The sequence below is a fragment of the Danaus plexippus genome, chromosome 10 (assembly GCF_018135715.1).
Source record: "Danaus plexippus chromosome 10, MEX_DaPlex, whole genome shotgun sequence".
NCBI lineage: Eukaryota > Metazoa > Arthropoda > Insecta > Lepidoptera > Nymphalidae > Danaus > Danaus plexippus.
In genome coordinates, this window is record NC_083543.1 from 3640414 (window position 1) to 3712502 (window position 72089).

Below are 72089 nucleotides of genomic sequence, written 5' to 3' on the forward strand. Positions count from 1 at the left end.
TTTTGGCGCAGCCCCAGGCCAGTCCCTTCTCTCACTTCACTATGGTTAATTAATAGACAATAATGTATCCAAGAATTAGACTCGTTTTTCGATTATGTGAAAATAAGAGAAATGAAGTAAATAATATTTTTAGATTTATTTTTATTATTACTTTTATTATAGCAGTAAATTGACATTTATAAATAATATGATGAAATAAAATGTCATATCAAATAACGATGATCAATAATTTTCTTCGCAAGCATAGCAAGTTGATTGTGAGTAAGTAAACAAAATAGTCATAAAAATCTTATTTTCACAGTTGCGGTAATTATCTCATTCTCTTTATTTTATATTATCTATCTAATAATACGTTTTGCAAAAACTTTGGACCCTTTTTTCCGAAAATTGCGCTGACGCAGGAGCATAAAATTTGGCATACCTATAGTTTATGTGTAGAAGAATTGCAAAACGCTAATATTTTTCAATAATAATGAGTATAAAGTACATCAAATCAATAAATGGAACATGACACACACTGCCATGCATTTCACACATACACAAGTATTTGTACAGACATACATACTCTGTGGTCAAATTGTTTCCTTTGTTTATTATAAACATAGTTGAATATCGAACAGTAAAGTTTGTTTACTGTGGTTTTATTGAATGTCAAACCGAAAAGATTTATTTGACGAATACTACGTGAAATGCTGAGAGCTTATACAGATTTATGTAATATACGTAAGTTGTGTAGCAGTAAGATACATTTAAATGTACATGGACTATCATTATATTCATAAAGAAAGTTCTGTAGCAGCAATCTGCAATATCAATCTGCAATAACAAAAAAATATAATTTTCTACTGCTGGTTCAAAGCAAATATGGTAGTTTACGATTTCAGTAATTGCATGTACTTCAGGATAAATAAGTGACTTTAAGAGATACGTACATTAAAATGTACACGAATTATCAGAATTAAGAACATCATCATACAGGTAAAAACTTTTTCTCTTCTTGATTTCAGTAATTTAATGAAATAACTTTAATTATGCCTCCACGTAGAACATTAACGGGTCGGAGTGAGAGACAAGGAAGAAGGAATATTTCTTTAAGAGGAGGGAATAATTCCCCATCAGCAGTATTCGATAGTAACATGATTTTGAGAGATACATTTAAATGTGCTCTAAATGTCATTCCAAATGTGTCTTTTAGTTATAATTGTGGATTAATAGATTTTGAGTGCAGGTTTTGCAATGCGAAACATTTTGAATCTGAAGTGACTTTAGGCGACCGAACTGCATTCACTTGATGTTGTCACAAGGGTAAAGCAATATTAAATCAAAATGAATATTTTAAATCATTGTATGATTGACTTACTTCAAATGAACCTTCAATAAAAAGTAATCTATATTAAGTTACTTACAATTTAAATTTATTATGGTCGAATTTCGAACACTAGGCGACCACTAGCAACAATAGTTCGCCAACTTGAATTTTTACAATAAGTCTTTTCTCTTTATCAAAAATAACCATATTCGTTATATACACGTATGTTTTATGTAACACAACTACAAAGGTCCATAAATAAGTATGAAAAAGAGAGCCTGTAACTAGACCACCAAGATTGCAAGAGGATATTAATGAAGGACAGTCTCGATCGTCTTAAACATTATGTGGACAAACTTTATGTTCAATCTCCGGAAGTATAGTTCTCGGGTTTCTGACCAAAGTTTTACTTTCCTTTTCACCCAAAATTCACGTTTGACAACAGCAATCACACACTAACTCTTTTGTTATCTGACTGCGGTTAAGCTATGACAGAGATTCGCATTACAAATAAATTGATACTAAGGACACTTCATTGTCTTGACCTGAACAAACCCTATAGCTGTGATGGTATTCCGGCCATGGCGCTGAAAACATATTGCCTTAATTTTGTAAAACTTCAGTCTATGTAAGGGACTCTCACTGATAAATCTTTAATTATATATACCGGATTTAGAACAATTCCCTGTTTTAAATGAGAGTAAATTCAGCATTGCTAACTTCAGTATGCTCCATAATACTCCAAAACAAAACTTCAACTCTTCTAAATATCCTTGGATTTGTTGAAGGTTCTGTATTTTTCAACGTTGCACACTGAATTGAACTAAAGTGTGCTTAACCGTCGTATTTATAACAAAATTCATAAATATTTCTATGAAATAGTTTTTGATTTCCTTTTACTTATAACAATAATTAGGACTAACAATAAGTTTTTTATAGAAAATTCAATAATTGATGACGGCCACAATTTATTTTTGCAACATTAGTGCTGAAAGCGCCGATATACATATATATATATAAACTTAAGTGTGTCTTTTTTTGAGCATCATGTAATTTTTTTCCAGCCCAAAAACTTTAATATAATATAAAGGTAAGGGTAATGTTACAACAAAAGGATATTTAAGTTTAATCCTTACTCTTGAGATTTACGTAGCTAATTCTGAACAAAAATAACTATAAACATTAATTGTATTGTAATGTTACTTTAAAGACATTGAAACATGGAAAGATACATACACATAGTAAAACTAATAATTGGATTTTCAGTGTTTTACTTATTAAGGGAAATGCAGTTCTCGTAGCACTTTAGCGCTAGTCTGCAACAAGACAATCAGTGTTAAGTAGAGTCCATTTGGACTAGTTTGATCATGACTAAACATAAATGTTGGCATAAAAAAATAATGTTTTGAATGTTTTTTTTTTTTTTATTTTCAGTCTTTCTTCATTTTACTCAGTAAAAAAAATAATCTTACGAAGATTTTAATAATAACCCAACCAATAACCCCTAAAATAAAAATAAAAACTAAGCTAATCTAACCAAATCAAAATTTAAAAGAATAAAGTTACCAAAACTAATTTAACTAAAACTAAAATTAGATAAAATTACTTGGATGTTTCCTTTTTAAAACTTAATAATTTGATAATTGAAATGAAAATAAGTTTTTCGGATACCAAGCGTTTTTATAATTACGTGAAAATATTAGATATCAACTCAGTAATTATTTTTTATTACAATAATGCACGCAAATCATTAACTACTGTTTGTTTTCTCTAAATGAAAAACCATGATGGATTTTGTACATAGTCACACACATACATGTTGTTATGGAAATTTAGTAGCTTTATCCAACTATCTTCAGAGTATACCTGTTTCTGACGTCTGAGATATCTTATAAGTTCTCAGGCTTTATTTAATATAAGATTTCAAAGTAGACATATAGACTTACACACATAGTCATTTTGCTTAGACTCTACGATACAAAACCGTATAATCTATACAGGAATTTTGTGTGATGAAGTTGAAAATATTTTCTAGTATTAATAGATTAAAAGCATATAATTTATTTATTTTTACATACTTAATTTCCTAAAACCAAATCATTTAAATTAGTAGAAACCTAAAATAATGATATAGACAGTTCTGTGTTCAGGGGCATTTTACATTTCCTTGTTAAACTATCTATGCATATTTTTTTGATACCCAGCATTCACCTGCTATGGTCGGGTTGGTTTCCTATTGGCACTCAAGCGCTCCATTCTTCATTGAAATTATGCACGGTATATGCCTTGTGATGCGGGTAAAACTCATCTTTTGAGATGCTCGACTTTTATAAAAGGCCTAAAATAAGAAGACCTGTTAGCTATTGCCTGGTGGAAGGGCTAGTATGGCTTAGGGAAACACAAACTTATATCAATATCAAAAATTTGTGAAAAAAATAAAGTTCAGAACTAGAACGAAATCAATATTAAAAACAACTCGTTACGTTACAAATGCTGAAAAACCGGCTGTGTTAAGGATAACAAGTTATAGAGGTGAGAGCGCAAAAGAAGTATTGAGCGCCTTATAGCTACATGGGACGTTATTATGTGTTAGGTAAAGCATAGAAATCACAGGAGTGTAAGATAAAGCATAGAAAACAAAGAGACTATGTCTAGCTTTTATCTGATGATGGGTGTAAAATCAGGATGTGGATAAAAGAATACAAAATACTGCCAGTTTGAACACACAAAGTATGAATGGATGAATTGTTGATACTATATATAAATTATAATTTGGTCGGGATAGAAGTTTTGGAAGATTGCAAAGATTTTAAATTTCCTCTATCTAAGATTTCATCGAGAGAAAAATTGTTAAATCAGTTCCTAGAAGCTACCACAGAGCACACACAACCTTGCTTTGTTGTTATATAGGGGAATACATATGAACATATTATATAATCAAAAGAGTATTACATAAAACATCCAAATCCAACATGTTAAATTCTTACTTTAATAATTTAAATCATAAATTACTTGATTTTGAAATATTTGTATGTTGTGTAAAACCATCGTGTTCGGTTTTGAAATAATACTAGCAATCCGGTTCACTTAAAAATGATATGAAATGGTACTTTTAGTTAATTGTGAAGGGCCTATCTATTTTGGCCAGTATACCGTTACAACATATTTATGTGAGTGATAGTGAATAAATTGTGATTACGTAATTAGTGGGATTATTAACAATAAGCCTACTAATGACCTCTGTGTATGTTACTGCAATATAAAACCCAAAAGTGTTTGATCCACACAAGATCATAATTATTTTATTAAGTTTTTATTTCAATGTGAATAATGTCAAACGAGCAGACGGCCTACTTGATGGGCAGTAGTGACATAGATGTTGCAGATGCGTTACCAACCTTGATTGTTGAGGAAAAGAGAAGGGTGGGAATAAGGAAATGGCAGGAAAGGGTGGGAATAGGGAAAGGGCAACCGGCTCTCTCACTCATCGGACGAAACGCAGCTACTAAAGGCTACTTCACGTCGATTTTCTGTGAGAGGGTGGTACTTCCCGGTCGAGCCGGCGCATGTTCGAGCTGTAGTAACTTGACCACAGCTAGGCTTTATCACCTCAAGTATAGGAATGGTGTTACAAACCAGTACACAGGGCTCAAAATATTTGGATAAAATGAAACAAACATAAAATGAAAAGTTTCATATACGTCTTTATATAGAAGCCTCATATTCTCTAAGGAGAAAGCTATGTCTAGGATTTGAATTTTGATAAATTTTAAACGTTAGATCGACGGTCACTTATTTTCACTTTATTGTTCTTTAATAAAAAGATTGAGATGAAGGTGTACTAATGTACTTCACTAGTAGTACAATAACTTATCCAGCGAGGAATAACTCTTAATGTCAGATGTAGTTACTCATCAGGATTAATAGCGAAAATAAGAAAACTTAATTAATATTTTTAAATCGAATATAAATATCTTAAGGTCAAATTAACCTTATAAACTTTTCAGACTATGAATAAATAAACCTTGGAGTTTCTAGTAACTAGATTATGGCAATCTCAACTAGTATAAAATATAATTTTATCTTCTGGTTAGTTTATAAACGAATAAAAGCAAAAGTACTTGAAGTGATAATAATTTCATAATGAATACTGATGGTAGAAGTTTATTTCTCTTTGTGTTTACATACTTTGCACAAGCTGTCCTGTCTGTCTTATGACTTTTTTATTATATTATTATTTAGAAACGCATAAATGACGATATTATTTTAGATAAACATTTTTTATATCAAATACTTCTTTTATAAATATAGGAAAACTCATTCAAATATTGAAATAAGTAAATGTTGATGTCATATGTTTTTTTACTTATCGATTTCACAACTGTTACTCATCAAATTAGCATATGAAACATCTTTGACGATAATATCGAGCTCTCTGCGATCCTCTAATGGTTGCTCTTATGAGTGGGACATCTGTGTCTGAGTGGAACACTCGCGTTCAATAACAATTATTTTAAATTACCATAATTTAATAATTTGAAACTTGTCTTATTCCACTGTACCATAGTGGCTGGGTTTCGATCACTTTATTTAAATTTATGTCAAGCTTCCGACATCTGATATATATCTAGAGCTTTCCGTTCAGTATAAAATTCAATTAATGAAAACCAAAAGGTGCAATTTCATAACCAATCGAACAAGAAATATGAAATATATATATTTTCCTCTTTTCATTAAACACTTCTACGATTGTTATAACTATTACGGTAACATTATTCTAATATCATTTAATTACATTCTGACTAGATGACGTAAACCTACCTCACGACAATTTATTTGGTAATGTAATAGACTAACAAACATGTAGTCAAATTTAGAACCATCTTGTATACTTTCCTTTTAATTTATAAAAAAAACTTGTTGATATGAAATAACAAACAGACATCTTAGTTAAATTTAATAGTATAGTTTCTTGGAAACACATTCCCGCTAAGCAAATTAGACGATTTCCATGTTGAGACATCAAATAAACTTTACAAATTTTGTACATATTGTGTACAAGAAGTGATTCCATTACAATAAAACTACTTATTTTAATTATGCAATTTAATGTATTTTATAAATTAAAACTTTTCGTTTAAAAAATAGAAAGTTCTACGTATTAATTAAAAATAATTATGTTCAACATGTTTTGCTCCGAATGAAGTACTATCGGATGTATGTATGTGGTAATCCACCTATAATCCGACGAATACATTGTAGGCGATAGTGCCATAAGTATCACTTCTAAGCCAATGATAATACGTTATAATCCAAGGCTTTTCTTAGCCGACCCTTTCGGGAATTATCGTGTTTAGTACACAGACTAGTAAATAGTATCTCATTAAATATCTATTTATATATATAATGAATGGCTGATCGTTATTCTCACAAAAACTCTAGTGCGGCTGAAGCGATTTGAATAATTTTGGTCTTGAGTTTTTCGTAGAAGTCCAGAGAAGGTTTAAATTATAATAATGTAGGCAATGTCTGACGAAGCAAAAATTTGCTTTAATTAAGTTGAAAACGACAAGTAAAACACAATTTTATACTTTTTCTGAATATTTTAATGTAGGAAATGTTTCACAGATCGAAAAATTGTATTTACTTAAAAATAATAAGCAATAAATACATCGTAATATAACTTACAGTGATATGTTACATAGAATGAAAACCTTTACATCTTTAAACTTATTAAAGCGACGAAACGGGCATTTTTAGTAAGGAAATACTAAGATATGCGGTAATATTCTTAGACTCTATCATAATATTTATGGATACGGTATTCGTCAGTCAAAAATAGAATATTCTGATATATTTTGTTTAACTTTGTGACATGTGTGCGTAACTTTGTGACACGTGTGTGTGACATTATCCAGTTCAAGTTATTAGATTTCCTTATTACAATGAATATTCTTAAATTTTACCATAATGTCCAGGGATACGTTACATGATATGCGAAATTTAGCATAATGGCGTATACATTTTAATAATTTTAAGGTTCCATTCATTTGTAATTAATTTAGAGTTATCAGTTTTAGAATGTCTTTTAAAATAACGACAATGTTATCTTACCAAAATCCTGACCTAAATCTTGTATTTAATATTTAAATATATGACAATTTGAACATTGAACAAAAAGAATAACTTGAAATACTACATGAAAGATTCTTGTTCCTTTAATGAAATTCTTTTAAAGCATATTTAAATTCGTCAGACTTTTAATGACCTGAAAAAAATATAGAAAAAAAAACATTAATTTGTATGTCAATGCATACAATTTAATGGATTATCCAGAAATTTCGTACCGATTTCAAAGAATAACTGAAATGCAATCAATTTAATTGATCGGGCACATTATTTAATATACATAGACGCCATTCTGTTCCACAACCTTACTCTATCTTTTATGCAATTTGAAAATTTTGTTTTTCGAATATTTCAATATTTTCAGAATGTAGATTAATAAATATATTTTATACCTAAAACTATGATGACATAGAATTAGCATCAGAGGTCCATATTTTTTGTAAAGATGTTTGCATAGGAATATAAATGTGACTTAATGCTGTTTACATTATCCTGGAGACATGTCCATCCCAAGGGTGTCTCTTAGATGTTGCATCTAGACGGGTATGAAACTTGAGCCTCAATTTGTGGGCAGTTAAATGAAAGTTTAAGCAATCCACAGAGGTATTAATAGCGTTTATTGGATAGACTAGCATTTTTTACTTCTACTAGTATAACAATAAATAGAAATAACGAAAGTTAGTCAAGCGGTTTTTAAGGCTAAGTTTATTCAATAAGATTCGGAATTACTGCATTAGTTTTAATATAGTTATTGCTGTAGCTTAGGTGATTTTTTATATACCTTTATGGGCATTGTAATAAATATTTTCTTTTCGTTGGTTGAGGTAGGAATTTTCGTTCAATGTTGAATTTAAGATAAATGCATGAAGAGGGAGTAGGCACTGAAGAAAGGGTATAAGAGTGCTGTAAGATTTATTCAAGGACTAAAGCAAACTAATGAATTCTTAGTTTTTTCTAAAGACTGCCCAACTTCTTTCTGTTTTGAATATTCACTTCTTAATCATGATTTTAGTTCAAAAATCGTATCGTAGCAGTATTGGATGTCTTTTTCAACGTCGATGCTCAACAGCAGGGCAATTTGGGTCTAATCCAATTTGAATCTATGGAGTATTAGTCCAAGTTATATAAATCTTTGAATTAAATCTGAAACATATTTCGTGGTAACAATGCTGTCTGTCTCAAAAAACCTATTTTTAAATTTGAATTGGTATGTACAAAATGGCAAATATCATTCATATATCTTTATATTTCTGAATAATTTATACATTTCCTCACAGCGAAATATTTGGCCTCCATAATTGTGTGTGGAATTCTTTGCAACGGCTGTGTGTCCGGAATGATTACTAAGTCAAGGGGTAGATGAAGCTGCTTTTTGTTTCAAGTTAAAGCATCCTTAGGATTACTTCCGACCTGTATATACTACTCAGTTTCCTTTTAAATGATTTTCAAGTAGTAAAATTATATTAGTTCATAAAACTTCGAAAGCCAAATACATAAAAACAGGAATAAAATTGATTTACCAGCTATAAGAAGCAAATATGTTACACATGTTGATTTTGTATTGACGGTACATATTCTTAACCTATTCTTTGTCGATAAAGCATAATAGTCAGTACATAAATTTATTTCAATCAAGAACTAAGTGATTGTTAAAACTTACTTTATAAAATATTCTGTTTAAATCTGAATATTTGTACTAATTTATTATAATTTTGCATGTCGTCAAAATGTTCTATAAATTTTCGGACATTTTAATTATTTATGTCATAATTTTTATATCAGTATTGTTATTTATGTCCTCATTTATATAAACTTATAAAACTTTAATAAAGGAACCTCAAAAATTCAATATATATCGTTAACCTTTGTACATGACTGACGGAATTCATAAAGACAATAAATAAGGTTTCGTATTTTAAGAGTATTTTAATTAAATGTTTGTCATTAAAAATTCCATTTAATATTTCGAAGAAATCTTGAATTATTAACTATCAAGAAACATAAGTTCGTATTCTAATAAGCAGCTTATTTACATAAAAATTAAAGTAAAAACGCAAATCTTAGCTGTAGTACTTTCAATTCATTCTAGCTCAAGTTTTATGAGCAACAAAATAATTTAATAGCGCAAAAGGTAATGTAGGCCAGGCAACTTGATATAACTATACATTCATTCTCTTACAAAAGGCCGCCAAATTAAACCTGCATAATATTCGTACACGTACTTCGCCTTTATGCGATACGTGCCCGATGTTATAAATTAGTTTCATAAAAAGCGAACATTATGAAGTATAACACTAAAGGTCTAATATTACTATTAATACAATTTCTTTTGAAGAAATATTACTCCCCAATTCAGTTATTCTGAGTAATAAAGTTTTTATTTAAATAGTTATGTAATAATATTATGTGGCGTAATGTTATATACGTGAATATTTGTTACTTCTCCATGCAAAAAGTACAAAACTTTAACAAAATTTTACAATTATATGTCTGACATAATCATATAGACTTTTTTTAATTTACGTCAAATTTCCGTGTAGTTTCCACGAGAATCTGATATTGCAATTCTTTTTCATATGATGTTTCGTGACACACTTTAAATAAGATTGCAAAATTTTGTCATATGTCATTTACCTTAAAAGAAAGTAAACTCTAGAAGCAAAAACATAGAATTAAAATCTGAGGCTTTTATTTCTTTTTTGTGATAATTGAAAGTAAAAATATACAAAGGTGCAATATTTACTGTTACAGTTGTTGTTCACATAGTGCAAATCATTGATGGCAATTAAACATAAAAGAACCAAGCATAGTATATTCTTGTAGAATGTTCCTTTTTAGAGGCACAATTTTTCCTGGTTTCTGTACACGGTATATTAACCAACTTAGGTAAAAAGTTAATTGCTTGAAATATGAAATTAAAAATTAAAAGATTAAAATTTAAATGTTATTTTTTAGCAATATACCATAAGAACATATTTGAAAAGTATGTAAGACAAAATAACCAATTTATGTGAATAATATGAATTTAATTACTTAAGAAAAGAAATATTTATATGTGTGGAGGCCACGATCAGCGAAAGGTTTCCCAAAAATTACAAGAACTTACATGCAAAAACCATTATATTTATAATTAATTTAGCAAATGTGTAGTATATTAGTCTTATCAACTACATACATAATTGTAGTCAGATACTCAGGATTTCATTATTTTTACGAACCGAAATACACCCATCTCCATAAAATACTATTGTTAAGATAGTGTAATGAGTGTCTTGACGTCATTAGTGCACACTTGACCCATTTTTACCTTCGTCGATATATAAAGATTCCTATCCGATGACAAGACATTTTGTGGTACTGTAAACATCAATTATGGGAAGATATTCTTTATTATTCTATATAAGATATTATTTATGGCAAAATATTTCGTATTTTTGAGATTTTATTATGGCCTTTCTACTATATTACTACTACAACTATTATTCTTTACTACTGAACAAAACATTGGTTAGTGGTTATATGCTAAAACAACTATCTTTAATATATTGAAGCCCGTAATAGGCGCTAGAATAGGATAGATAGAGAAGAATAAATGGATTTTATAGAGTTATAGCCTTTTTTTTTTCAAAAGTATTATGTTTATTTTCTTATTATTACAGTTAAAAGACTTTCTTTAGCATATTTATCAAACAGCACCAAATATAACATTACAATACAGCCGAATAAGCAACAGACGTTAAGGGGAAGATTAAATGAAATATAATGTTATAGGAAAATCAAAGCAATGTCAAGACTTGGTTATAAAGGCTATCTGTTTTTGGATATATCTTTTATTGTGTTTGTGTATTTCAAACCATTGTATACAAACAATTAACGTGTATATTGTCAGCATGAGCCGAAATTTGGCAAGAAGAATCCAACCAAACTCAATGCCACTAAAGATAGCGTTTGTTATAGAAATGATATTGGTAGCAGAACAATGGTTTGGTGGTAAATGTCTGATTTAAATATAAAATTCAAAAATTTATCATCAACATATAAAATTGTAAAGTATATTATTATTAATAACATTTGAGTTATGATGTAGTTGTATTATTTAAGTATAATAATTATCACAATTAGCTTTCTGGTCGGAGATGAAAAACATTTTAATTGGAACTCATATTCCATAACGAACGTGACTTATAAATGAACTGCGTAGACAAAACAAAAGTGTATTCACAATAAATATTTAAAAACATTTACATTTTTTTATTTTAAAATTGTAATCAATATGCGGAGCATCATAAATATTTATTTTATCTGCGGTAGTTGCGCCATTTATACGAACATTCGTTACACAATATATCAACTCACTTCAAAGAGATATTCATGGTGTCTGAGCTTTAACAATGGCTGGTAAAAACTTGCCACTGTACATCCGGGTAAGCATTTGACCCTGTTTCAGAAGTTTATCGGACATGTCTTAGAATAAACGTTAATGATTGAAAGGGACCGTCTTCTTTATGTTACCTATTTTACGATTTCTCCGAGGGTAAATTTAGTGGTCTTACTTATACAAAACATTCAAACGAATATTTACGTAAATTTTTCGTATGTCCGGACATTATAGGTATTTAATGCGAAGTTGTTTGCTTAAATTATGTATGTCACATACATCGACGTGTTGATTGAAATATTTTGTAATGTTAATATGAGGATTTTTTATTTACTATTAATATTATTAAATAAAAGTCTGAAATCGTTTGTGAATATATGAATGAACGGATTAAATAAAAAAGCTTTTAATACGTATGCAACTGTAACTGGTGGTGGAATGCAGTCGGATGAGCAATTTGCAAGTACATTCGATTGTTTCGACTTTTGTTTGTTTCTTGAAAACTTGAAACGTATGTCATTTACTTCTTTAATAATAATAAGGCAGTAGCTTATTAGTGTTAAATAAGGCCTCGTAAATAAATTTAAAAATGTTTATTATTCCTTCGTCTAGTTATCTTGTATTAAATACACCAGATTTTATTATTTAAGTCAATAAAACAATCTTAAATATTTTGACTCACCAGATAGTTTTAATTATTTTTACTTATTTCCATTCACATTTAATTTATTACAGACAAAATTGTTTTCCTAGAAATAAAAATTGTGATAGAGTACCGCTTAAAAAGAGTGCTGTTGTTGTTTTTTTCGATATTTTTTTTTTAAGTATAATTACTTTTAAATGCATTTCATAGAACTTAGAAATGATTATGATTAAAAATATTTTTAGTTTACTATTGTTAAGAGCGATCATTAAATGTCTAGTAAAAGTAGAATAATGTTTTTAATGGATAATCATTTTAAATAAATTTAATTGTTCTAAGTTCTGTTTGCTAGTAATTTTTAACCAAAAAATATAAATTAATAGCTACGTTTCCATTGTTACATTAGTAAATACGATTAAAATCTAGATGTGAAGCAAATTGCAGCTCTTGAGAAATGAACTGAGGTTACTGTCGAAGGCTTTGAATAATTCATTTAATTCATCTAATAGTTTAAGGATTGGTGTATGGTTTACTAAAGTCTGTGTTAAAATAATGTTTCATTATATTTTTAACTGTTAAAATATAAGAGGACGTGTCGCATTTTCATTTGGTCTTTAATATGTACTTAAATATGACTCTATAAATTTCATAAGTAAGATGAAGTTACACAATTAAAATATATGAAAACAATTGAGATACTCAAAATCAGTCTTAAAGTTATAAAATAATTCTAGATAATAAAAAAAATCCTCTTTTTTCTTGTATGCTACGTTACGTATACGTACGGGTAGAAAAACGCTACAGTTTTATAGCTAAGTAATTTATTAGATATTTTGGCAGTCTTGTTGGTAAATCAGAACCTACAGAGGAAATGTGCTGGACCAAATAAATGTAGGATATTAAAAACGAATTGTAATATTTCAAAATTTTATTATTAATACTACATTTTTATCATGAACAGACCGGTCTTATTTAAAACAGTAATGATGTAATAACTTTTACAATTTAAAATAAAACTAAGGTATGATATTTTTTTGTTTCATCTTAAATCATAGCTTATTAAATCTATTTTTTTATTATTATTATTATTTTGCATCATAATATAAATGCAATATCGACTATAATTACTTCTATGACTGATATATTTAAAATACATTTCTAATTTGGCACAATCTATATTTACATTTAAGGCTATATAATAATATTTGGTAAGTAATATTAAAAAGTAAGTAATAAATGCGTATGTAACGTTTAACGTTTCAAAAATTTAATAAGAAAACCGATTAACAATAATATAAAATTTTATAATTTTTATAATGTACAGTTTATAAATAATATTGTTATAAATTAATTAATAATAGTATTACATGATCAGACTTATCATAAAATAAAAAATGATGTTATCAGAAAAAATAAATATAAACCTTATCACAAAATTCGTTATTCAGGTAATAATAGCTTTGAATACAAATATCCTATAAAAAAAGTAGAAAATATGTAATAAACATCGTGATCGTAGATTATTTGAAGATTCCCGTTACAATAATTCCTAAATGCATTTGTGCATAGTAATTATAAGATATAATTTACATCTACTCACACTGTTTAAACGGTGTCGGTGTATTGTTTGAAATAGTATTAATATCTATATCTGTAGATTGAACATCAATATTCGTTGCAGTGAAATTGTCATACGATATATACTGTGGTGGCTGTTGGACCTCTGTTTTTGGTAACGGTGGTCTTTTCTTTGTTTTCATATATCCTAAAACTGACACTAATACTATAAAAACAATGAGGCCTATACAGCCACCCACAACCAAACTTAGTCTTCTAGTTAACAGTTCTGTGATACCCATGTACGTGTTAGAGAAAGGACTATCTAAAGCCGCACTAAATATTTCGATTGTTGTAACACTCGTGCATTTGCTTGTATGAGTGTTATTCATATAGGATCGCAAGTTTGTAAAAACTTGCTCATCACCGTATAAATTCACACCAGAATGTTCTGTGAATGATGTTGTTGTCTTGCCATAAAGGGCTGAAGTTGCTATATTACCAAAGTCACCTAATGCCAGAACACAAATGTTATAACGAGCTCCCGGTGTCAAATGACTCAGTCTGGTAGTCCGAGCTGTAGCGTTCAAAACTTTACCACGTATCTGGGAACAAACAATGCACTTTCATATATCGTCACGCTTATTTAATATGATATTTGTACAGCTTTAGAAAAGTTTGCCGGTCGTATAAACCATTGTTGATAGAAGATTTAAATGGTTTGCGGTTCTACCGAATAACCTCGGGCGAGAAACATAAATATTTTTTTATGGTCCATTGAAGTGATGCACAGCCTTTGTATTCAAATGTTTGCTGTAATACTGAGTGTTGCTTTTTGTTTTACATAAACTCTGTTTTGAATCATTGAATTGTAGCACACACGATAGCAAACTAATGGGATATTACATTATAAACTATAATTTCATTAAGTGTTTTTTTAATAATTTAATTTTTTGTTCCTTTATTTCTACAGTATTTATTTCTTCTTTTATAAGTAAACATGATATTTTAATAGACATATAATATTGTTTTCAATAATCTCATATGTTTATTTATAAGAAAAAACTTGGTACCTCTAAAAATTAAGCGGACTGCTTTGTAATTTTATATGTATCGTATGTATGCGAAAGTTTATTTGTAAAAAAGGTGTTCTAATCTGTGTAAACCAAAAGATAGAGGTCTGCAATTGTTCTCTTAGCCCGACATACCTACTAAATATATTTGAAAATAATCTTTAAGTTTTAAAATATGTATAGATATCTGACTTCATTAAAAAGTTATAAAAAAATTTAAGCAAGAAAGATATTTATAATCCCAGTTATGTGTGTTTCCTTGCGCCAACAAAAGGTTTTTAATCTAAAAACGCTGGTAAAGTCTAGGTCACCAGCCAATGTTGTGTATATTGCATAAGAAATATATTTAATGAAAAATTTAAATAATACTCGCAAGGTATTTTTTTGGTGAAAATAGAATATTATTGATTTATATATATAGCAAACGTAAACAAATGTATATTTTACTGAATTTGAAAATTTATTAACTAATGATTCTAAATTGCTATGTATGTCATAAATCAAAGTTATAAATAATTTATCAGACAGGCATATTAATTTGTCTTGCCTGCAGTTTTAATATAAATAATACTATATAACACAATGCAATAAGTTAAAAATATAAATACCACATAAAATTTTAAAATTCTGTACAACGTGTGAAGTGTTTATATTTTAAAAATTATTATTTTATTATCAACATATTTCACATATTTTTTTAAAGACCAATAATTATTGAATTTAAATAGTTTATCTCAATACTTACAACGTTTGGCGTCTGTTCTTTATAGTAAGCTACTTGGTAACCATTTAACCCACTTTGGTTGCGACTTTGCCAAGAAACTAAAACCGAGTAGGTCTGAATATCTTGTATAGCAAGTCTCTTTATTATTGGTATGTCACAGAGCTTTTGAGATGTTAGCTCTATAAAGCTTACTCCGTGAAGCTCCTCTGGATATTCGCAACGTAAATTTCTGCTTCCTTCTAAAACAATTTTCAGATGATCCTGAGTCCATTTCCAAAGATCTTGTGATTCACAATTACATGTCAAAGGGTTTTCTGTAATATAAAATCAACACGTTATTGATTTATTAATCCTTATATATTTATATCTTTTTTTAAATAAGTATTCATGAAATATAAATTATCAAAATAATAAAAAGTTATTTCTGTAATTTATTCCTAAAATTGGTTGATTTATTTATTAAGTATCGATTGAAAAATCTATAGACACTTACCATCAAAAGCTATTGTTTTTATTTGTGTTTCCAGATTCGTTAACATTTTCAGTTGAATTATTTCAAAATAATTTCTCCTCAAATCAATATGAGACAATTTTTTTAACTTTATAAATACGTCCGATGTTATAGTCGATAGCCAATTATCGTTCAAGTAAAGTTCACTAAGACTGGGGAGATTTCTAAAAACGTCCTTAGTTATTCTTGTAATATGATTGGCTGATAAGTCTAACGTCTGAAGATTCTGTAGATCTGATGTAAACTCTTCTATTTCTCTTATTGTATTTCGAGAAATATTTATCAGTCTTGCTGAATATAGCCCTTGAAGCCTTTCTCTCGGTATATTGTCTAATTTGTTTTGACTGATGTCTAACATTTCCAGATTATGAAGTTTCAGAAAAGCTCCTGGTGATAATCGAGTAATAAAATTTTGGTTTAAAATCAATCTCTTTAATGATGGAAAATATTCGAAATCCTTACTCGTTATAATGGTTAAATTAGTATTTGTAATAATTAGTTCCTCTAGAAGAGGAAATAGCTTAATTGGATATGTTTGTAATAATTGTTCTATAAAATTGGATGAAACATTTAAAACTGTCAATGCTGGAAACACGGATTCAGATAGACCGGTACTAGGAATATGTTTGAAAAAATTACAGGATAAATCTATTTCCTTTAATCCCGTTGAATATTGCAGAAAATTTGGTGGAAGAAAAGTCAGTTTATTATTACTCAAATTTAAAGTAACTAGATTTTTAAGCATGGGTGATTTAAAACCATTAAGAATAGAAATCTGATTATTACATAAATTTAAGTTCCTTAAATTCTGCAAGCCGACAAATTTAAAAAAATCTATTGTCTGCAAGTGATTATGACATAAATTTAAATTTTCTAGAGACGTTATATTAAATAAAGCCAAATGCGGAAAATCGAAAAAACGATTTCCTTTTAAATTTAGTTCTTGCAAGATAGTTGTGTAAGCAAATATGTCTTTATGCAAATCTTTTAAGTTGTTATAAGCTAAATTGAGTCGTAACAAGTTTTGATTCTTGATAAAAGTGGAAGAAGGTAATTGAGATATGTTTGATGATTCTAATGTCAACACTTGCAGTGATAAAAGGTGTGAAAATGTATTGTTCTCTATATGAGTAAAATTATTATTAGACAATACAAGCGACTTAAGTCCCGCTGTTTGTATTTGTAAAATATCCTCCCCTGTCAACATATTCATTTTAAATTCCAAAACATTTAAATTTGGTAAAAGCTTTAACAGGGATCCCTCAATCGTTGTAATTGAATTATCACTCATCCGGATTTGTTTGATTGGTAATGTAGATATATTGAAGTTAAAAACTACAATTTCATTTTCCGATAAGTCCAATATTTTTAATTTTTCCAAATGTATTAATGCATTTTTTGATATATGTTGGATTTTATTACGTTTCAGATAAAGTTCCTCTAAGGTTTCAAGATTATAAAAAGTTTCATTACCAATTTTGTTTATTCTATTATTACTTAGATCTAAGTACTTTATCTTTTTTAGATGCATAAACGTTCTATCTTCAATAAACATAATACTATTATTTTTTAAATACAACCTTTGTATATTTACTAAATCTATAAACAAGTTGGATGTTAATAATTTTATGTTATTATGGTTTAACCACATAATCTGTACATTAAGCTGTCCTCTCAAGGAGGTGTTTTTTAACAAAGTCAGAACATTGGAACTCAATTGTATAGAAACCAATGACGAATTGCGATTCGGAAAAATATCACCAATTGTAGTCAGATTATTGCTTTGGAGATTAATATGTTGAAGTTTTTTCAGGGTTATAAATGCATGAGACTCAATATTTTGAATTGCATTATTTTGTAGATGCAATTCCAAAAGTTCAGGAAGTGGATTGAAAATATTTCGTCTGACATGGCTCAGTTCATTATTTTGCAATCTTATTTCCTTCAATGCAATAAGGTTATCAAATATAAGATCATCTAATTCTCTAAGTAAATTATTATCTAAACTTAATATTTCGAGTCTACGATTATATTGAAAAATCTTACTTGGAAGCATTTTTAAAAAATTTGTTCCCATGTGAAGTTGTGTGAGATTGTATAAAGAATCAAAACTTTTTGGACGTACTACCTGTACAGCATTATGTTCTAAATTTAAAACCTTTAATGCCAAAGTGTTGTAAAATGCATCTGCTGGTATTTCCAGAATATTATTTTCGGATAGAAAAATTTCGGACAGAAATTTAAGGTTAGCAAACAGACCTTTTATATGATGAATATGATTGTGACTTAAATCTATCGAACGGATATTAACGGTCCTCTGAAACGTGTTTTTTTCAATATTTACAATTTTATTTCTACTTAAATCTATAATTTCTAAATTCTCTAGTGAATAAAATGCTTCTTCCGCTATATAATTTATTTCGTTACTAAAAAATATTAGTGTTTTTATGTGAGGCATACTGTTAAACCAATTTTTTTCTATTTTGTTAAATAAATTAGAACTTAAATCTAAACTAACCAAGTTTGGTACTGTTACATTAATATTGCCAGGAATTAAACTTATTTTATTCCAAGCCAGTCTTACGTTCGTAAGATTTTTAAGATTACCTAAAGCTTTTAAAGGAAAAAAAGTAAGAAAATTTTCAGTAATATCTATTTCGGCTAAAGTTTCTTCTAAACTCTGGAATGCATTTTCTGATATATTTGCTATTTTATTTCCTCTTAAATTTATCTTTTTTAATTTAAGCTTCTCAAAGGTGTTTTCTTCTATGTTCTTAATACTGTTGAGTTGAAAATCAAGCGTTTCAATATTTTTCAGTCCCAACAACGCATCGTGTGGAATTTCGTTTAACTTGCTAGCAATAATGCTTAAAGATGTTAGTGATTCGTCGATAGTTTGGAAGGTGTTTGGTTCAATTCTATTTATACCCGATTGGGTTATCTGCAAACTATTTATTTTCACATGAATAGGAAAAAAGTCAGCTTTCAATTCTGTTGTTGATCGTTCCAAATCATATATTGACAAAGAGTGAATTGTTCCTTTAATTTTGGATAACACATTTCTTACAACACTGGCTGTTGCACTAGGACATTCCAAAAATAACCCTGCAATCAAAACATAATTTAATCAAATTCATATAAAATAAAAATATCATAAGAGAAAGTTTCTAACTTTTGTCAAGTTATATAAGCACGTACCCTCTTTAAAATTATAGCACGGGCAAATTGGGTTTTCCGCCAAACTCGGGCATTGTGGTTGTTCTTCTCCGCGCAGTATTGGAATGTGGATAGTAATAAAGAAGGCGTATATACCACATTTCACAATTTGTGAGCGAATAAACATACTCATGTTCATTACACATTATTTTAGAACCATTTCCCACACGGAGCTTTTAATTTTTCTATCCGTTGAATCTAAAACATTCCAAAAAGCTATATATATTTTAATTATTTCTTAATTTCTAAAAATCGATTTTGAGACGTTCTTTGAATAAATTGATTAATTTAATACAAAATGTAATCCTCGCGCCATTCATGCTAATATTTGAGAAAAGGATATTGAATTACTTTTTACCATTAACAAATAATTTCTATTCGCATCTTTTTTTTTTTCACAATTACAAAAGCTTCGTTTTCTAAGATTTCTTCCAATTGATTTTAATTTTTAGGCTCGACTCTCGACGTTTACAATTGATTCTCTCAGATTCTCCTTAAAAGCGTTAAACAAAGGGTTTCTAAAACCTCTATAATTACACAAAGGAAACGCGGCGTTGCTTTCTAATTTAAGTGTACCGCTAGGAAGGGGCTTAATTAATCGTTGTTTCTGGGTGGATATGCACAGTTACTCTTCTTATTAATGTTCCGGGTTACATATTTAATTTAATCAATTAATTATTAATGAAAACGAGTTTATTTTATAGTTTCACTTTTTTTATATACTCCTTGCCATTAATCAAATATATTTGCAGGTAACAATACAACGCCGTAATCTTAATTATATCGGTAACATAACCCTTCCTATTAACAAGGGATATTAAGTAAAGCTATAACAGTGCTTAAGAAATTTTTATCTTAATAAGAATAGTTAGTTAAAAAAAATCTACTTTTTTAACTAACTATTCCCAGTAGATGATCTAACTAATGAGAAGTTGGGTGATTGCTGCTAAATTATTTAAAACAGCTGCAGGATTAAAAATAGCCTTTAAACTAACTAACTAAACGAAAACAAAGTGGCAAGTGATAACTTCATGAAAATCTTCTGTGAAGCGGTGTCACTACACTGGTCAAGCCAGCTATATACGAGATGAAATTTGCTTTTCATTGGCTTACTGCAGATATATTTTACCAGGAAATGCTTTAGTGAATTCTGTTATTTAATGTTATTTAATTTATTCAAGTGAATATGCTTAGTAATTTAAGAAAGTACTTTAAATTCAGATTATTTATGTTAAAAACGATAAGACTTCTTTGAAATTTTTTCTTGTACTTGGCGTTCAATAAATAGGTTTATGTCAGCCTCTTCTCATACAATTTATTCGCAGATAATTAAGAAAGATATTATTTAGAACACAATTTCTAAGAAATAGATTATTTATTTAAACTCATAAAATAACAGTTTCTATCAAACATGATATTATTACTTTTTTTATCATCAAACACAAAAATCAAATAACACGTCTGATCATAAGCTTCCGTCGCACATAGAAACATATTTGCTAGAATTCCTACAGGGATGGGATATAATAGTTTAAAAGAGGTAGGCATGGAAGGTTCTTTTATAACAAAACTCAACTCTAACAGTTAGTTTGCACAAAGCTTGTGTGGGAAAAAGATTACCAACAGGCTGGTTATCTTCAATTCCCATTTATATGTATATAAATTAGATTCTCATTTTTGTATATCCACATGTTTGGGTTAAATTTTTTTTTGCATACATTTATTTTATCTGTGTTTAAAAATTCATAAACGCGGCATTTATTTCACGTATTTTATAAGTTAGATAATACACTTGGTATACTCGTATATCATACATTTATATATTTAAGCTAAAAATATCTTTATTTACAAAAACTGCCTTATATCATCTGAAATTACGGCAGTTAAATAGACAACATTTATTACGCTTCATATAAGTTAATAGTATACACTTAATACCAGAATATTTTTTAACTTATACAATTTAGAAACGTTCAAAATATCAGTTTATAATAATCTGCGTAAAATTTTTATAAACCTGAAAAAAAGTCGCTCATTTATATACCGCCTTCATTGAAAATTCTTTATTTTTCTTATTTGAAATAGAAATTCAATATACCAGAATGAAGAAAGCATTTTTTTGTGGTAATGAATTTTTTTTTTCATGGTATTAAAACAACAAATATTCACCGTGACCATGGTTTTCTACACGTAAAAATCATGTTTCTGTGGATTTGTCTATAGATATATGTGTGAATATGTGGTATATCACAACAATAAAAATGTTGGTCTTTTGAAATAAACCAATCAGACACTTAATTTCCTGTATAGGCAATGTGTGGCCACTTGAAGGTGCCATTTGCTGTAACAATACTACTCTGTAGTGTCTCTGTTCTGGCCCTATTCGGTTCTTTTTATATCAATGACGTCTTAAATTCAATGTTTGTTTGTAATTTTGATATAAATTTATCAATATTACTAAAATAGTAATAGTTTTATGTAAGCTTGAGTTTCTTTCGTGTTCCTAAAGCAAAATGTTACAAAGTTTTTTTTCGATTGTAAATCTGTCTTTCATCAAATGAACTATGCCCCCATTTAACAAATTTTGGTTCCCTATTTAAACTTTGGAACAGAATGTCATAATTTTTATGCAACATTTCTGCCATTTGCATTGGAGTCCTAATATCCGTATCCAAGTATTATCTCTATCCATATTGTTTGCAATTTATTTGACATATTCAAACTTTTTTATTTATCGTCCAATTTCTTCATTTCACACAAAATATTTATTTTCTCTGAACTCTTGATACAAATTGTAGTAGTTGCTTCTAAAAGAGCACGATCACCAAATGTTTTCAAATTATAATTTTCTGATATAAATTTCGCCATATATGTATTTATTTGAAGGACATATAACATGTCAATGAACCAAAAAATAAGGCTTGTTCATAATAAAATTTCCTACTGTCACTTTTACATCAAAATGCTCAATTCATAAATGTATCCATGTATATTCCTGTATATGTATTCGGTATATGAATTTGGCTATGACGCCACATTTTAAACAAACTTTCTTTTTTATAAAAATAATGAATTTTTATTTTAGTGTATCAGGATATTGTCGTAACAATACACGAAGTTGTTTATATCAATATCAAGCAATCTTTTACACTGTTAAAAAATAAATCTGAAAACATATTTTTATTCGAATTATTTCTAATCTAAGAAAATTCTTTGATATGTCATAATATGTTCATGAAATTTTATTTCCATGTACTTTTATACATTTCGTAATAGAATTTCAATATCATTGCCGTTTGAAATAAAAATATTCTTTATTCATATTCACTTTTATTTTGACGGCAATAAAATATAAATTGTATGTTTTATTAAAAATAGTTTTTAGCATTCATATATTAATTAAAAAAATTTGAAAGGCAAGGCTTGATTATATGGGATATATATTCAAGTCTTGACATATATTTATATACATATAATATATCGTAATTATAAAAAAATTTATTAAATTTATTAATAATCATGAATAAAAGTTATGTAACAAAGTCTATGTACAATTTTTAAAAATAAGTTTAAATCGTGAATCTTTAGTTTCTAAGAAAATTGATAAACTTATAATAATTCATATATAAATTAATATAAAATATTTAATTAAGCCATTACAGGTTCCCTTATGAGACTCGATGGATAACAAAATTTATGTTAAAAAAATTTTAAACTCAAGGACTTTATTATATAGCACAGAATCACTTACTTATAGAAGTTTAAGTACATATTATCAAAAAATAAACTCTATTTCAGAGTCTAATCCATGCGACTACGTAATCTAAGACTATTAATCTGTTATCGGAGAACGTCCGCTTTACAAGGTAAATTTACTGCGTATAAAAATAACACAAATGAATAAAAAACTCACTCATAAAATTTACATTTAACCGACATTTTTGTAAAAAATAATAAGCGATCTTAACACGCTTTATAAAAAGCGAATGTTTTTCAAAAGTAATTACTATGAATAGTGGTACGAAACATGCAAAACTAATTTTAATTAAACAATAACTTAAACGCAAATACTACGTCCTGTTTGAGGGCGTTCTTAATATTTACTTTATGCTAAATGAACACGAATAACCCACTTAAAATGGTTTCTGGGTCAACGAAGGCTCAGTAGCAAGAATGACACTTCTTTGAGTATTTGTTGTATACTCCAGAGTTGCTAAGACAAAGCTTTGTTTACCACGAAACGTCGTCGCCGATCAACTAAGACAAGTCGAGGTTTCTTAAGCTTTGGGCTATAAATTGTCACACTTGGAGTTTTTCAGGTTTTTATTTACACGAAAAACTTGTAAATAAGGGAAGTCTTAATACTTTTTATGTGGGTCGGCTTTAAAATTATAGAATAAATTAGATTTACATTACGTTCTAAAAAATTAAGCAATATTTTTATGCATTACAGCAAATGTATTCACATGTATAGACTATATAACCATATGTTGTATCGTCTAACAATATAACAATTTCAGTAATATTTTCATTAAATAGAATTAATATGAATTAACTTCATATTTCAAAGAATATCAAAAAAAAATCTCGGTAGTCAAATCTTCCTCGAGGAACGTCTTATCTTAATGCTATTCCTCTGATAGTACTCAGACCCATGAAAAGATGATTACATTGACAAATGGCCCGTCCCTTGAGTCCTGAGGCATATTAAATATCTGCCCATAATCTACGGGCAAATGTAGACCAATTAAATGTCTACTACATACAGATATTATTAAGACTGACTGTATTTCAGACTGTATTTCAATGATAAGTACTAGTATATTATCCAGCATATGAATAATTAACTGAATATCCACACGGGAGGTTTTTGTTCTATTCTATTGCTTCTATACCGATGAGAACACATAACTGTCTGAATGACAATTGCTGATAATACATATTTTAATGATGTGGTAATTTTTATTTAAAATGTTAATGATAGTTAATAATTGAGAAGTTATTGTGTGTAATAATTCCATAAGTAATGATATTGTACTCATCTTCCATAAAAGTTCCACAATAATTTTGAGAACCAGCCAAATTTAAGTAAAAAGGATAAATATACTTTGATGTGTACTTGATTTCAATAATTATTTTTTATCAAAACGTGCAACTATAAAAGAATAATGAAATCTTAGAATTAAAAAATGAAACTATTAGATAACATTCCTAAAGTACTATGTGTTAGAAGTAACTGACAGAAATTTTAATATATGGTTAAATAAGAAAACAAAAAGATGAACTGAAAAATAAATATTAAAATTAGATGTCTGAAAATAAATTTTGAGTAGTAATTGTGTATTCATACCTTTATTAATTTGTATTAAAATCAAAATAAACTTTATATATACATTATATAAATATATTATATATGTATATATATATATGTATAAGTATATTTCGGCAGAACTTGCTGATTGTAGTTGAAGCACGTAGCATGCAGAAGATATTAAAGATGAATATTAATACAACTTTAAAAATTATACAAAAGTGTAATTTTAAAAATGAATTGAACTTTACCTTATTGAAGTTTAATCTCGATTCTCTTTAGAACCGTTCATAATTATTCACGCCAGAGTACATTTAATCAGACTCATGAACTCCGAGTATTGTAACAAAAATATTCTTTTAAAACTTTAAAGTCCGCCATTTTCAAGTTGTAATGTAAGGCGCACAGAGTTACTCTTTCTTTTATTTAACTTGTTTTTATAGTTTGGTTTGACTTTAGAATAAAAGCGAATAACGCAAAAGTTTAAACGTTATGAAACTGCATAACAATAGACTCATTTAAAAGATCGAAAAAAAAACTTGATTTACTTTTTGCTGTCCCGTAGTATGATGGGTAAATTAAAAAAATATTAATATTTTCTTGTAGCTGATACTTATGTTTCGCTAATTCATAGTCTATAATACAGCAAACTAGTATAAACATACTTTTGTCATTTATTATATTTTTAGAAAAATGTAACGAGTGGTTAATGGCGCTGATAGAAAAAAAAATTGTATTATAAATGTAATACAAAAATATTAACCTCAATAAGCGCCTTACCATTAAAACAGAAAAAATAGTTTTAAAATTTCAACAAGATAGGAATTTGAAATGTTTGTTTATCAATTCTATAAAAACATTACGAAAAACATGCAATCTCATTGCAATTTCAAACAAACGCTGCATTTTAAAGTTTAAGATTTATATATAAAACTTAAAATTTATAATATAAATAATATTATATTAATTAAAACCGTGCGCTTTAAACATTCAAAGTGGGATACGTACAATCTAATTTAAGCAAGTTGCACAATTTATTTCAACGGTCTTCCATTATGGATGTAGTGCCCCAATTACTGATTACATTATAGCAGCAATATAAATGAGGACAACTTCCGCACAAGATCGTTGTATGACACGCAAATATCGGATGACCTATCGAATTTCAAACTTAGTAAAGGACCACGAATCTCATAGAAAGGATATCTTATATGTCATTTGAAGATTGCATTTCAATTTGCAGAGAGTTTTAAAAGTCTAGAATACGCTCGTTATTTTGAGTAACCAGCGATATCTACGGAAAAGCAATTCTAGACGCTTAAGTACATAATTCCGAATTCTCAGAAGTACCAATTTTGTTATATAAAAACTAATTATTTTTTGGCAACTTTAGTTCAATAGCACATTATAATGATTTCCTTAATAGTTTTTCAATTATATCATTTATTATAAAATTATGTTATTGACACTCAACTTTTAACAGTAGTAGTAGTTTTTTGACTACAGCTATGCTAGGCTGTAGTCTAAAAAACTGCATCTCAATTCAGGTTCTTTTGAATAGTGCCATTGTCTTACTAAACCCGAAATTATATAGGTAGAACAGCTGCATTTTTTATAACAAGCGAGTTCCAAGGACCCAAATTTTTTTCTTCTTTTCATTTCCCCAAGTCTTATTTCTTTTGAATCCTTTTTTACTTTTTAAATCTCCATAATCCCAGTGCCGGCAACAGATTTGGAGGTGGCACTCGCGCAACAAGCGATAATGGGAAACAGTAACTTCACATCAGACTGCTACAAAAGGCGCTCTTCAAAACAATTGATAATTTTGTTATACAGTCTAGCAATAATGAGAGGAAAGAAAATATATATATTTTTTATTATTATTTTTTAAGCAAATTATTAAAAAAGACAATCGATATAACACTGAATAAAAATATCAATTAGTCACATCGTGTCTTTGAAGTTCATAAAATCTGTTTCTTTAAGACTAAATAATAAAACCATGATTGTTTTTTAGAACACCGGGAATTTTTATAAAAAAAGTCTTTGATTTTCCTATTTCATATTAAAAAAGCTGAGAACGTTGTGATAAAATATTAATTAATGTTACGTAATAATATCTATTATAAATAGAAATAATATAAACAAGTAATGTCCGGTTTATGTTTAATGTAAAGAAACATATTCTGGGATAAAAACAAATATGCCTGTGGTAAAATCATGTTATTAATTAATTTGATTTTATATCTTTACAATAATACGAAATACATAATTCATAACTTCTGTGAACATATAAAATACAATAAAATATTTTAATACATTTAATTATTACATGAAGAATCTACTTTAAATGGCTGTATTTGTAAAATTTACAAATCCATAAGTATCTCCCCAAGAAGTAATTTGCGAATCCTAAATGTAATCTTTACTATTGAAGCTGGAGAAACAATAATAACTTTGAAGAAACTTTTGCGACAAAATTGCCTTTCAAGACCTCCGGTTTAAAATAAAGGATTGATTAACTTTGGGCAATCAATTACTTATTTCTTTAATAACGTGACTATAATATGAAGTAAATGGAGAAACTATCTTAAAATTATTTCCAAGAACTGACTATCATTGATATCGATAATTATGTCTTGATTGTTCTTTTTTAGTCCTGTTAAAAGTAAAAATAATGTTAATTTTATAAAAAATAAGCTTTGGTTCTAATAAAAATATCCGAAAAGCTTTCATAAAATATATCCTTGGTGTTTTCGTCAAGGTCTAACAAATGGTGCTTATCCTTCTCAAGAGATAAACGACCGCAGTAGAGTGTTGAGCGACTGAGCTCGTCGATTTTGAAATATCCACAAACGCCTCCGAACGGACTATTGATTGGTATTCATTGCTTATAAGCGAATAAGCTAAATAAATTGAGAGGGTTTTCTGTATAGAAATAGAAATAAAGGGTAAGTTATTTGATATATCTGAGCTGAGATCGGATTATTGTTTTCCGAAATATTCTCTATCAGTATTATATATATATTTATCGTACTTTTTTGATGTGAGTCCAAATAATTATCTTTTAAAATATATGACAGATTCTCTTACAAACTAACTGAGAATATATTTTTCGTAGGATAATTTAGTAAAATCAGAATACAGCACATTTTAAAGATTGATAACAATAAAAACCTAAAAGTAATTATCTTTTTTATGACTACAATTTCTAAACGCAATTGTTATTGTTGCAACAATTTCATAAATATAAGATAAAAAGTTTTCCAGCATTTAAAATCAAACTTACCATGAAGAAAAAGTAGAGAAATCTCAGATGAAATTCCATGACGTCACACACAATAAACTTATATTAATCCAAAGGAATAGTGGTACAACTTTTGTAACACAACGTTTTCAAATGCGCGCTCGCTCCAACGATATAGTTTAGCAAATGACCAAGTAGTGTAGAGCGTCCGTGCCGTGTCTACTCCCAAAGCTCACTGGCAGAGTGATCTCGACGGAGTCTGCGTAATAGAACGGCATTCCATACAGATTGCTATATGGGAATAAACGCTAATAAATTACCAACATCGTACACACGTACTGAACGAGCCCCGTGTTCTTGATTAGTTTGAAGTCCTCCGCTAATGTTCCCGCGCAGTCTAGATGTGATGGGTAATATAATTTTAGCTTAACATCCATTCTAAATACGTTTCCATGATAAAAGCTGCATAGTTTAAGATAAGATAGAGTCATTAACAACTTTCTAATATCATTCAAATGCATGTTAAATTGAAAATTATTTATAAATACACAAAGTTTTAACATACATATTTCATTAATCACATATATATATTTGAAGCCTAGATTTTTTTTATTAAATTAATATAATTATGTACCTAGCTTTGTATGCATATATTATAGTAATTTAAGAACAGTGTTTTGACTGTTTTTATCGCATAAACATATTTCATGAGTTTTTGGGAAGGCATGTCTTTATAATTAATTATATATTGATTCTTATATCAGGTCGTTACTATCCCGTTTGATTTATTATTGCAATTTCAACACTTTAATGATGAGATCGTCACAACATATTTTAAAAAACCCTCCGACTTAGATCTATACCATATTATATTTTTTTTACTGTTACGAACAATAGATTGAACATGAATGTTTTAAGAAAATGTCCTTTATTATGTTCAATTAACATTAGAAGGTAACTTTGAGTAGCATAATATTTTACTGCCAATGTTTAACACGGTCTTAAAAGACTTGTGAAGTCAGTGGCCCCCGTTTTGTATTATCTATTTCCATGATGCTAAAGGTTATTTGCGGAGCTTCCTGGATTTCATCATGCATGACTGCCGCAAGCATCAATTAAAATGATTAAAATTACGACACCGTTCCAACATTGACAATAAAACTTTAACGTTTAATACTTCTTCTATTTTTTTTTACAAAAGAATATATAATACGTATTACTTTCCATTTGGTTCAGATGACGTTTCCCCAATCATTAATATAAATAGACTTAAATTATCAAAACTTAATACAAAATTGATATGTAATTTTGATTTTTAGCGATGTATTACGCCATAATGTATCAGAAGCGTAGATATTAAAGTAAAATAATATTAGTAATACATTTACATAGTTTTTATATTGCTGGCTCTTTATTTACGTAATTCCGTTTTTATTCACTGCTTTATTTTTTCTTTAATTAAACTTTGTTATTTTGTTAGAGATAATTTATAATATGCAAAAGTTTTTTTTTCTTGTATTTTTTTTTCTATATGACATGTAAAAGATCTTTTATGCAAGCTATTTAATGAGGCCCGTATGAGTTACCCGTCACAGAAGGAATTAAACACACATGTACGCAAAAATCGCCTACACTTGGCTTATGTAGCATAAGACCAACTATATGCAGTTGAAAATTTTATTATAATCCAACGATAACATTAGGATTTTTGTAATATTTAAAGCAAATAAATAATTATTGAATTTATTCTTTTTTTCTTATTCTCTAAACTAAGTAAACTAAATTTGAAGGATCGTTTAACATAACTTTGAACTTTTAAACATTTTATATAGTTTTTTTTTTTTTTGAAGTTAAAGCAATTTGAAAATGCCTAAACATCTTTTAGCGGAATTTAATGTTATCTCTGTGACCAGACTTTCAATATAAACCATTTTCGTATTTAACATTGGACTTCGAATAACAGTGTTAATTAAATTTGACATTTACTGACACACGACATTACGTGTCTCACGTAATAGGAGCATTTGTTGGCTTAAATACAAGCAAACAATGAGACGCTTCAATTATATGTACCTCCAAGCATACTAGAACACTTCATTGCTATCCATAAACAAACAAGATCATACACTTATTAATATTAAACTAACAAATAAAATAAAAAATATATAAACACATATTTTTATTCTGTAATTATTTCACTAAAATCTTAATGAAATGTTAAAGCAAAATTTCGGAATAATCTGTCGGGAAACAATAATTTTATTTTTAATTTATTCCTATTATTATTATTATTATTGATAAAGAGAACGTTATTTAATTGTCAAAGCTATAACATATGAAAACAATTCTCTGTCTACCGACTTCATTATCAACTCCAAAATTATGTTTAACGACTAACATCTGGGAAAGTCATTACACATTCATATAGCTCATTCTCTTTTGTGCTTCCTTAATTTTATTGTGGTACTAGACACTTTTAATCTTATTAGCTGAACTTCACCCTACATTGGATTACTTACACACGTCTAAGCGAACATTATGAATCTGTAATGAAATACACCTTTTCTAAGTAACGCGGTTATAAGAGATAGCGCTCTCGTAATTTACATTTTTGTGTATAAGATTATTTGGATGGAAAAAAATTTATTCAATTAGTGAAAAATATATATTTAACCTTTATACATTCTTTAATTTTAATGTGTTTTTATAAGTGACGTTATTTGTATATAAAAGTTTAGAAGATTATAGCAATGACTATGATATTATTATTTTAATTAGAGTATCGAGGTCACGGCGCCACGCTACTTTGCCAACTAAATTATCTTTGGTAAAATCTTTTAAGTTATTGTAAATTCTGCATTTAAGCTGACCCTTTTCTATAACTTTCCTAAATTATACTGAGATATAATAAAAAAAAAAAATTTATTTCTTCTGAATTCTACGATCTATATAAGATCTTTAACAATTTTTCAATACAGCAATTGAAAAAGTCGAAAATTTACATATATATGTCTGTATGTGTGTGTACCTAAATATAATAGTAAATTTTTTCTGGCTTGCTTAATGAGATTATTTTAAAATTTGTAATTTTGTAATATACCAAAATGTATTTTTAAATACTTATTACGATTTAAAATGAAATAATTTACATAAAAAAAATATCAAAATGAGAGAGATGGAAAATTTATTTTAGGTCACAACAAATAATAAAATGCTGGTTTATTATTCCACACTAAAAATATCGGGCACAACTTATCCTCTATAAGTCGGCTTGTCCCAAGGGAAATAAGGGAAAGCGGGAAATGCGCTTGAGTCCCCACGCAAATATGTCTTTAAATATTATTCCTTGTAGAGTTGTCGGCTATTCATGCACAGCAACTTCCGATACTTACAAGCCATTTAAATAAAACTTAAATAAGCGCATATTAATTATTTTATAAAAAAATAGCTTTGTAAACTTAGTGTTAATAAAATATTTTATGTATTTCTTACATCTTTTTATTATTCCAAATAGTTTCATAAAAATTTAAAAATAATAACTTCAAATGAAATAAATTACAATTAAATGCAGGTCATAATCGTCTTGGAAATGTTTCATACATAAGTATAATAAATTCATGATAATAAGTAGTACTGTGAAAGCGACTATCCATAGCAAGTTTCTAGTATTGAGTTTCAATAAAAAATATAAAGCTTTAATTCGTAAAATTTTAATAGTATTATCAAAAAAAAATCATAAATATATTTAATTACCTGTAGATCGTCTCATTATTCCAAACTAAGCTTTCATTACCTTCTAATGGCTGGAGAATATTGATATAATATCTGCTTCAGATATAGGAGCCACTAACAAAGTGTGTTCTGTATAGTTAATTATCTTATATTTATCAAACGGAAACCATCCCTAACACTACATCACTTTATAAATTTTAAAACTTTTATAAACTTTGATGTCATTTAGATATTATTGTTACGCGTTCTATGATTGTTCTACTTATCTAAAATGGGAAATAATGGATAGCTCATATTCCGAAGGGGCTGAGCAGAATTCAAAATTAGTAGAAACTGTTAACTAAACTAATAACATTAAAATCCGTAGCGTTTTATCGTACACTGTTCTGGATTCTGCTTTAGATTGTTTAATCAATTCTAAAGCAAACAGGCAAATACATTTTATGTTTTGCGTAACCCTTCAGTTGAAACGAGATTCTGTCGCGCAATTCTCCGTTCGGTGCCCTAAAATTATTTACCTTTCATTCATTCACTAAATGAGTAGGTTTATTGGATTAAGTCCAGAAAGCTTCGCCCTTAATTGGGGCTTTCCAACAAATAACTTTTCTGTTTTATCAAACTCGGACAGGTCTAATATAATGCTATTAATTAAATTATACAATAATTAAACGTAATTTTAATTCAGTAATGATTTTGTTATTGTATACTTTTGCTTTTAACGTGAAATGTCATTTCAAAATAGAGGTAAATAAAACAAACAAAAGCGTAGCTATCTTGCAATGAACGAAAATCGTTGATTCACTTCAACAAAACGAGAATGAAGCAATTGTATGTGAAATTGTTTACATCCTCTTTGGCCTATGAAGATTGACGTCAATATTGCAGAATTGAAAAGAAACTACTTGACCATTTCATTTTATCGCACCGAATAGAATATAAAATTTACTTACTCATGTACGCTTCCATGTATATTATGATGGAAATCAAATAAACACAGTTGAAAGAGAAAGTATAATGATTATACGTACATAGAAAGATACGAAATAATAAAACAATTCAGTTGGCTCAATGATATCAATTTATAAATATAAGAAAAATATATATAGTAGACTGAACTTGTTCACAATGAATGAACCATTCGAATGACTTTTAGTAATAAAGAGCCATTCCGTTTGATATGACTTCACAAGCTCGTTGTTATATATAATTTATCATCTAGGTATTTTATGACATCATTTGTTTAGTAATCAAATAGCATATTCAATGTGATTTGATAATTACTGTTACGTTTGCTTCGATACAAAAAAATTTTAAAACTTAGCTTATATTTCTAGGTAGTGTAAGAGTAGATTTTAATCTTTATTTTCTATTAATATGTATACTTATACTTACTCTTTCGGTTACCCAGCCAGTCTGTGAGTCAGTCAATCACCAACATAATGAAATGTAGGATCTGACGACATAACAATGATAACTTTTTCTTGGACATAACTACTAATCTAAAACTAACGACGAATAGAAAATACTCCATTAATTGAATAATTCGAGGTGAAATATGTAAATAAATTTTATCGATTATATATTTAAACCTTGTATCAAATTAACATAATATAATATACATTTTTGAAAATATTCTTTCATTATTATTTCGTTTTGATTAAAAAATATGATGTCCTCATTGATGATATATGAAAAACTTTAAAATTTAAACATTTTCATCGAAATATTAAACGCATTTTTGCTCTTCAAAGTCTATAACTCCCTAAATAGTTATTATACTCCGACGGCCTCATTTTCAGCCATGCCTGAGGTAGTTCAATTTAGGCTTCTACCTAGTCCTTGCATCACAATTTTGAATGTATGTTATTATCAATGCAAGACATATTTTCTTCGTCAAGAATTTAATATTGTGTTTGTTACTAAAATTAAACGCTTTATAATTGAGTTTTAATATAATTATTAATACTTAAAAATTTTCCAAAAAGACTATGTTTATATAGAAGTGAATGTATTAATTTTTCTCGTTTTTGTATGTATGCCCGTTGTACGTATTTTTTTGGTCACTTTTAAAAGAGAAGCTTTTATTCATCAATATTTAATTTCATTTTATGTTATTGTTCACAATTTCGTTTATTAACAACTTCTCTATACAAAGTTCCCTTAAAACGTTAAAATTAAAGTTTTTTTTTATAATAAACATTTCTCTTATTTATACCAAATTGTTTATATGACAACATAAGATTTAGCTCATTGGACTTCACTTCAAATTTCCATATATAATTATTTGCGAACAGAAATGTCATTCAGAAAATAAAATGCAGTATGACAAACGAATAGAGAATTTTAATAAATGTCACAGTTTATAAAAATGTATAGATGTTTCGTTCACCTTCACACCAAAACTACTTAACGGATTTAATCAATCTTTACAGTACATACATAGTACATATACATAGTACATAGTAATACAGCTTAGTCATCAGGATAAAACATAGGTTATTATTTGTACCAGAGTGCCGTATAGTTTCCGGGCGGCAGAACAGTTGTATTTTGTATGTAGTCAGGTGGCAACGACTATAGACGTTGTTGCCGATTACTTATTATATCTATTGTTTTATCACACTTTGACCGTTTCTACATGAACTAAATTCTGAATTCCACGAGGACAAAACTACAGATAAAAACTAGTATATAATAAATAGGAGATGTATACTAAATTTTCTCGCCTAAATTTATGAGATGTTGAAATAAATAACCATCTTTCAAAAGATTACAAATATGTTTAATAAGAGTATTGGATTTCTTCGTAAAGTTTTTAAGAAGTAATGTGAAACCCTACACATTTTAAGTTATTTATCCTACTTTTGTGTCTGTAGCTTTGAATCACGCGTTCGTTAGTAAAATGCATAATGCAGTATTCGGTACGTTTAAATGAGGAAAACGAGTTTCCGAAAAGTTGGAACACCAAATATTATTAATGGACTAACATTTTGATCACATTTATGATGTTCAAAGCTATACGACCTGAAATTCACGTAACTCTTTGAACTAGGAATGTATAAAGAAGTTTATAGGCAAGCGAATAAATTCTACTACCAAAACAATTTTCTCATCAAAATTAATCAACATTTTTGTTAAGACAACGATTGCTCTCTTTTTACTGCATAAAGTAGTACCAGAGACATGATAAAATGTATAAAGGTAGGAGCGGACACAAGAATAATGAATAAAATATAACTATCACAATATCTCGAACGATCGATTAAATTTCTTCTACAAGTAAACCTTAGTTGTTAATATTAATTATGGATGCTTTCATTAAGCGCAACTATATGTAATTCATAATGAGCAATTCCTTTATACATATCTGCACATAAATAGCTTTATAAATGTAAAACATTTTAAAAACCCAATATATAACATTTTAGTAAGTAATTGGAGGGTGACTTACATTGAAAGTTGGAATGTCTCTAGTAACCAGATGCCAAAAGTTTTTGCTTTATAAATAATGTTTTTCTACCTTCCACAGAGAAAAAAGTCCTAAGGTAAAAAAGTTTCTATTTATATATGTCAAAGTGACCGTTTTTAACTTCCAAGTTGTCGTTAGAAAGAAAATACATAACCTATATATGTTTTGATTTTTAGACTGTCTGAAAAAAATCGAATAAGCTTCTCTAATCTTCTTATGCTTTAACTAGGTTTTTCACCAAAATTGCAAAATAGTAAAATCAACTAATTAAAGTCTAAATATTTAAATGAGATCTATTGCCCTTTTAAAAAAAAAAAATTATATTTGTCTAATATCATTTTTAGGATGACAACGAGGACGATCCTTCAAAAGTTTGAAATTTTATAAATCGCTGTATATGAAATTATATGTAATGCTGTAGTATAATATGAATAACAAATAATTTTTTTCAAACAAATCTCTCTCATTTCTAAATGTACCATATAGTACTGTCTCTTTACAGAATATATAAATTACGACCTCACTAAGCCTGTTAAAAAAACGAAACAAATATTACAGGCATACCTTATATACTTATAAGGCAAGCTTTTAAATTTTTAATAATATTCCAGCATTAATTTTTCAATTTATAATTGCAATACATTAAACTTTTTCTTAGTCAATATTTTGCCCTTTCTCTATATGTACTGAAAGATGTTGACGCTATATTAATAACACAAAGAATATAAAATTACTTCTTAGAATAACATCATAATTCAATATTGAAATATTATCGTTAAAAATCATTTTCATATTTAGCACGAAAATTGTAAACGGCACGTTTCATCAAGCGAGACATCGAAACAAATGGACTGGCTGGGTATCTTCCATTGGAATATTTGAATAATTCATGTACACAATCTATAAACCACACAGCGGAGAGCATTTTACAGAACAAACAAATTTTATTGATCTCTCAGGCGTTGTTTGTACCTCCACAATAAAATATTTACATTTACTTCGCAACACCTGGCCTAGCTAGACAACGCCCACCACAGACATTAGAATAATGAAACGGTCGCCGCTTGCAAACCCTTTGCCTATTGAATAAAATATTATATAACAAATATACAAAACATTAATTTTCCGCTCTCAGTGCAAAGATAAAGTTATAAATTAGAATTAGAATTAATTTAACATTCGCCGGTTCTGACTGTGTTTGCTGACTTCAAAAATGGATAATTTTAATTAATTATTTATTTATACTACAGCATATTAAGAGTTAGCAATATTTGCTCCAATTAATTTTTTTTTAATTATTTCTTTTAACAATTACCAAAAAGAAAAAATATATATTTAATTAAAAATTTAATCTTAAGTTTGCATAATTTCTACAATTTATTAAAAAAAAAAAAACAATTAATATCTATGGATTATATTAAGTTGAAGGAAAACAATCTTTTTTCAAACATGGGTTTTGAAAGAACTCGTAAATTTTTAATATATCTTATAAATCAGCAAGTCGGTAAACAAATACCACCGCTATTACGTCAGAAGAGGTGGCAACAATTTCCCTATGTTAAATTTTTTATTTTTATTTTAAATATTTTTTCAACCCGCTTTTGTCCATATACCAACTATGCGTACTTAAATATCGCTGCTTTTTTTTGAGATTATAATTAATTTAAAATTATTCTTTTATTATTAATAATATTAATAAAACGATTTTTTAAAATTTAATCTTTAATGAGACAACACACATTTCAATGTTTTGCTTTACCCTTGTTAACAACGGTTACGGAAAAACCAAATAATTCCTGAAATCGTACATAAAAAGTGATATTTATTAAATTTTCCACGCCACAATACTTTATGATTGGCGTCACGATTGCTAAACTCGGCTTCGATTACCACTGGTATTGTATAATAATTTTATTTATAGAAATATCCCCTTGTTTCTGACCGTAAGCGGATTTAAAAAGCAATTTAAAAGTAAATTATGACCAGGAATAAATATTAAAATGGCTCTCATAAGCAAATATTTAAAATACGCTTTGAATTAACTTTCCATATCGTAATTCATAATTTATTTTACCTTCTTTCGTACATTACCAGTACTAGGGTAAATTTGTTTGAACTTATAAAATTTTGCAAGATGAAGAAACTCTAGAATTGTTTTACTTATTTTAAGTGCGGGATGCTATATCGGTGACAGCACCGTCTTACCTGAATCCAAAAGCAAAGTGCGGTTAGTAAATAAAGCCCATTTAATAATCTAAAGACGAATATTAAAACAACAAAATATTATGTCAGCCTATTACAAAAGTTATAAATTTGTGTCTACTAATAAGTGACATGACTTAACAATTTAACAATATTCCTATTTATTTGATGTATTTTTTCCTATTTTCAAATCTACGACCTCCACATTAAATTTGATGATTGAAATTAACAAAATTTACAACGTTATGTGTTAATACACATGCAAGTTGCGGTTAATTGATAAAATTGCGGTATTCACAATATAAAATACGATAATGGACATAATGTTTTATTTAAAAGCGCTTATGTGAATTCATTGTTATCAGAATTTAAAGTATTGTTAAGAATACAAAGCTGGGAGTAGGACACGCACGTAGACTGGCACAGTCTATCTCTTTCATATCTTCATTTTGTTTCCGCATATTTGTATAGTTTGCTAGGTTCATTCAATATGGAGTTTTACTTCGTCTGTACGATACAATGTGATGAAAAAAAAACAATTTTGCTTTTCTATCTACGACAACGATTCTAGTTCACACCCCGCCATAAAATATTTATCACAACTTAAAACGGTTTTATAATAAAAAGCTTGACCTAAGAAGAGAGCTTTGTTTATTCTATTCATTAATGTCGTTTTAATGGAGAAATGAAATTTTGCATTGAAGACAAATAAACAAAGTTTCAATTTAGGCTTACATATTTTAACTGCCATCCAAAGGGCATCGTTCAATATGTTGCCAATATCATACACGTCGTGAATTGATTGAAGCGTGAAAGCTAACATAAAACCGATGGAATAATTTATGAACGTCAATCACTTTTGTTTAATCAAGTTTAAATACGTTATAGGATTGTGTTTGAAGAGTCTGACGTTTTATGGTAAAAATAGGTTAATTCAAATTTTAATCTTTAGTTATTAGTATATACGTACATAGGAAACGCTAAGCAAATACAAAGGTGCAAGCACAACTAACAAAATAAATCGAAACTATTGTTTTCCCAGAAAAAAATTAGTTGAACACTTAAACTATTAATATATATAAAATTGAATTATAGATAATTTAGAATATATGAAGTTAATCATACATTATATAAACGAAGTCTTAGTAACGTACATGTAACGAATATCCACGGAATTCGATTAAACCGTGGGTGTAGCCAAAAACTTCAATCTTGCTTGGAAAAGTCCTTTTTATAAAGGCGGTATTATGAAGACGGTGGATGAAAGGAGTAAATGGTGCGAAATAATCTGAGCTCTTAGTTCTACGTAGCTGAAAACGAATTTATTGCTCCTCGATACTCATAGCGACCCATTTTATTGACACCTTAATACCGCACCGAATACCGACTGGTAGCTCTAGTATCTACGTACGTACATCTTTTCGGTTTTATATACGGCACGTTGCAGTTTACTAAAATACGACTATAGTTTGGAGCCAGTTCAGCAATATGGCAAACATTCAAAAAATTTCAGACTACATTTTCGACTCGATAGAACTTCAGAAAAAGTCATCAAAAAGTCACCGTGTTGTTAATACAGGCGCGTAAAGCTGAACTAACTTTGGTCCATTCGTTGACCGGCTAAAAATTAAGCCGGTGCAAATTTTATCTACACTTACACGGAATGAAACATTGAATGTCAGCAAATTAATAACAATGTTGACGTTTCTTCATGCTAGTTTTAATTTATATATTTTATTATATTTGTTCATTCAATTATAAAATTTTGTTCCCAACTCCTCTTCAGGAATAAAAAACCCTCAAAATCCTCACAGATTTTTTCAAAAATTAATTATATATATATATATATATACGTGTATGTCTAACTAGTCACAAATGTTATAAATGTTTGACTCATGCATTTTATAATTAAGATTTGAACATATTAAAATATATATTACGGCTCGAGATAATTGTATATGTATGTCTCACAATGAATTAAACAGTGTTTAAAAAACTACACCTCATTATTATTTAAGCATTTTATCTTGTAATAATTATGTTATGAATACTATATTCCCTCTAAGTTGAAATCCAATATAAAAATAAATAACAAATATAACTTTTACAAACTGTTCTTTGCATTCAGATTCATCACTTCTATTAGAAAAAAAAAAAATTCCTCTTTTATCTTCAACAAATAGACTATTAAGTATTGACATGACATACAATTTGTTATTAACTTATAAACCCTGCGATTAAAGTGAAAAAAAAAAATGTATCTATAAATGTAAAGCTACGAAATTCTCTATCCAATAAGAATATCATTTAAGGAACGTTGTTAATATTACTTCGAATATGTTATCAAAGTTTAGATTAACTTCATCAAAGTGGTAATAACGGCTCATTAGCAAAAACCACTGGTTACAATTGGGCCAAAGTCAAGCCACATATTCCATGTAGTTTTAAAGTCGTACCAGCCTTTGAGCTTACAGAAGCAAAACTTATCTAAATATTTATCAAAATAAATACTGGTAATAAAGTAATTATGTTACAGGCTAATAGCGCTGGCATTGAACTATTTCAGCGCATGAACGTGTGAGTCTAATAGTTTATTCACAAAATTTCGAGATATATTGATGCTCGTATACGTTTATAATAGAATTTCTTTTCGACAGAATTTATCCTAAAAAAACGATTATTAAAACTGCTGTAGTTTTTGTGCCTCTGGTTTTTATGCAAGTGTTATTTTTCAATTAAAATTGTATAAAAGAAATTTATCCACATTAAAATCAGATGAATGAGAGAAAATAAATTTATGAATATAAACTGAAACAATAATAATAATTTCGTATATATTTTTTTTTATTTCGACTCAACAAAAATCGGAAGGACACTTTTCAAAGTATATTTTAGTAAGAATAGAGATTTCTCTATAAATTCAAGTTTCGAAATGTTTGAAAATCATACCATACACCAAGTAAAAATTATATTATAGATATTTTTATGATAATCTTTTTAACCTGAGAAAAATAATCAAAGAGATGGAATTTTAAGCCGTAACCGAAGTATAAAATAAACTGTTATTCACGTCGCACGTGATATTTTAATAGCCATTTTCTTTCATCCTGTTTATACTCGAATTTTCAGGCGCTGAAATTCTTACATAATAGTATCATTATTTTTTATGATTTTGTAAGTAGAACATTCATACAATTTGTTAACGTCATCCTTTTCTTAAATTTCTTCAAGGGCTTATATTAACTTTACAAACAAAAAAAAAATAAACATCGAAAAAATATAAATTGTTTTTATAAGAATAATTACCACTTTTTTCTTGCTTTTTCAGATAGGAATAATCTCAAACTATTGTTTTATATATTTTATCTGTATTTAAATTAAAATAAAATAATATGTCATGTTTACTTCTTTTGATTTGAATTCAAAGTTTCATATACATACTTAATATTATGAACATGAAAGCAAGTTTTTTAACATTTGTATTCCCAAATAGTATATACTCGTTTAAGACGAAGGAAAACTGTAGCGAAATTCTTATACTCATTAAAAATACTTCTAGTAGTTCAGAAAAATGTTTTTATTTTCCAGAATGACGTATGTTTTGCTCTTACCCAAGTGCTTTGTAATAAAATACGGGCTTTCTTTAACTTTAGTATTTTTAATACACATCATATTTAAAAAATTCAAAAATTATATTGCAATAACCAAGTATGTGTTATGTTTCATAGTATTACTTTTAGTTCAAACGTTCAATTTTATTAACATCTTTAGAAGAATACCTATAGAAACGAACGCTTTTGAACATTATCAAAGGTATACTTCAAAAATACAATGAAGATTCTTATAATGTTATATTTCCATTTTGTTAACGGATGTTTTCGTTGTAATAAGATGAATGTCTACCAGATACGAGATTACACAGTTCAGAATAATCAAAATAAAAATACATAATATTAAATAACATAGAAAAGAAGAGTTGATAACTTAGAAAAAAATGTATTAAAAGTATCAGTATTATAAATCGCAAATACCTAAAGTATTATGAAAAATATGAGTTAATACAAACTTCAAAATTTAATAAATATTAACATAAAAATATACAATTTTAAAAATATTACGAGAAGTTACGAATTCCTTAAAAGAAATTGCTTACATTCTTTTCTTACAAAATTAATGGAGGGTTCCCCTATTCTCATAGGAAGGACTTGCACGATTGTTATGACATAAAATAGTGTGTTGGTTGGATTCAAAACCTTTGCTTTGTGAATATTGAATCAGTTCAGTTCAATATATTGTTAGACAAACGGTTACAAAGCCGCGGTTCCTTTGTTATGGAAGGTATAGTAAATTTGAGGTTTTAATTAGCATAATTGTATGCATAGGGATCTGAACAAAAGACAATTTGTAATAACATAGGTATAAATTGAATAACGTTGAAATGTTAAAACAAAGTTACAGGCATCTGTCTAACTTCTATCTTTAACAAAATATTTTTCATTAAAATAATAGGTACTAGATCTAATAAATGAAACTAATATTTTTCGGATAATTACGCGTACTTTGTTATTTTTAAAAACTCCCGACATTTCGGTTACTTTGCAGCAACCGTGATCACAGACAGACCATCAGATCAGATGTTTTTAAAAATAATAAAATGTACGTAGTAAATCATAAAAGTATTAGTTTCATTTAAATTAATACTCGCGAAAGTCTTAAATCTCATTATAGACCTAATAAAGTTGAATTGTATCATATTACATTTTTTATTGTTATTGTATCGATTTTATATCTACTATTTATTTTACTACAAAAACAAATCAAGTTATCAACGTAGCGCCCCATATGAAGATAAACAAAATGTTTTAAACAGAAAGGAACCTGGAAAGGAACTTATCAAACTTTAGAATCACTGATATATACAAGATGTAATAAGTATAAAAATAATACATTAGTTTTAAAAAAAGCAACTTTTGCTCATATTTTTTTGATAGAGACTTAAAACTAAATGAAGAAATATATTATTACTTCAGCCATATTTTAAACACTCAATATGTTGACTAGAAAATTGGCGTTCGTTTCTAGACAGTTTGTAAAGTCGTGCATTTTATGTGAAAACTTGCAGACACGATGTGGCTGTTCCGACAAACTTGAGGACAAGTGCTAGGTACGTGACATCCTTTCATTTAGTGCCTGGAATTTTTGCCTAAAAACTTTCTTATAATAAGATTAAGTAATCACACAACGAACTGACTGACAAGTATTTTAGTCGAATAAACCTTTTTCAATTAATCTAATATGACCGAGTTTGTGCTTCTACGCATTTTTCTAAAACAATTCTTCACTGTAAAATATGTAAAGTCAAAAATTTTCATAAATATATCTTATGTTTCTAAACTTTGATTTAAAATTGACCGTCAGAGTTATAGTATACTATAAACGTACTAATGGTAAAATATTTATTTCATCTCAGAAAATAATATTAATAATGAGATATTACTGGATACAATATGTTACGAGCACATTTAGTCATCGGGTCTATGACAAACAATAAACAATTTGAGATTAGCTTGTTTGCCATGTCCCAATGAGTTATTCGATTACATGCTAAGGCCATTAGAGTTTGATCACAGAGAAGGGAGAATTTAACCACAGTAATGTTAACGTACCATTATTTTTTTATAGCATATTTTAAAGAATAAATAAGATATTTAGTAAAGAAAGCCCCAATGGATTCGATTTACACAAAATACACATTTGTCTTTGAAGAGCAATCTCCCTTTGTACCAAGTATTCATACAAATACAATAGAACATAATGCTTAAACTTAAAATATGGAGACACATAAGGCTTTTTTATTCTCCATTGTAAGAACGCAGACATCATTAAATGGTTTCTTTATTCTTGGTGACTTTATAATTATTCAAAATATGAAATCTCTTTGTCATTTGAGAACAATAAATTATTAAAATCTTATTCGTCACAAAAAATAAAAAAATTTCAAGGAACATAAATTTACTGACATACATGGTTATGCTACTAAAAGAGATATGTGCTGTTTTTATTTACTTAATTGTTTCATTAAACATAATTTCCTGGAACAATTTAAAAATAGTTTAATTACATAATCAAACGAGCTTATCTTGTAGCTATAATCAAAATTTGTCTTAATAGTAGCAATTTTCTTTTACGAAAATTGTATACCATATATAATCCCCTAGTTATCATTTACCTTACCATTAAGTGTACTGCATATGTAGCTCTTGAAAATGATAATTAAAATCTAATATTCGGACCACTACTCAAAGATACAAGGAATCCATATGATATTTATATATTTAAAGTGATTATTTATGCTAAGAAGAACGAAATAAAAAATTTGCATTCACATTTTCAGTAACACATATTTCGTTATAGACAAAAATAGCTTTCTTGACGTATAAACCGAAACAAGCGTAATAAAACGAAGAGCAGACAGCGTGAGATATAAACGTCGATCCTTAACGACTAATGTAAAAATAGTTTTTATTATGTATTTTATTTTATTAGTGTTAGGGGAAGTAGAATTTATTTTCAGCTCTGGAACATAAAAAACTTTCGTATGTTCCTTATTATATTTTTAAAGGAAATTATTCGTCTGTTATGGTATTAATTTTTAATACGTATATAATTAGTAAAAAGACAGTGAAATTAGTTAAGAGTGCGTTCAAATGTCCTTCCAATGGTTTATAGCTGCGTGACTCAACTATATTTACATACATAACAAACTGTACGTGTATAGTTTAGCAGAAATAAATCATTAATATTACCATTGATTTTACTAAGAATAAAGATGTAAATTGATTAACTTAAAACTTCAGATATTTGTATTAGTATTCCTTATTTGATCCAGAGATATGGCTTTATGTACTATAGGGTTTTCCATTAAGGGCGCTTGATCTTTGAAATGCAAAAAAAAAATACATGTAGGAAAGATATTTGCGAAATTTTTTTTTTATTTGGAAGGTCTATCGACCCCATTATGTATGGAATATGACATCATTCAAATGACCGCCACGGCTTCGGTTGGTGGCGCGCACACGAAAGGTCCAATTTTCGATGACTCTGGCGCACAAATCGGGCTGTATTTGATCGATGGCGTGGCGTATGTTGACTTTGAGGGCATCGGTGGTTTGCGGCTTGTTGGCATAGACCTGCGACTTAAGAAAACCCCACAAGAAAAAGTCCAGCGGGGTCAAATCGCACGATCTCGGTGGTCAGTTCACGTCGCCTCCGCGCGAGATGACCATGTCCAGAAATTGCTCGTGCAGAACTTCCATCGTAGCGTGTGCTGTGTGGCACGTAGCGCCGTCCTGTTGAAACCACATGTTGTCCAGATCCATATTCTCGATTTCAGGCCAAAAGAAGTTGGTTATCATCGACCGGTATCGCTCACCATTGACGGTGACGGCCACACCATTATCGTTTTCGAAAAAATACGGACCAATCACGCCTCCGGCCCAAAATCCGCACCAAACAGTCACTTTCTGCGGGTGCATTGCCACTTGGTGAACCTCGTGTGGATTGGTCTCGTCCCAATACGGCAATTTTGCTTGTTGACATAGCCATTCATCCAAAAATGCGCCTCGTCGCTGAAGATGATTTTTTTGCAAAAATCGGCGTCAACTTCCAACTGCTCTAATGCCCAGTCAGCGAACACACGGCGCTGTCTATGGTCATTAACCTTGAGCTCTTGGGTCAGCTGGATCTTGTACGGGTGCAGGCTCAAGTCACAACGCAAATTCGCCAAGTTGTCGTCTGCGAAAGGCCGAGTTCCTGTGCGCGACGCGGAATTGACTGCCGCGGGTTTTCGAGGACACTGTCGCGCACAGCGGCGATATTCTCGGCAGATCTCGCGTTACGTTGACGCACGGGAACCGGCTGATTGTTAACTGACCCGGTTGACTCGAATTTGTCCACCAATCGACGGATAGTCGACTCGGCAGGACGATCATCGCGACCGTAAAACGGGCGAAGTGCGCGGAACGTTGCTCGAACTGAAGACCCATTTTCATAAAACAATTTTATGATTTGCACGTGCTGCTCGACACTGTAACCTGCCATGGTGGTTTGGGAGGACGGAATGAATATAACACACTGCATTTGACAGCTGTCACTCAAACAACATGGCCGCAATCAGCTGTCAAAGTTCAAGCGTCCCTATTGGAAAACCCCATAGTTACTCGTTAACGTGATCTATAATATAATTTTCTAATAATAAATGTTAATTGTGACATTTATTTTATAATTGCCTCCAGTTTCATTTCTTTTTATTATTATTTTACAATGAATATCTTTTTATTATAAAAAAAATATTTCTTGAGATTTTTTTTCATGATAAATAAAATATTTATCAGTTATTTCGTTATTTTAAGCAGAGTATTTATTATAAATATATCTGAAAATTGAGAAAGTTTTAATATATTTAATTGGTTTTTAGAAATAATTATAAAACTAATAAAAATTCCTAAGATGAAATTGAATTTATCGTATTTTTAGCTTTTATATCACCTTCATTTAATTTTTTCGTCTCAAGGGGTCACAATTTAATTAAAACTTTCAAACCAAAAGTATTTTTGCGATCTCAGACGGAAACGTGTTAAGAATTTTTTTAAATCTTTTATCAACATAAAGTTTTCTATTGTATTTTTATTTCAACACGGATTTTCAGTTTTATGATTGACAAACAAGAGCTGAAACAAATCTAAATGTTGTGTAATCTAAATGTTGTTTGAATTCCTTATATTTATTTCAGGGATTGTTTTAAGCATTAGCTTCTCCTCGTGTCTTCATTCACCTGGACATAGAGTTGAATTGAATAGAAGAAAGGAATGGCAACTCTGAACAGGAATACATTTTTCTAGTTTAAAGAGCATTTCACATGGATGCTGTGCTCTTAAGGGTGTTACGAGATGATTTATTTAAAGTCTCTCACAATGAATGGGCTGCCTAACAGAGACAGAGAAGGAAAAATTTTCATTTTGGACCAGTAGTTGTCGAGGTGAAAGAGTTCCGTTTTAGAACGAACTTTTTATTTTCATGATATTCTTATGGATTTATGACATATTTTATTAAATAATAATAGATGTACGCAAATAAATCAGAAAGAAATACTTATAAAATACTAGCACTAATTAATCCTAAAAATATTACATTAACGTTACAAGGCAGAAAAATACAGACATCCCATGTGTATATTTACTTAAAAAATCGATTTTGAAATAACAAATTGTACCTCAAATTATCCAAATACGGCATTCACATCTCAAACTTAAGTTGCTTATTTGAGCACCAAAAAAAAATTTTCGTACCCTTTTGTGTAGTTCGTGAAATGGACCAATTAAAGAATCAGACAAGTTATTGAAAGAAGAGTGGGAAGAGACTAAAAACTTTCAATTAAATACATAAAATTAAAAATGTAACTCATGTCAGGATTGTTCTTAGATATTTTTTGAATAATTTAACATTTTCACTTATTTATTACTATCAAATTCGGTTTTGCCGAAAGGAGCAAGGACAAGGCCGGTTAACGTTGTTAACAAAACCTATCCTCTCTGTATCATGATTAATTTTATTATAATTGAATCTTTATTGTATATTCGTGATTTAGATTAAATTATTGCAACATAAGTTTTACCAGTAAATTGCACATTTTGTTGAATAATTTATTACAAATGACTCCCGCAAACTCTACTTCAAAATATGCCAATAACAACAACCTTTCAGAAATTATTTAACATAAAACTAACTTATAAATCCCTGTAATAATAGAGTTTAACAACACAGTTAACCCGCACCTAGCATTAGGCAAGTTGGTCATAGATTTAAATTTTAAGCTCGTAAATTAACCCTTCATCCTTTTGAAATAGCAAAAGGGATTGGGGCCTAATGGTCTATTTGTAAAACGAAATGGTCCGGTCAGGGCAAGCGTGGTAGACAATTTAGACATATTTTCTATTAACTCTTTTCATAACATATTTATACAATAAGATTTAGCAAAGGTATAGAATATATATATAAATATAGAATATTCAGATATAATAGCAAATAGATATCGAATACCAAATATACAGATTTTGATTTTTCCTAATAAACTTGTGTTGAAATGTTAACTTAATTTTTAATAATTAAATATTTCATTCCTTTAAAAGTTCCAATATGTAACGATAAAAATATCAACGTAATTAAAACCGGTAATTCCTACCCTTCTCAATTTTAGCAACCTAGTGTACATAAAAATTTACTCAAGAGATGCTAAAATATGTTCTAAAGTTAAACTAGTTAACTCAGATACAAGAATTTATAGCACACAAACTTTACTACAACGACGTCTTATTAATCTGCTGACATAGCATTAGCACTTCAACGTATTTAAGCCAATTAAGCTAACCAGCTTTATTACCGTCTCATATGACTTGTTATATTAATCTAACAATAAATGTTTAAAGCGGCATTATAAATCATTGATAAAAAATGCCTTTGTAAATATATAGCAGAAAGCTTTTTGTGAAAAATTTACTGAACCTGACTTTTCATTAATCACAATTCTATTCAAAACTCTATATTGTACAAAAGAATCGCAATAAGTGATCTCAAACTTCAATGATAATATAAAAGAAAAAAATAGGAGGCTTTATTAAATATACCTATAATATTCTCAGCATTTTTTATGAATTCCGTTGAAGGCGATCAAGCGTCCCCTATTAAATGATCGAAGTTCTCTCATATTTCTTCTCTAACGCAATTCAAGTTTGCTAATGAAAGACCTTTGTAACTTTAATCCTTGTAACTTATAAAATTAATTTTTAAATATTTTGGAGGGCCGTTAAAAATTCTTGATTATTTTTTTGGGTATGGCAAAAAAAAAAACATTTAATGTCTTCAATTTTTATTTTACTTCATATTAAGGAAATATTTTTGTTTATCCGAACCTATTCCACATTAACAACAATGTATATAAATAACGTTCAAAGTAATTCTTCAAACGTTTTTTTCATAAAATTAAGCGGGAAAATAAAACCAATCTATATTGGCACTCAAAAGTAGTTTGATGGAACGCTCAATCATATATGGGTATTATGGATACCTGTCATTTTTTATTACAATCTATTCCGCAATCCGCACTCCAGCCTGTCAATCCACCATCCCTTTTTATAAAAGTGGAAAAATAGTCCATCATAAAAAGAATATTTCAGATTCAGTTACTACAAGCGAAATGTAACCTTGGGCTTGAGAAACTTACGTCTGGAAAAGAAACTCTTAATACCGTTACTTTTTTACTTCATTACATAACATATTATTCTATACCATTTAGCACTATTTTTTCATCACTTAAAATACAATACACGTTTATCTGGTTTCTTGTTTTTCGATATCTCGAATCATAAACTTCTATTTATTTTTTGACGTATAAATTAAATTTAAACCTTGAAATTCCATACCACGTTAACAAAGCATAAAAACTTTGTTAGGCACTGACGTACAATTATATACAAAACAAATGAAATTACATGCAGGCTTAACAATTTCTTGGGTGAATAAACAACAAGCCCCGTGATAAATTGTAGACTTGCATGACCGCATATTAAAAATGTATACATGTAACGACCGATATTACTCATAGCGGCGCGGAAGTGCAGACAGGGACATCCGTGATTGCAGCACAATCGTGTTTGTCAATGTCCTGTGATATATCGTCCGAGACCGTTGCCAAAACTGGACATGCATGTTTACCTATGCTAGTGGGTTTACCTAGCAATATTTTACACAAATTATGAATAGGACTATAGATGTAACAACCATCGAAGATAAGCAAAACACTCTCTGGATATTTCTATTAACCCGGTCGCCTTCGATTCCTACTAAACTGTAAGCCCAATGGTTTTAAATCATTCCTTTACTTCAAAGGACTATCCATTGAATGTTTGCTTGAACGCTACTTCCACTTCAATGGACTGAACATAATCAAAACTCCAATGTATTGTTTCTAATCATTAAAATATTATCGACTAGTGTCTATCATAAGACGGGTGCCAGAAAAAGTGGTGCTCTTATAAATACGCGCTGACCCTCTAACCTCCATCTTATTTCAATGAAGAGTATAAATATTAATTTTGTTTAAGCCTTCACAACTATAATGTATACATTTTTGAAATTATTTATTTGGTTTTATTTGGCTTAGTTTTAGTTTTCAAGTTTTTACTTTACATCACATAATTTTTATTTAACATTAAAAAGTTCAATAACGAATAAACTTTTTACAAGTAGTAAGTAAATAAAGTGATTTCAAAGTATTTTATTTTATTAGTTATACATACGATAATTGCATATTGTAATTCTTTTATTATTATAGTAAGAAATTATATTTACCTAGTTTTGTTAAAGTCGAACTATAAGAAGGTATTTTTTATCCGAAAGTCTGGACCAACGGTTTCGGAAAGGTAAAAGGGTCCTTTTATTTCTTATTTTCTTTTTTATATTAAAACAGGGTCACGGAATGGGAACAATTAATAATAAAGTTTAATATACACTACTCGTATTTTACTTATAATACTAATAATAATAAGTAACAAGTCGTCTAATTTTTTTTTAATTTATAGTATAATGATTGTTCATTCTCTAATAAACAATAACTTTAAAAAATAAAAATCACGATTTTAGTTACCTATTGTTGTAAGTTAATTAAAATGTATAAAATGTGCCCATGGGTGAAAACTGTGCATAAAAAAAAGTAAAAATTCAAAGGGACTTTTTATAAAACTTTTTGGAGAGCAAGCTAACTGACCTTCTATGCAGATCCTTACTGGTTCCCATTGTACCTACTTTTATTAAGTACAAAAGATCTTTTTGGCCTCCGTTTTGTTAGGGTATCCCATTACGCATGCCAGGAAGTATGAGTACAAAGGGAGGGAAGAAACGGTGTAGGACGGCTCTCATTTTATTTATTCAGGAACTCCTACAGTAAAAGTGAATGTAATTCATGCATGCTTATTAAAACCGAAGTGGTTCCACCGTAAGAAATGAATTAGAGTATTTTTTAGTGTGTGAGTATTTCCTCTTGTTTGTTAAATTAAAAATGTACGAAGCAATAGCGTAATGAGATACTTTGTATAAAGTATGTATGTATTAAAAGGAAATGTGTGAAATTAATCTTTGTGTTGCAGCAAGGGGAGCACAAAGTAATGGCTTCTATTGAAATGTATTGGACACAATGGTTTTTTATAGAAACAGACCTACATAAAAACGAAAATCTGGATTCGTTTTGCTTTAAATTTTGTCCCACATTATTGCTGAGGTATTATTTTTCATAACATATTTTAATTAAATAAAAATCAATATATTTTCTTTTCAACTTAATTGGGCAAATTTAATTTGGATTTTTTTTTAATAATTCTTAATATAGTATAATAACTTAAATCATCCTTTATTATCAGAATTTTAAGCTCAAACAATGGTCTCTATAAATTCAGCAACTTATACGTATTTCTTAATTCAAAGATAAAAACTTAACAAAATTATTACGTCTGGAGGGCAAAAAGCAACTTATAAAGAAGTTTTGTCCGTTTGACGATTAAAAGCCGATTAAACAGCACTTTATCCAATTTAGGTCTTCAATTGGTTTCGTATCGAGGAAAATATTAGCTTCGTTATCCCGCACTTTATGGATATAAAAATATTATGATAAAATCCGTAAAGCCTATTCCATTTAGGTTTTACCGAATAAATGTCAATTAAGCAACGGTCAATTGAGCTTTTGATAGAATCAAAAGATAATATTAAGTACTTAAATATTTTGATCCTAATATTTAGGTATTGTTTGAAAGAGTTACTATATATTAATAAATATTATTTCGAGTATGTTTAGTTATTAAATTACAGTTGGCGTAGGCTCGACTTGGATGTTTCTGCTAATGGAATCGCGTCGCGCGAGATTCAAGATTAACTTTAATTAAGCGGATGTTATTTGAAATTTAAGCCGGTACAAATTTATCTCGTTTGATACATAAATTAAACATAAAATATACAGACGACATTTCACTCGTGAATTTTAACTTTGAAGTGCTTTAATTAAAGTTGGTTGTACTCGTTACAGGAATGTTTGATAGTTTATCTTAATTATTGATAGTACCGATTAAACTCATAAAATATGTTCACATAAAAATAATCTACATTTTGAAACAAAAACATTAATCCTCTTTATGTAGCTTGCTGTTATTTAAAAGTTCAAAATATACAAAAGTTGATTCGGACGAGAAAACAAAAAACATAAGGAAGTTCACAAATATAGAAAAAAAATTTCGCGAATTTATTTAATACATATTTCTAAGAATATTATAAAACGAGAAGTGAGTTTATTTTGTAATAATAGTACACTTCAATGCTCTTAAGATTATGATTGACAGACATATATTAATTAGTATTCTTTTTATTCAGATTTTTTATAATATTGTATAATTTACGTCAATTTAAATTATATAATACCAACATCAGTTCTCGATAATAATCAAAAAATACTAAAAAAAATATTCCAGTGTTGGAACGTAAAAGTTAGCAAACCCCAATTTCATTCTTCTCTGCACAATTTACTTCTAATTTAGTATCAACAATCTTTGACACAAACGGTTTCGTAAAAAATGTTTTAACTTTTAACAAACGAAATTCTTTCTGTAAAGGTAAAGGAATGATTTGTTTGTTTGGATTAAGTATAGCCTATCTCTTAGGCATTTTTTATTTAAAACATTTTTATACAATTTGTTATGTGGACATCAACATAGTTATTGAAAACAAAATTTTTGTAATATTTGTATCGTGTTAAAATTAATTGTAGTTTCCATTTTAGACATTTATAGAAAAAGTTGATCAAGTTTTTTTTATTATTTAAAGAATTCATTCTAAAAATATTATGACAAAGCTGCCTATATTTATTAATATAATAAAAAATATATATACAATAAATAAAGTTAAAAAAGTTTAGTATTGTTTTGTGAAAAGCTGTGCATTAAGATTACGTTCAAGCAAACTCCAACTTTTTGGGTGAAGTTCTGAACTTTGTTTTATACAAGTTTTTCATCTCGACATCTTTAAAAATATCTTCAGAAAATTTCTGAAAGTTTTTACCGTTAAATATTATGAGTTCTGATATAAAATCCTGGCTATAATTAAATAACTGACACTGGTAGACATTTTTGTTCCAATCCTTGTGTACACATAAACTACTATTAGCAGGTCCAAGATGACGCGTCAAACTTATCTCGTCCTGCAAATTCACTTTAGCTTAACCTATAAAAATGATACATTACGGCACTTAAGGCTAACGCCTAAAGGTTTACAGGCATTTGGGACCGGTAAGGAATGTGTCTCATAACCGTAATCGCCCTCATCAACTCTTCTTGTATATGTGCCTACAATTTTATTACAGCTCATTTACGATCTCGTAAAGAATTTATTTACTCATGAAGAATATCATTATTGATAAGTCAAAAATAAATTGTTTTACTATATTTATTTGGCATTGTAATACAAATACAGCAGATAAAAATTATCAGCTCATTCCATTAATAATACAATATAGAACAAAGTTCGGGCCCGAGTCACTTTGTGTGTATACCCTATAGAGTATGCAAATAATACCAAACAGGCAATCGCTCCCACAGAAAATCGAGTTTTGAAATTAATATACTGGATATAATTACTTACAATGCCAAAAATAATGGGTCAGCGGCAGTTCAGTTTATTTGAATCTAGATGTCACTCACAGCTTCGTATGTATATTAAACACTCTTTTAAATGCAATTCATAAGAACATACTTTTCTTAAGTGGGTGAAAGAAGCTTTAGTCATTCCACAATAAATTACCTACCTGTGAGTGAAAATATCATGAAAATCGTTACATCCTTTCAAAGCCGATACAAACAGATAAAAAAACTGATATTTGCATTTTTATCGATTATTATTATTATTTTATTACAAACTTTTCATTTTGTAATACAAACAGACTTATATTTAATTGTTTTGTTTACATGAAAACGTGATTCACAATGTCAAACCATTCTATTATTATTTTTTTATATTAGAGGAGAAATCTTACATTAGCATCTTTAATATGAACAAAATATAACATAACCCTACTTTAAGATTTTGCAGGTAACACATTGTCTGTACATTTGAACGATGTACCCAATATTTCAGTCGTTTTCACGAACCTGACCTGATTTAATAAATCCTTTAGGCCTTTTGCTGAATTGGTAGCTCAGGGACATTATTTTATTGCCAAAAGTTATTTATTGTTCGAAGGAACCTTTTTATATGCGATGTATTCATGACTTTCGATTCCAAATTTTTTAAATTAAAAATTGAAACATTAATAACATATGGATATCATAAATCCTAATGTTAAAAAATATTTTGATTGCCATAATATCAGTAATAAATTTGACAAATCTATCTAGATTGACATCTGACTTGACATCTGTCAAGTCTCTTCAATTTCATTTGCAGTAAATATAATTTATAGCAGCCTCCAAAATAATATATATTTTTAAACTTCCCGCCATAAAAGAATAGAGTATTGTAACATTTCTCTTATTTTTTTTTCACAGAGATTATTAGCATATGTACGTTGGTTAATTACAGCAGTTTCCTTGTAATTGTATCATGTTACTCTCATTTTCTCTAACGTATTTATGCATGTATATAGTAAAATGTCATATCATGTATGTATTATTCCAGTTATAGTTATCTTATTATTCCAGGTATAGTTATCACATATCGAGTTTTTAAATGTATGAAATGGCACTCCAATAATACTCCCGACTCCTTCTAAATATAAAGGTTGCATCCTTGTCGGATTCATTGGCTCTCTCTTTTCTCAGCAGACCTACACGTATAGGCCTCCTAAAACAAAACAATATCTTCCTCCGAAAATTAAAATCATTTTATTCAGGAAATAGGAGTGTAATATACAATCCTAGAACTACATATATGTAGTGTTAAATATTGTACGTAATACGTATGTTTCGTGGCAGAAAAAAAAGAAAAAATGAAGAAGTGAAGAAATCATATCAATTAAAAAATTTGAAGTTTGTGTATTTCAGGTAGTAGTAACGTAAGCTACGTTTAAAATTATGTGGTGCTTGTTACGCATCAACTATCCGCATTTGTAAAGCTAACAATGAATAATCGATTTTCACCACCGAATAGAGTTTAAAGCAAAAATATTTTAACGAGTGGTTGTGGTTTCGTTTAATGCTATTATTCCAATTATAGTTTTCTATAATCTCTTATTCTCGATGTCGTATACGATACGAAGTTGCATATTTAAATCTATATTAAGGTCTTAAAATGACTTTTATATTTGTTAGTATTATTGGGATTAATCCAGTAATAAGATAATGAAAACCACGAATTATTTTTGTTAATAAATAAATATAAATTATATTATTTACTTCGCTAAAAAATAAAGCATGTTTTATATAAACGATTAAAAATAATTCATGAATAATATTTTTTAATTGGATAAATTAATAAATTGTTTAAAATTTTTCATTTTCAGACTGGTATCAATAAAAGCAAAAACAAATATATTCTTAATTCAATCGCTTTATCTTTGAACTGAAATATTTTTTATGTTACTGGCTTATTATTATTGGATTATTCTTTTATGTAACTGATACTGTTGATTAAAATTAGAGATATGACACAAGCATATTATCCCAATCTAAATATAGACCAAATAACTATATTCAATCTCCCAAGACTATAAATACGAAAACAATTAACCGCAAAATGGGATGTATTTAGGGCACATTTCTTGTTTAGTTTTTTATCGACTAAAAACTTATTGATTTTTTATTTTCATTGATTGACACAAAATAATATTTAAATGTTATGTGCTAAATAAAATATTACTAAGCATAACAAAAATTTTCGATGACGAATATTAAAACAAATAATTCCCATTTCACTTATTCATATTGTAAATTCATATGCACATATTCACACACACACACACATATATGTATATATATATATATAGTCTGACCATCAATACTATCTCATAATGTTTTTTCTTTTTTTTCGACTTTTTACTTCTTATCTTCATTGAGGACCTTCTGGCAGGACTTGGTATATCATAATTAATGCTTATTAATTATAGTTATGTACCATCGAATTAAGATATTCAATAACATATAGGTTGATTTATACATTATACTTAATATATGTAAACATGGCAGTAAAATCGGAATTAAAACGGCCTTTGCTACGTACTTCGTCTCGCTAATAATAATCAAGTAAAATATATATGTGTGACAGTCATACAAAATGCTTAGATCATAACGGAAAATATATATTATTCCTAAAAGGAATTGCCCTTAACTGTTTGTAACTAAATTTAAAAACAAACATATTGTTTTAGGGGAATAAAGTCACTCCATGCCGCCCGCAGGCATAATGATTAATCGTAACAGGGATCCTGAGCGGAAAATAACTACTTTATAAGTTTTCAAAAGGTCCAACTGCCACTTGCAGGAATGTTCTGAAAGTTTTTACTTTTAATGTGATTCATAGAAGACGGAGAGTAAGAACAGTTAGACCTCTAAATATATATTTTTAGTTTAAAATATATAATTAAGTTACATAATCTTTAATACATATGAAGTTAAATAAGACATGAGAGTACATAAAGGCTCTAAAAACAAAGCGGATACACGATATACAAAGGGTGAAAAAACATGGAGGTTTATATCGGAGGTTGCTTCCTAGTTTCGGAATCATTTCTATTACTGTAAATTACTTTGTCCGTGTTCAGTTTATTAAGTCTTTAAGCTTTAACAAGAATTAGTATTTGAATGCTTATATTGTTGTATTATTATTTTAAAATAATTTGAATAAAAGTATAAAATAATGTTGCTTTTAAGTTGATACAAATAATTTCTTTAAAATATTAACAAAATGTTTTGAGAAGGCAAAATTTACAAGAATGATAAAACAAAATAAGCATAAGCATAACCAAAGGGAATGTATCAAAATTTTTGTGATCTGAATAGTTTTAATTCTAATTGTTTCAGAGATAAAAGTTAAAAGGAACAAAAATATGATCATTCTTCATATGATGAGAGTTGAAAATAGAAGATAAATGGTTACTATGAACGACTTTACCTGCACTGAGATAAGGACCAGACAGAAACAATGCTTCATGAAAATTTATCAGGTTTTTGAACGACATCTTTTACATATTATCACATTATATACATGTATATCTTTGATATTTTAAATTGAATTAATTTTAAATTACTTTTATTTTTATAAAATTTTATTGTAACATTAAATTGGAAGACATGTTATTAGGTTTGTCACTTAGTAAAAAGTCTAACAAAAAGTCATGAAGGTCAATCAAACATCATATTTTTCCCTTCATCCCATATCCACCACAATATAAACCTCATTATATCCATTAAAACCACTCGTGAAAGCTTAATGAGCTCGAATTCTCTTGATTTAAAAATCATCTTGTAATGAACAAAGAAAGGATTCCTACAGAAAAGTGTGTCCCACTTCACTCATTCTACAAAAGTATTATTCTTAAAAATCACAGTTACATTTTCTGTAAAATTACACATAGAAAAAAATGAATGATTCTACAGTGAAGTACGAAAATAAAAAATTCAAGCATATTAAATGGATACTATTGATGATAAAAAATACAATACGAACGAGTCGTTGAACTTAATGCAGTTCGATTGAATTCATTAAAATGAAACAACGAGATAGCTATGATTGCTCTCTTGGATCATTTGTCACGATAAACAATAGAAATCTGAAAATAAAGCTAACAATACTAGCAATAATTAACAACAAATTCAATGTTATCAAAAAATTGCAGATTTTACAAAACAATTTGATAAAAAAATGTATATTTGTTAAAAAAAAATTCATATTATTTTTCAATTCTATTTACATACAAATATATTCAATGAGTAGAATAAAAATTCGTTGATTTACAAGTGTTCTTCTGTTTTATATAACGTGATTTGATGCGCTGTAACAATACCTTGGACGAAAGGACCGTTCTAATTAGTGCAGCATTAATATCTAGATTCCTGAAACGAGCTCTGATATTAAAGCGACGTGATTAAGATTCTATTCATTAGTCATGCAATTGTTCTACATCTTTACACAATTGTCTTATGCTTTCTCATTATACCCCTTTGAATTATATTTGTGTCATATAATTTGATACCCTTATTATAAAGTTATGGTTGTAATAACCTGTATATACTTAACGTATTTATTTAACATTTTCATGTTGTTTAAGAATTAAATCCATTTCATAATTTCTATATTATGCAACTGAACTTCGAAATGTAATCAAATTATATGTCGATGTTTCAGTCTTATTTCATAGTGTCATATTCATAATATATTAGCCGAGAAATGGTAACAAAATTTTTATTTAGAGATATTATATATAGTACTGAAATCTTGTCGCTTTAGAACAGAATAACTTTAAATTTGGCAAGGAGACGACAAATTCTCATTGCATCAGGCACCGGTGGCAGGTGTGCGTACCGTGAATAAAGAAAGCCAGCTTTGCATTTGCTGAGAATATTTTTATAAGGTAAGTGTTTCGAGCGCCATATCTTACTGCAGAATCTCCGCTAGCGTCTTAAAAGTATCTTTTATTTTAGATATTTATATACACAGTCTTATAAAACTTTTAATAACTAATTTATAGTTTCGATAAAATTTCAGAACTTTCAAAAGTATTACGTGTTTGCTCTTTCTCTTTGCATATCAAATGAAGGTTTTTCTTTTCATGGCCATATTAAGTTTTGCAGATAAACTAGTAAGGGTAGAGCAACTTATTCAAATGTATAAAACCAAATATTACTTATACTTAAAGCAATAAAGATCTATCTATCATGTAATCTTCCTTCATTAGGGCAACGGGGTTCATAAAAACTTATATATTTAAAATGGGTCATCTATTAATTATAATTAATTAATTCAAATCTTTATTAAGCTCGTATAAGAAGCTGATATATATATAATCAACGTTCGTACCAATCCTTGAAGTCACACCTTAATGATGTTTCGATTAACACGATTGTAAACAATATCAGAATTAAATAATTTAAGTTACTGCACACTTTAATATAATTAATAAATGGAAGTTATGTGGGATCTATTTGAAGGATAAAGAATTATGGTTTTAGAATTCCATTGAAAGTTTATATAGTGAGTCTATATAATTTACTTAAATGTTAATCTTACATTTTTGACAGCGATTTAATGCAGCACCAAAAATTGCTGTATTTAATGAACTACTTGTTTATATTATAACATTTTATATTTCAGGGAGTAATCTGACTCAATTTAATTGTTAGGACGGTATGTTTTCCCTCGTTTCAGATTAGATCCAGCGCTAACTTCCTAGAAAATAATAATAATTAGTCAGGATAGCCAGGATAAATCGGAGTTTTAAGCATTGCATCTCCATGTTGTTTACAAACCTTTTATATTTTTATGGATACTCCTGTTAATAATCAATATCACACAAAAATAAAACTAGCATTCTTTTTTTTCAGTACAATATTTTTATTACTTATTAGATAACATACATTATGACAATAAATATTTATTTATTTATTTATTTGTTAACCGGATATCATAATATAAATAAAATATTTTGATTTGCATTTGTATTAGCATTACTGCACAGCTGCAATGTATATATCAATTAAATTTTGCTTATAATTATTAGACTCTTGGCCCTCATCTGAAAAAAAATAATACTCGTATATATTTTATTTATTTTTTGTTACGACTGACTGGATGGTGCTTGATTATCATTCCGCACGATGAAAGGTAGAAATGATAACATGACTGATAACAGTATTATCCCTGTAATTGCCTATTAAATTGTGCCTTAGAGACATCTAAATTGTGAACGGAAGTTGACACAGGTGGTAGCAAACGGGTGCAATCAGTGGTTGTATCCATAATAAAGTGAGAAGTGTATCGCTTCTCCTAGTTGCGAGGAAACTCTACACAGAAAGGCCTTCAGTGCGCTAGGATGTCCGATAGTAAAAATGGGAGGAATTAAACCCTAAAATTCCTGTGGATGTATTCCAATGTATCCTTTACATTACTGAGCGATACATACCTCTATGCAATTGGGAGATACCGGCATAAAATATATTTTGTCTCTCCAATGTACACCAGCATCCAGAGGGTCACAAATTCATGGTTTCAAAGGTAACTGAAACTCTGGCAGCAGATGTAATCAGGATGTGTAAGCATAACAGTATAATAAATAACAGCAGTTATTCAGGAATGCACATTTTCTTACTTATAGTAAATTTTTATTAGTGTTGATTCAACATATTTCACAAAAATTTTGGGGGTAGCAAAATAGGAGAAAAAAAAACAGGAAAATGTTACAATTTTTATTTTGTTTCAGGTGCGATTGTTTAAACTATTGTTGAAAATTTCTCAAAAGATTTTTTTAGGGGTTTTCCTAGATAATTCCCAATAAACAATACCTAATGATCCCCAAACTATATTCTAGTGTTGTGGGCATTTGTTACGAAATCTGCCAAAATTAGTAATATTTTAATATAAAAAAACGTTTTCACACATAAACAGTTAGTTTCATAATGGCTATATCAAAAATACGTAATTTTTGGTATTATACATCAATCAATACTGATACGAATAACATACAAGGATGCAATAAAATACAAAGTAAGAGAGAAGTTAAACGTTATGTTTGAAGTTCAACACAAGTTTAAAAGTACGTTTAACAGCAACGCTCGAGGTGATTCTGTCCCTTGAGTTAAATAACACTGTAGCCGAAGTTTTAAAATACCGCCGCATTTATATTTTCGGTAAAGTAACTGCAAGTACATACACGTCGTCAGAGTTATATATTAGTCGATAAATACATCAAAGCTTCTAGCTCGTACCGAAAACCTTTCTTGCAAATATAAATGTGTTGAAGTTTTCAATAAAAAACCACCCATTCAAATAATTTTAACAAAAAACTCAATTTTTTTTTTGTATAATCACATTATAACAAAATTAGTATCTTGTTAATTAAACATTCTGAAAATTCTGCTCAAAATTGTTTGTACAATATGCGAATGTACATATTAAACAAAAAAAATAAATTTGTTTACTTATGGTTAAAAGTGGTTTAGGTATGTGCGATGATCCGATTGAAACATAAAGAGGGTGCTTGCCGTAAAAATGTATTACCATAGACTTTTGTCTTTATAAGATATTTTACCGATTTTAACTCTTATACATACTATATAAAATATTAAACGTTCTAACAATAAATTTTCTATGTTTTGATAAATTATAAACAATACTTTCATGTTTGTTGTGGTAAACGACATTGACATTGAGTGAAATGACATATTTAGTGGAGTTAATTGAATGTATAGTGTCAGCGGTCAGGCAATCTAAAATATCATTATCCAAGCGCTTTAGATAGATTATTGACATTATAATAAACTGTTAAGGTTAGAGAATTCGTATATGGTAACAATAATATGTTAACTTAATATTAAAGGTTTTTTGTGGGTGTAATTTCATTTCTCTAACAAGAAAAAAAAACTATTAATGCAATGGCTAAAAGATACATAAATAAAATATCTAAGATATTTAGTTTTACTAAATAAATATTTCTTGCTTTCTTTCTATATTAAAGTTACAAATATTTATTAAATATATTATAAAAAAACAGTTCATTCTTGGAACGTTTCTTTTAGTTTCGACTTGTCTGTAGCTGTTAGCCCTATTGGCTTTTAAAGCGTTATCGGGAGGGGTGGGTGGCCATGGGACCTACCCTTTTAATTCGGGCCCAAAGGGCCCGACAGGAGATGTGTCCGTCCCAAGGCTGCCTCTAAAAGGCCGGACCTCGGCTAAGGATGTCGTTGAAGGGAAGGATGGCATCGGGTGATGGGATTGTATGACGCCCTCCGACGACAGAACGCCGGAGCGACGTGTTTGAAACGGGAACTCGTCTTCGCCGGCGGAGGCGGTGTGTGTGAATATGTAATTTTAGGGCTGTCGATACTTTTGTAACACTAGGCGTTTGCCAGGCGTTAGTTGCAGGGGGGCAACAGGGATGGGAGCCGTCTCCCGAGCTTTTTTGGCATTTTACGCAGCGCGGGCGTGTGTAATAGAACCGTTGCGAATGGCCGTATAGTTTAGCAACGATGGCTTTGCCCTGGGGCTCCGCGGTTTCTCGGGGGCTCTATTTGCAAGCCCAATACCATGTCGAATGTTTTTTTGTTTGGCCGGTGCTTGCGATGCACTTCCAACACCGATAGACTTTTGGACTGAAGGTCCTCTGTAATGAATTTCAACAGGTATGTCTGCGGGGAGATGCTTGATGACTACGGTAAGCCTACACTCCTTTGGGAGGGTGTAGGTGTGGTACTCGATATTATTTTTCCGTAAAATCGCAGACAGGGTACGGTGGTCAGGTGAAGTGACCATAGAGACCTTGGTCCCTATCACCATGTTCCGGACTGACATAAAATTGATATTTTTCTCGTTGAGCAAACTGGAAATATCGTTCCAGCTTTTGTTTGCTCTAATATAGAGCGGCGGCGGGTACGTTGATTTGACTCCTTTATTGTTAATTACGATAGTCGATTTGGAGTTCCTCACAGTAGAGGGAACAGGCGTGCCCGCAGGTGCGCGCGCAGCTGCGGGTGGCGTCACTGGTTGTTTGGTTGGCGGCGGTGCCCTCAGTGACTTCGCCGCTCTCCTTTTAATCGATTTAGGCGCAACGGGCCTGAACCCTTCATTATCCTCTTCGGCGTCCGAAGTCAGCGACGATGTCTCTGATGACGATTCATACTCGGAGCATTCTATGTCATATGAAATGCGGGACTGTGGGCAGCCCGGTGAAGCTGGGCTGACCGTATGGAACGTGGGCTTCCTCAATGGCTTACATTGGTCGGTGTAGGCTTTGTATAGGTTTGGGGCGTTTTCTGTGAGGAAATCTCTTAATTCCTCGAATCGGGTGGCGATACTATCGCCCATGATGGACAACGAGATGGAGGTGTCCTCCCTGCTTCAATAGGGAGGTATGTGAAGATGTGAGAAAGCACTAAATCTACCTGGTGGCAGAACAAAGGCAACTAGACAACGGTGGCTGCTACCCTCTTTGGAAATCTGTTGATCTTCTAACCTCTTCTTTGCACTTATAATAAAACTTGATGAATGGCACAACATCGGAACACTCGACCACACGACTGCACCGTGCGGCGATCGGACTCACTGATCGATGTGCCCGAGGTGTTGTGTGTGTCTTTAAACGTGCGCCGAAGGTAGCCCTAATAGGGTCGATCAAATTGGTTAGATAGAGAGAGGAAATTGGACGATGGAGGTGAGTGTTTAACGCGCGTTACATAGAGGCCCCTTAAACCTACACCTGGGTTGCAAGTCCCAGGCACTATTCGAAGCTCCTCTCCCTGTAACGCGTTGGATCCCGCACCCGCACAGCAAATCCGTGGATTGCTATAAGTATTACTAAAGGTGGATAGCTGGTACGCATTTATTAGGTTTTATAGCAAACTAACCATTTTTTAATTAACCGAAATGGGTTCTCTTGCAACAAGATAATACTAAACCACATATTGTGAAAGTAACGTTGAATACAGTGAAAAGCTCGGTGGTATTGAAGTCCTTCCGCATCCATCCGTTTAATCCAGATCTTTCACCATGGGATGAATTTTGAAATGCATGGCGAAATTATTAAAAAATTTAATATAAAGTAGATGTTTCCAATATAGTACGACAATTCTTTTGCTTTGACTCCAAAGAAGGATTTTATCGAGGACTCAAAGAGTTCGCTGAATGCCTTAAAGGCAAAGAATACAATGGGCTATACTTCGAATATTAAGGCTTTTTTATTACATTATTATTGCATAAGCAAATTTAAAGTTGGAAATCAACATTATTTATGAAACACCCTCTGTATTTTAACATCATATTATCGGATAAGCACTTCATCCTCGTGCAGTGATAAAAAGAACATGGTGGTAATAATTCGCTTATTCTAGCAAGTTGGAAGCTAAGCGCAGTAATTTATTAGAAAAGATAAACAGCCCTCATCGTTGTCGGGTACCATATCGTAGTATTGATGATAACAGGCCGTGGCGGGTGGAATATTATATTTTAGTTTCGCAGCTATTCATTATTGTGCCAAAAAAGTGATTTATTCGCAGTTTGTACATATAACTTTAACTAAATATGTTTTGTCTAACACAAATATAAAGCGAAAATATGTTACAAGACGGCTAAAGATTATATTGAATTTTAAAATGTAATACTATAGTTTCCAAATATAATTATCTATTGCAAGCTAACAGTATTCTAATTAGTTGTCCAGTTAAGTTAAATATTATCTCAGAAAGCGTTCATGGAAAATACACATAACGTTTAAGAGATCAACTATAAATATAGAGCACATTATGAGGGCTTTGTATAAAATACATTTGCAATGGTTTCATTTTAATTAAATGTGAGATCAAGGAGTACCTATCCTTGTAATTTATAATAAGGTTAGGTAAGTACGGAAAGTATTTCCTTTTTTAGCATCTCTGATATGATTGATTTAAGCCATCCTACACTTCTTTCTATTTTATTAAAGGCATGTCGTGGGTAGTTTATTTCAAAATATAATTAGCAATAGGTTTAATGCTATTTTTTTATTTCATTACTACGCAATAACAAAATAATGTTTTATGAAACTGACAAAATATGAAATTTTATTTAATCAAACAAGCCGGCCTATCGCTATCTATTGCTGTTTTAGAATATTAATAAAAATATATATATATATATATTTCTGTATTAAAAAATTTAGGAATAAATAAATAACAGTATCAGAGAACGATACTACATATATACGGCTATGAGTTTTGTATTAAATGACTGCTTTTATTTTTTACAACGAATTAGTTACTTAGATGGTTCTAAGTAACAAGTCGATCTATACAAAAAGTTGTTTATATCGGAGATATTTCCGGCAAAAATTTATTTATACAGAATAATAGATGAGAATGGAAAACCGTTACGTGTAATAACAGTTTGTTATCATATAAATATTTTATCTGAGTAATTGTGTTTGGTTTACTAAGTCGGATTATTAGACTTTTATGACCATGAGAATACATCAGCTGTTACTAATATTCTTATGTCTTTATGAATGCAGAGATTTTTAACAAGCAAAACACTTTATAAGAGTGCTCTCCATTAAAATACTTTGTAGAAATAAATACTAAAAATTATAATAAAAGAATTTGAATAAGGAAAAGTTGTTAATATTCCATAATTTCTTAGGATGTTAAAAATTCAGTTACCTATCATGTCTTCCAAATAGAACAGTAAGATTTCACATTAATGATATAAAGGTATTAGTTATGGCATATTTAATCGTATAGAACAAAAGTAAATTTACTTGTTTTACTCTCATCAGAACCTTATTTCATTATTTTGAGGTCTTTAAGTTGTATTAACCTTTAACTCATTTGTATTAATTGATTAAATTAATATTTTGTAGGTCTAGCTTAAATAAATATTAAGAATGCCTCATTTCTCCCCATACAAACTCATACATTTCTTTTTGTCTTTGTTAATGTACTACTAATTCAATCTGTTAGGTGTGTTTTATACAATTCGAATCAGTTCTATTATATGATACAACAACATTTACAGATTTAAATGGAAAAGCGAGTAAAGAAAATTCTATTCTAATGGCAGGTTCACGTAGTCTGAATAAAGTAAGCCCGCATCTGCTTTTGCAGAGAATTTCTTATAAGGGTGAGAGTACTAAAGACAGTTATATATCTATTATACCATCTTCAGAGGAGTAAAGAAAAATTATATTTATTTATTAATAAATTTAAAACTTAATTACATGATAAAAATACTTTTAAAATAGTAACTATAAAATATTAAAATTAAGATGAGACAATTTTTCCAAATTATTTGCTTAGCATTAGCGGACCCCTTTTTACTTCCGACGTGAGTGTATGGTCCTTTTATATTTGAATATACATATAAACATGATCAAAGGCTTATTTTATAAGGAAAAAGGAGCTGTTTCTTTGAAGACACACCTTGGTGATCCAAGCTTTTGCTGGTTAAGAGGTCACTTGTCTATAATAAAAAAATAATTTTCCTTTACCTCCGAGCCTAAGAAGATGAATGTATCGTTGCATCCGGAGTAGTATGTTAGAAAATTTTCTTTTTTATAATTAGTATTATAATTAATTATTACTAGAATTATACAAGGATTACAAAAAAATAATTTATGCATATCATATAATGATATGCAAGAATTAGATCGAGTTTATATATTTATAGCTATTTGTAACGAAAATATTTCACAAGATCATGTAATCAAATAGTAAAACAAGTGTATAAAATACAGCAAAATCTACAATTTTACTTAAATTAAGTTCTTAAAACGACCTTCATTCGTAGAGTAACTGATTAAAACCTTTGTTGCTCATTATTATATTTTGAATTTGATAAATTTTTATAAATGTTATAATTTTCATTGTATAAGTATTTATATATACAAAATCATCGTCAACCTAATGGTGCCCACTGCTGAGCAAAGGCCTATTCTCACACGGAAAAGGTTAGAGTATTAATCACAACGCTTGCTCAAAGTGGATTGGCGATCTGAAAGTTATAGTTTGAAATTATAAGTCCAGATTTTTCTCACCATAATTTCCTTCGCCGTCTTTCAGTGGTGTCTAAATACTCTTGGAAAGTACATATCATTCGGAAAAAAAACATTGATTTCTGCCAGTTTTCGAAACCGCACCATCATGCACGAGAGGCGAGCCTGTAAGTTCTTGGCTACCACGATCCATACCAAATATAAATAAATAAATAAGTATTATATAATACAGTAATTAACAGAATAACTTAGTTATTTTTTTATTACTTATATATTAAAATACCTACTTATTCTATAGCATTTTAATTGACAACTTTTAGACCTTTATTTTTATTTTTTTATTATTAACATTAAGTAAATCCATTTTTATAAGATAATTAATTACAAAAATATGGTCTTATAAATAAAATAAAAATAAGCTATATTTTTACCGTTTTCGTCCATAAACTTTTATATGTTCATCAAGTTATGTTACATAATTAATTTCCGTACGTGCAAACACTTCGAATGTATACATAAAACACATTATTATTAATACAAAACAATGTGTATGCGAACAATGATTTTATATTTTAACTTGAAATATAAAATATGTCCAATATAAATTTCATTTCATGTATTTCTATCCCGATACACGTGTCACATGCGATATTTAATTTAAATCATCATAAAATTTTGTTTTAGTGTTTAATATTCTTTTAATTTTACATTAGTAATGAAATTAATTTAACATACTACTTATAACAGAAACACGTGTTCGATGGATTTCCTTTTGTTACAGAATCCTAAAGTCGTATTAACTCTCAATCAGTACATTGAAATATTACGGTTATTATATGTTGTAACTAATTAATTAGTACAATAAATAATTGTATTGTTTTATTACGGCTACCATATCATCACTGAGTACAAGTAGCAATTGACCTATTTGTTTACTGAAACATTATTAAGCGAAATCCGAAACAATTTTATAATTTTGTTACAATATAAAATAGACCCTGTATACGTATATACAGAGTGATTCATAATTGATGTCGGTTTTTATACATGAGAATTCAAGCATCAATTTAAACATATCGTAGCTTTTTAATTCTAGTGTCTAGTTCTGTGAAGAGTGCAATTGTTTTACTTTCTTTTAATCATTCTCTCACCCTCTTTATTTGTTGACACCGCATTACATTAATATTAAATAGTATGGAGTGCGATTAATAGGAAAACTGTGCATTCTGAACACATTAATGGAAACAAAAGATTAAACCACTTGTGGCAGCAAAAATATGGGCAATTGAAGGGAAGGAGACATTCAATGATGACGGGAATAGCGTTGGTTTAATTATTTTAATAGTTAAATTTGAGACTTAAAGATTTTTTTACGCTCAGATCATCCCCCTGTTTAAGACATCGAGCTTACAAGAGGAGTAAAAAAACCTAGTACTAGCACTTTCAGATAATATCGCATTTTTATCGACTTTCTTATAAAGCAATACCTCTCCATTTAAAATCATTAGCTAAGATCTACGATAGTAAGAGTTGCGGAATAATGCCACACAATTCAAGCAAAAACTCTAGTGCGTAAACAACTACCTGGCGTTCCGCAAGACGATAGTGTTATTAAACCCGTTGTAACTTGCTTTGAAAAGTGAATTTATCTAAAAAAACTGGAAATGGATAATCAGTCTCTAGACACAACACAAAAAAGTTCGAATCCAGCTGAAAGTCTTGTAGCGTTTCTAGTGGAATTATGAAGTTTTAGTGCACTTCAAAACCATTCCAGATGGTCATACTTTCAATCCCAAAGTACGTAGACGATAGCTAATACGAATTTATGTGGTTTTAAAGGAGAAGTTATCAGATTTAATTAAACAAAAATGGGTTCTCATACAACACGACAAAACTAAACCACATATTGTGAAAGTTACGCGGAATACGATGAAGAACTTGGTGCTATTAAAGTCTTACAACCAGAATTTAATCAGGGTACCTCACAATCAGGGTACTATTTATGAAAATCCGTGCAAAAATTATTTTCTAAAAAATTTTGGAAATCAATGTAAGTATTACAAGTACACTGCGTCAATTATTTGCAACTAACACCAAAGAATGGTTATATGGAGGACCCAAAGATCTCGCTGAATGTTATCTTAAAGGCAAAGAATACAATGGGCTATACTTCGAATATTAAGACTTTATTATCATCATCATCGTCGCAAGTCTTTGCAGACTCGTCGTGGTCATCACGTATCAGTGATCCGTATACCTGATAATATTATTATTTAATAAACAAATTAAACGTTGGAAACCAATCTTATTTATGATTTGTACATATATATATTTTCAAATTTTTTCAAAGTTTAATATCATAGAGCATAGGATTTGAAACTTCAAAGGCAACATTCAATAAATTCATCTTTATTTTATATTAACGTATCGTTGTCTTGGCCTTAATAAGTAGAAAATTTGTCTAAAATGTTCAATGACCTTAAATTTACGATGTCAGTATAGGATATCGATTTTTTTAAGTATAATTTGTGATTTATTAAAATAAATTCTATCCGTAAATTCATCGTTAAATCTAGTAGTTATCATTTTTTTATATATTGTGTTTCCTGAGCATTAAAATATCATCACACAACTAATTCATTAACTTTATTTAACTATTTAAATTATAACTTTTAAAAATTAAAAACACTGTAAACTCACTACTTTTCCTTTTTTTCTAATATAAATGTGTTTATAGCATCCTTTTATATTCACAGCCAATAATTAATTGAAAGTACAAGCAACTCATTGAACGACACTTCTCGAGTAATATCAAAGTCTCATGGAAAATATAGTTACTAAAGGCGGAACTTTAGCAAGGAACAAGTTTAAAATTAAAGAAGAATAATTTGCGCTTCTCCATTTTCCGATAAAAATTCTACGAACATTAACATAATTACAAAATATTTTGACGTATAAAATACACATGTATGTATATTATAAAAGGTCCAAATTTAAGTTCTATTAAGTAAATCTTATTTCTAATCATAATTTATTATCATTATGTGTGTTAGGTTTTCATAATAAAGACTTTTTAAATGAGTTAGTATCAATTAATACATCAAAAATAGTAATATCGCAAAAAAATATATTTTTAAAGCAATTTTCTTTTCCTTGGTATTGAAGTGGAAAACGATATTTTAAAAGCCATTACAAAGAAGTTGTAAAATGTATCTTGTAATATTATCTCTTTTGTCCTTTGATATACCTCAACGTTCCATTTATATTTGAGTACGCTTTCCAACATTCAATTCATTTATGCTATTATTGTTTATTCTCTATATTATAACAATATAAATTACTTAATTTTATAATTCATTATTAATAACGAACATAAATTGTTGTTATATACATTCGAAAAAATATTTTAGTGTTCAAAAAACATTTCTGAGTTCTTATTTAAAAACGTGTTTTGTTTTTTAAACTAAACTTGCAATGTTTTATAATTCAAAGAGACTAGTCTGTGTCATCTTATGAGACTCATTTAACCTTTGTATTAAATAATATTATGGAACATTTGTTCCAATTCAGTATAATAATAAAGAGTTCTCCTCATTCTAAATAAAAAAAATGCAGATTCAAATAATGTAATAATCGCTGAACACATATTTAAATAATTTCATTACTTTGTAAAACAAATATATTCGATTGGGTATTAATTAACATTATTGTGCTTGTAATTAAAACCAAGAAAATCCAACGTCAAGCAGGTGGTATCCAGTTTCATTAAAGAGAAAAAACGCTACAGTATTGCTCCCTTACCTCTTGTACACAATTAATAATAGAAGTCTGCAAGTTGAATGCCACATGTTGTTGCATGGGCTTCTCTCCGGCTGCATGTTGAATACAGATGAGCTTATTTATGTAAATCTGCGTTGCCTTGTCCAGGATGACGCCCGGTTTTAGTAATCCCTGGCGTCGTAAGTGATTGATGCCGGCGCCGCTGACGTTCCGCTTTGCTAGCGATTATCTCTTTGAACTAGATCAAGTAGTCACTTTCCATCTATTTAGCATACTGAGTATCTTAATTTTATTTTACTGACATCCACATCTGCATTTTACAAGCTTTTGAACGGCCGTTAAATTATCCGTCTTTTCTTTATGGGTGTTATCAACTCGTAAAAATCTTAACCTTTGAAAATCAATATTAAAATTATAACGTACGTTATACAACATGTATAACGAGTATATAATAGTTAATCATTCGTCGTTTTTTAGTTAAGTCAGATTTATGAAATTTCTTTATAAATCTCGTTACATATAGGCGAAGCCATACTCTCTGAAATGTAATCATGAAGCTAATAATATCAGGAGCCTCAAACAGCCTGCGAGCTCCTAAACCATAAGATATCACATATTCTTAAGACTTTACTATTTACTTTTTTTATAAAGTATTTTTTTAAAGTAATTTTATGACAATTTACCTCTATAGAACTTCTTTATTGTAAATTATCAAAATAATATTTATGTGATTTTCAAATATGATAAAAATTAACTCTTAATTTAAAGTTAAAGAAACAACAACGAACATATTTTTACCAGTTTCTTATTATTATTATATATTTGTTATTAAATATTGTTCCCTTAATACAAACTTATGTTTAAAAAATCCATGGCAGAACTGTTTATAAAATTAATTTAAAACTCGAATATTATTATTTAAATAAAACAATCAAAACACAATCATTACCGTAAAAAATATTTTTAACAACTTTAAATTATAACAAGGTAAATTTGGACATAATATAAACCTTTTTAAATTTAATGAAACTAGTATTTTTCGGATAAATTTTTAAATTTATTTCGTTATTGTAACTTTAATTTTAACTACATTTTCGTTGGAAAAAATACTTAATTTATTCTAATAGTGCACGTCAGTTGCAGGTGTGCCATTGTGAATAAAGATGTCTCGCTCTTTGAATCGCTAAGAATATTTTTATAAAAAGTCAAGATAAGGGTGCCACGAGCACAATAATCTTTTGCACATACAATATACAGTTGGTTTTAGAATTTAAATTTATTCAAATATCTCTTTATACGTAATATTACTGGTAACTATTTTTTCTGTGATAGTAACGCCTTTTTATATATTAAATAATAAAAATTCAATTCAGGAGTGGAATTAGGTAAAGATAAAACACTTTTATAAAAATGATTTTTTATTTCGATTATTGATATCCTAATAAATTGACGCGAATTTGTCTTGTATAAATTTGTCTTTGAACCAGCATACCATGAGAAGATATGAATAAGTTCTTAAGATTTTCATTAAACATACTTTAATATTAGAGTAACAATTTTCTAATTCGCATAGGCACGTAAAAGGAAAATTAACCTCATGTTCTAAATTACATTTTCGCATGCTTAGCATTAACTTGAAAGGGTCGCTCGGTACGGAGTTCTTTACTTACATTGCTATAAAACCTTATTATTTTTACCACTTTGTTTAACTGAATTCTTACTATTCTATATACAGAGTTAAAAAATAAAAATTTGAAAACATAAAACAATTATACAACAGTCGAAATTGGACCAAGGGTTAAAAAGTTTTTAAATTTAGAATGCCAAATTCATCAGGGTGGTTAGAAGGCGAGTTCCGTAGGATGAATTACAAAAATAAACATGTTCCCCGGTTCTTGCTAGCGAATTAATTATTATAATAATTTAATTATATTTATCAGGGAATGAAAATGTTAAATGTGATTATAATTAAGAACAAGAACGAGTCTTCTACAGTATAATATTTGTTGAATCCCATCATGTGTAAAAATCACAACCAACCTATTTCTGAAAGTT

At 29.0% G+C, this 72089-nt stretch overlaps 1 protein-coding gene and 1 long non-coding RNA gene across 2 annotated transcripts; one reads left to right on the plus strand and one right to left on the minus strand.

Annotated features, from left to right (window-relative positions):
* Positions 1–13403: 13403 nt before the first annotated feature.
* Positions 13404–28350, minus strand: LOC116766817 (protein artichoke). Its single transcript, XM_032656936.2, has 5 exons — positions 28141–28350; positions 19523–19738; positions 16307–19429; positions 15835–16127; positions 13404–14621 (listed from the first exon to the last, which is right to left on the minus strand). Exons 2-5 carry the CDS (start codon positions 19677–19679, stop codon positions 14052–14054), a joined length of 4143 nt encoding a protein of 1380 aa, XP_032512827.2. The 5' UTR covers positions 19680–19738; positions 28141–28350; the 3' UTR covers positions 13404–14051.
* A 1-nt stretch (position 28351) lies between these two features.
* On the plus strand, positions 28352–59241 carry LOC133318970 (uncharacterized). Its single transcript, XR_009752688.1, has 4 exons — positions 28352–28508; positions 56605–56747; positions 58031–58154; positions 58949–59241. It is a non-coding gene; the product is annotated as an uncharacterized LOC133318970 (long non-coding RNA).
* The last annotated feature ends 12848 nt before the right edge of the window (positions 59242–72089 follow it).

Excerpts from the sequence above, each read along its gene's own strand:
- LOC116766817 (XM_032656936.2), bottom strand. The coding sequence starts at position 19,679 with ATGAACATGAGTATGTTTATTCGCTCACAAATTGTGAAATGTGGTATA. Across the intron at positions 19,430-19,522 it reads GTGCTATAATTTTAAAGAGG|GGTTATTTTTGGAATGTCCT; the intron begins GTACGTGCTTAT and ends TTTTGATTGCAG. Across the intron at positions 16,128-16,306 it reads AAAAACAATAGCTTTTGATG|AAAACCCTTTGACATGTAAT; the intron begins GTAAGTGTCTAT and ends TTTATATTACAG.